Source organism: Schistocerca americana, chromosome 4 (assembly GCF_021461395.2).
Source record: "Schistocerca americana isolate TAMUIC-IGC-003095 chromosome 4, iqSchAmer2.1, whole genome shotgun sequence".
NCBI lineage: Eukaryota > Metazoa > Arthropoda > Insecta > Orthoptera > Acrididae > Schistocerca > Schistocerca americana.
In genome coordinates this window covers 392,554,684-392,626,772 of record NC_060122.1, presented here as the reverse complement: position 1 = coordinate 392,626,772, position 72,089 = coordinate 392,554,684, and positions in this window count along the sequence as shown.

Below are 72,089 nucleotides of genomic sequence, written 5' to 3'. Positions count from 1 at the left end.
GAAAAAAACTAACAAGAAACAGGGGCAGGATGATAGAACATTATGTTAAGACATGAGGGAATAACCTCCATGGTACTTGAGGGAGATGCAGAAGGTAAAAACTGTAGAGGAACACAGAAACTGGAATACGTCCAGCAAATAATTAAGGACGTAGCTTGGAAGTGTTACTCTGTGATGAAAAGGTTTTCACGGGAGAGGGATTGGTGAGGGGCCACATGAAAGCAGTAAGAAGACTGATTACTCACCACAAAATAAGAAAAAATGTAAGGTTTCTTCGCAGAGTTACTCGAAAATCTTTGTTGGCAGACCATCCTCACTGCTGGTCATGAACTGCTGAGCCTGAAGCCACCTGCTTAACAGCGCGCTGCTATGCACGGCTTAGCTAGTGCTCGATGGACTTCTGGATATATGCGATACCTAACACCTAAGCAGAGATCACGCAATTCCAGTGAACTACGGGCCACTGTTTTGCGGGCCTGAAGCCGGCGCCTGATAGTGCCCCAGACGTGTTCCATCACGGCAGAGCACGCGATTTGGTAGTGGAGACAGCAGCGTGAGTTCACTGTCACGCTCGTCAGCTACTGTAAAACTACTCTGGCCTTGTGACACGGAAAGTTATCCTGTTGGAAGATATCATCTCCATCAGGGAAGACATCAAGAATGAAGAGATACAGGTGATCCACAATAACGTTCACATATTCCACAGCTGTTATGCAGCCTTTTATTACTACGACACGTCCCACGGAGGCTCAGATAAATGCCCATGGCATAATTCTGCCTCCACCCGTCTGTGTCCGTGGCGCGGATCGTGTTTCGAACAGCCACTCGCCTTCATGATGGCGTGTGTGGATGCGATCACCGATCTTGTGTAACCAGGCGACACGTTTGACAAAGCTCGATGAGCTTATGCAACTACAGTCGTAACTGGCAGTATCGTTGGGTCAACATGGGAATACGTTTTGGTCGTCTCCTACGGGGCTTCATGTTCAACAACGTGCACTTTACGGTGGGCCCCAAACACTTAACCTGCACCACCATTGTATTCTGTTGTCAGATTCGTCGCAGATCCCCACTTGTGCTGTTTTAGAGAGCTGCTAGCTAGTGGCTACATGTTCTTCCGCGCAGCTTCTTTCTGTATATTACGCGTAAACCCACGAAACTGCAGCATTCACCTAGAAAAACCAGCATATGGTCATGCCTGTTCCCTTCCCGTGCACGTTAATACACTTGCGAACTCGTCCGAAGCGAAGCTTCCCGTACGGGCAGAGCAACTTGATGGATCACTGAGAATCGCATCACTGAGAATCGCTTACTAGTGACTGGGGAAATATGCTCCGGAAGACCACCACCACCTTACAGCGCTCAAATCCCGCGTTCTGAACTCCACACGCCCGCAGGTTAATTTGTCCCATCGCGAGCTGCAGAAACCACTCCACGGAATTATTTTAACAATACAGGTATTGTACTGAGAAAGCATTGCGAAAGATTGGCTGGACACTGGGAGAACAAAGAAGTAACTCGAAGCGTGGAGAAATTCGGCAATAATAATTTTCCCGCAATGGAAAGTTGCGGGGATAGCTTGGCTGCTATGTAACTGGGGAATGAGAATGAAAGCAGTTCCTTTATTTCTTTCATTCTTTCTTTCATCTTACTCTACTTCTCCACATAATAGTGAACGCTCGTGTCTACTGCCGTATCCTCTGCTTTCTTGATTTACTCAGACTTACTTACTGCAATAATTCGGAAACAGAAATTTATGTTTTACTTAATCAAAATCACTGCCGTTACTTTTTTCTTTACAACAACTTTGTTGAAATGCAATTTCTGCAATCCAGTTTTCTCCGAGATAATTTTTATATCAATCTCCACAATTCTAAGGGAGAAAAGAAGTTAAAGCTCAACTTGTTATCGATAGCTGAGTAATCAGAGACGGAATACAGTCTCAGATTAGACTAAGATGTGAAAAGAATGGGCTATGTCGTTGATCAACAAGAAGCCAGCGCTTGGCTGATGTGATTTAGGAGAAGTGATCAAAAATAACCAGTAGATGAGTTGGTCCATTCCTCCCTAATTATATTTATTCGTCATTATTTAAGAAAATACTATTTTTCGTTGCATCTTATCGTCACGGTCGAAAAGGAAACGATGCATGCAGTTAGGATTCGTTGATACGGTGATAGCTGGTTAAGCTCAAATTTCTCATTGACAGCAAACGAGGAAGGCATGCACTCAAGAAAAAATTTCTGACTATCCTGCTGTCAGATCGACAGCACTAAATTTTATTTTCTCCTGTCATCAGTAACAGAAAAATAACGTAACACTCCACACGTTCCTACCATGATTAACATCTATAGACAGTCATAATTACAGTTCGCGAGGGATAATGGAAGGACTAAGCAAACTTCTAAAAAATTACCCTATATCCTTTCAGTTTCGTATGAACGCAGAATTGTATCATTCCTGAATTACTCATCTGTATAAACGTTAGGTACTGCTCCGTCTTCTTTAGGCTCTCTTGATCCTATCTGAACGCTGCCATTTATTCTCACCTACAACATGATATTTATCACACACTTTCTCTCATTATTTCCATACATCTTTATCTTTAGGTTCATTCAGTCTGTTGTTGTTAATTTATAATTTGCTATCACCTGCAACGTAGTTATCTCATCTGTACTTAGTAACAATACTTTATAACGGCCGTATTACTATGCAGAACCCCACAAACCGTATGATATTAGTAAGCGAATTTCCATCGTCTGATAGAGTAGTGTAGAGAAATTCTACGTAATGCCACTAGATGCATGTTCTATGTTAATGCGTTTATCTGTTCTATGATAATGACGTAAGCACGAAAATGGTTTATTTCACACCACTTCTGTAATGCAATCACTCGCTTGTGTGAATGAGTAAAACCTTAATATCTTTCAGATGGTCAAAAGAAAATGTATTTCTTCGTCACTGCCATCATTCAGAAGCGTTTAAATACAATTGCGCGTGCATGTGTGTGTGTGTGTGTGTGTGTGTGTGTGTGTGTGTGTGTGTGTGTGTGTGTGTGTGTGTTTACTACGCTGTAAGACAGCGGAAGAGTAGATGAGAAGAATTAATAATACACAGATCCGTCGACGTATGTTCGGGACATATTTCAATAGTAGGATTTCTCTGAACCTGAAGCAGCTATACAATTAGTGGAATACGTGGGTTGTTCCTTACTGAATGCGTATGTTAGTATGCTGCTTGCTTGAAAGCATTTAAGTATAAGCGATTACGTATCCCTACTTTAAAATACGGTATATGCATTTTTTTACGGACTTGGCCAGTTCCGAGTCTCTCGGCTGATCTTTTCTGCTGTTTTTCCTTAACGTTCTGCTACCCGTCGAACTGCCACGTTTCTTGAGTTGCCTATACCCAAACGTTCGGACAGTTTGGATAATCGGCGTTAATTTTCTCGGTATAGCAGTAGTTTTGTCCATTTAGTCTCAGTTCTTAAATATATCCACGTACATGTTTTCTCTTTATACTAATATTTCCATATTTTCAGTCACAATTGTTAAATGTACCCATGTATGTGTTGCGTATCGGCAACGGAGAACACACCCTAAAACTGTCACAGAATATACTCGTGTTTATAATTTATTGTGACTGAGCGAATGTAGTTGTCATTAATAATCAATTTATTGACTTATGGGCCTATGTCTCATTATTTTAAAGCGGAAAATATGATTTTTTACTTTTACAAAGTACTTTTAGAGAATGTGCCCATCTCCGTTTTGCTGCCATGACTGGCCGTCATAAAAACACAGTTCTAAGTAAGATACCATTTCGGGGAGGGTTCAGATTCATTAAGGTTTTATAAGATACTTCGTATTTTTCGTTCTGAATAGCTGCACTGAATCTATCAAACAACAAATTCGTATTTTCTTTCTGTTGACAGGTTAATGAACGTGGAAGCCGTGAAAAAATTATTTCCAGAATAACGTAATGTACTCTAATCACTGTTTATACATGTTTAGTTATCAAAAATATTCCATGTCGACAAGACATTCTACTGTGTATTCTTCCATTGTTCTTTCTGATCCCGTGGGATCTTCCATCATACCGCCTAACCGTTCCCATTTTTAGTAATTACAAACCTGTGAGTATTTAAAAAAGTATTTGATGAAAAATTACAAAAGCTAAAATATTTCTATATTGTTCTGCAAGGGCTCAAGTGAAACTTTCTTTCCGTAACTTCCTGTAAGGGCTTGTCTGGAATTGAACAATATCCAGGAGCGGCATAGTCAATTACAGTTACATTCCTTTCATGAAAGCAGCTTTGAATGTCAGTGGTTGACCAGTCACGTTTATCTTCACTCATACGGTACTTGAGTTAGAGCCATCCAATAACTGTCGTTGTCTCACTGAGACTGCAGAACTGAAGGGATCCCTGCGTTCAGCATGCCCTCTCCCTGTTTACCGATCATATATTAAAATATATAGATGACGAAGTTTCATCTATTTTTTATGTTATCAGTCTAAAAAAGTCCACTATGAAATCACATTACTTTGGATACTATTACAGTTTATGACTGAAGGTACCAAGAATTTGTGCATCACTTAATAACAATTAATAGGAAGCAGCATATCATGTTAGAGAGGTGAGATAGTTTTAATGATTAATCTTCTTCTACGTAGCTGAAAATTACAGTTGGTGTTCCGATTCACTTGTCCACCGTTAAAGACGAAATTTACTTCTGCTTCACGGATCGTAATCAAGCCCAATGTTTGTGAAAAACAGAACGAATAATAACTTTCATATCAACCAATTCTCGGTAATTCGTCGATCTTCAGGCAGTTACGAGTGCTTAGGTGTTTTGTCACGCATTATTTTACAGTCTTATTAAGACGTCAGATTATTACAACAATAAAACGTAATCAACATTTATAAATGCAGGGGCTATAATTACCTGTACATCCTTTCGACAAAAAGATCATAAATAAGGACTGAATGTACACAGGAATAGTACGAAACCTACGTGTCACTTGCTCTTAGAAACTGATGATAGTTCTTGAACTCATACTCGGGAGGGCGGATATTCAAATCCGATTTGACTTCTCCCTGATATCCCCGAATCGCATGAGGCAAATGTCAACTTGGCTCTTACGAAAGGGCACGGCCCGTTTCCTTCCCCATCATTCCCCAATCTGAGCCTGTTCTCCGTCTCTAATGACCACGTCCTCGACGAGTCGGTACAGCCTAAGGTTCCTTTTTCTTTTCTAAGTGCGCGAGAAGATGGTAACATTCTTTTTGCTACCAACTTCGTGTATCCATTTCACTTCAACTGACAGTCAACATTCGTCCCTGAAACTTTCTATTTGTTACACATTCGATGGAAATATCTTTTACATTCAGTCTGACAATTTCATTTTCCTGTTAAAACTGAAAAATCATGCCTTTTTGTTTTGTTAATAGCGTACGGTCTTTTATTGATCGTTCAACAACTGGAAACATCCCTGAGGGTTTCATTTGCTTTCTGTACCAGAAGTAGCTGTGTTTTGTCTATAACTGCAATGCTGCTATCATCGGGAAAAGATAATAATTCCACGTGCTTAAGGTCGTCTGGGAAGTAGTTTATCTATTTCAAGAATAACAGTAACCCTAAAGCCCTGTATTAATCTGTTTTGAATCTGATAAATACATATATACATTTTGCTTCTTTCATTCCAGTACTATCCCACACCCATCAGTCCGTTTTCTACAGACTTTTGGAATAATCCATTTGCTACTCTTATTCCTAATGATCCAGCTTGTCCCATCGAATTCTACGGTCAGTAGCATTAGAGTGCTTAGACGCATCTAAAAATAAGCCTGTTATGCACTTGTAACTGTCTACTGCATAAAGTACTGTACCACTTCTGTAAATTTCATTGGGAGTGACTGTACACTACCAGTCAAAAGTTTTCGATCACCCATGATAAAAACTATATATATTATTTACATGTGTGAACGTTTCATAGAAACTAAATAGAACAAGAAAAATATTTTCTTGTCCCCATCATTGAGTACAATATAATATGGCCAGATTTTACCCTCTTCAGAGTATTCCTCCTTTTTCCTCAGAGCAATTGCAAGATTTTTTGTTCTATTGGTAACATTTTACAATATTTGTACAGATATTGCATTCCAGCATGCTGTAGACGACCTCAGTTTCCTGACGTCCCTGTCAAGTTCAACCCGTAACAGTTCAATGGGATTTAAGTCAAGCTACTAAGCTGGCCAAATCATTATTTTCGGTTACCCACATTTCCCTAGTCTACTAACATACTCTTTGCACAATTTAGAATCACTGATCTGCTGCAGAACAAACCTACGACTAGCAAGTTTCTTGCCAGGTGGAACTGCATGGTGTATCGGCATCCAGAGATATCCGGTTCCATTAATTCTCACTAGATCACCGACTTTGTCATCTGCAAGTCGTTCCCAAACGATGAACGACCATGCCGTATCCGCCGCCGGTGGCATCACCCACTGACGTTTCATACGTTCTTCACGAAGTGGATGAGCAAACATTCGACGATTGCTTTAAAATACTTCAAACCTAGATTCATCCTTGAATAACACTTTGGACTATTGCTGCACTCTCCAGTTTTTATGTTGCTTTGCCCACTGCAATATTTTCAGTTTGTTTTGTTTGTATAATAACGGTTTTTTGGCCTTCCACCTTCGCCTTGTTCACGATGGCAGCGTTGCACTGTTGAGATACAGACTGCAGAAGCTTGCATACCATTTACTTTCTCGCGAATTTCAGGAGCAGTACGAGTCCTCTGACGTTTGCTCTGTACACATACGAACTGATCTTCCCTGTGTGATATTAGTGGAGGGGGAGCGGGCGGGTCTTCCAGATCTCGAAACACTTGCGTGGGGACAAGTTTGCTTTAACCGCTGTAGTGTGTATTCCACATTGAGCCACGGCAAATTTTGTAGCTATTGGCCGCGTGAGAGGCCGCGTGGTTCGAGTCCTCCCCCGGGCATGGTTGTGTAAGTTGTTCTTAGCATACGTTTAAGTAGTGTGTAAGTCTAGGGACCGATGACCTCAGCAGTTTGGTCCCTTAAGAATTCACACACATTTGAACATTTTTTTTGTTTCTATTGTCCAATTAGGGAAGCTTTCCTGGTACGCAACTATAGTTGCAGTTCATTTTTCGGGTCAAATCTACTCTTTCCGTCTCATTGCGAGAGAATATGATCCTAATCAGGCATACTAACATCGTGCTAGATGACACAATGTACTGTAAACTAATGCGAACTGGTTGCTACACAGCTGAAGCAATGAGGCCTATTCGAATAGAACCCTCTTAGGTAAACGTTGTCAGTGTTGTCGTGGATACTCATCAATACTCATCACCCTCCCCCCCCCCCCCCCCCCCCCCCCGTGAGCGAACAATCAGTTCAGTCATAGATCAACAACGTTTGAACGTTAGTGCACTTCTATCACTTCAGAAATCAAATTTACTAAGGTGCGAAAGTTCTACATATTTGTTCGGGTTGTTCATCTGTCTGTTAATTTAGAGAAGAAATTGCCTCCTCAATGCTGCACTAGGCAGGATATATAACAATAGAGTACGGGGAAAAATAAGTGAAAATTGAATATTCATAATCCTTGATGAACATACTTCTAAGGTCTTAAATTGTAAATCACATATGACAGTTCAGGAACGTTGGGTCTTCACATCATTGCTGCTGAAAGATGCAATAGGTCGGCTTGATTTTTATACAACCATATGTTACGTCATTATGGATTAATTTTATGGCGCAGTTCAATACATGCAAAGAAATTAGTCATTGCCAGAAACTTGCTATGATAAGATCGTTTCTGTTGTCCAGACTCGGATCTCAGGTAGCCACCAGTATGGAAAAACAGTCATTCTAACAATAAGTACTATGTTTACTGTGTAGTTTGTTTGAAAATAATAGCATCGTTTACAATTATAACACAAGCAACAACAAAAAAGCGTCCATTATCCGTAACGAAAACGTACTATGCTACTCAGACATAAAATATTTGGCCTCGTCCCTTGTGACTTACGGGTGCTGCCAGACAATGAAAACAATTTTAAAACGAACTTTGAACTATTTCTGTTTGGCAACTCCTAATCCTTACGTAAAGTTCTGAATAGATAATGTAAGGATGTAGTTACATTACCTTTTTATTAAGTTTGTGTATAGAATAACAAAGTAAAAATAAAATTATGTAAACTGTATAGCCAAACCTAACCTGAAGGGTTTTGCTCTTTAACGACGTATGGTGTATGACACCAACATGTTCATGCTAGGTTCAGTGTATGGCGCGAGTGTAGACACCATATTTGAGCATTACAGACAGGTGTGTAGTAAACGGGGCGGCACGTCACAGTTTTTACCGGTAAGTGACTTTGAACGTGGGATGATAATCTGTGCAACACGCGTGGACTACAGCACATCAGAGATTACGAGAGAATTTGGATTTCTGTGTTCAGTTATGTCTGCGGTGTATTGTAGAGAAAGTGTTTCCACTCGTCTAAACAGCCGCACAAAAGGATGCGAACCGTCGGGCCTAATGAAGCAAACTCGGCACGGGTATCACTGTGGGTCGCTAGGAAACTATTTGTAGTGGGTCTGTACGGAGACTGCATAGGCTTCAATAGCCGACTATCGACATCACATCTGGTGCCTTAATACGAATTCCCCACTTCGTGTAAACCAGTAAATCGCCGATTCTCTAAAGAATATAATTCCCACGTGTAAAACAGCCTCAGACGTCTGGTTACTTTACAAATGGGTAATGTGTTAAATATTTGACGTTAAGCATGTAAGCGAGAAAAAGTAAAAAAAAATTGTAATTATGCTTAAAGTAGCATTGGATTAATATAGTCTGGTTAATTTGCGCTTAATTTTAAGCAAGAGCAAGTTTTTCAAGACTCGCAATGTTTATGACGCCATGTTCCCTGTACTAGGTGTCATAAAATGTAATTTTGCAGGAACATTCAGTGGTATATGCAGATGCCGTCTGCAAGTTGTGTTGTGAATAGAGTTGGAGGTGATTCTGAAATTCTACTGCATGAACAGAGAAAATATAGTAAGCGATAAACTTTTCCCCTTTCAACATTTTGTAGACGGTGTCAGCAAGAAAACGTTTCGTAACGGTTTGAAAGTACTGGAAGAACAAATTTCGGGTATTTGCGAGCTGCCTTAAGAAAAAACAGTTTCTAACAGTAACACTTGTTTTACTGTGTTACACTATTAAAATCAGATACCTCTTAATGAATTGATTACGATAACATCTGAAATTTTTAAATTTACTCAAGAATCGCCGAAATACTGAAACTAATATTTTGCCCCTGAAATCCGTTAGATAGGCAACCAAACCTAGTAATTGATTCCAGGGTAGTCAGTAATATAGATGCTCATCATATAGACATAACGTACTCAATAATGTGTAATTGTTATATAATTATTGTCACTAGGAGGATTGTGATGAGATAACGTGTTGTGTTGCAGGGTGGTGGTAAAAGAAGTGTTCCTACCGCCGCCCCCACCTGCGTGGCCACCGAAGATCATCGAGATTATAGAGGTGCCGGCGCCCGTGAAGGCTCTGCCCTGGTGGTGAACATCAGAACTGCACAGGTCGTGCACCCCTTGTTATGTATACAGACTGTTGTTAATAAAATGCCTTAAAAACTTATTTCACGCCTCAGTCTTACCTACAATAGATCATTCCTTCCATAAATTACGAATTGACACCTTGAGCCTACAGTGACTGAAATCCCTGAACACAGGGACAAGGAAAGCATGAAAGGGCGAACCCAGAATAGCAGTGTCATTTGTTGTTTGAATGTTTGCATTTATTTAACCACAACATAGTAGCATGAATAACAAATGGTTTTACCTCAACAAGCCACTAAACACAGTACTATAATAAGTATAAAACACTACCTTTTTAGTCACACAGGCCCTTAAAACACAAAAGGGCAAACAGACTGCTAAAATCAGTATAAAATCTACTACAAATTATTAAGTACGAAAATAGGAAAAGCCTATGGCTGAGTTATGAAATATTTTTCTTCGTTAAATGATGATTCTATTAACTAGAAGATACTTGTAGATAGATACTTTTAGTTTATCTGCCAGATGACGTATATGAATGAATACGTAAAATTTGTGTAAAAAGTGGTCTTTAACTTACAATAACACAACTTTAGGAGCTTCTTTAATTTCACCATGAACTTCTAGCGACAGAGTAAGTAACAAACAACAACCATTCTTTAGTTCTCCTGGAAATAGCATGGGAACTGACTCCATTTCCGACTACGAAGCAGGCAGTTTCTCTAAGTGCAGATGTCAAATTTATGAACATTAAGACGTTGAAGTGGATGGTTGATTTGAAGAGCACAGTAATATTTGACGGGTTTTGACATTTCTGTAAGCTTTAAACGAGGAATACGATGAAATCCGAGTGTTTTCGATATTTTTATAATATTATTGGTTTGAAGATTACCCTCGTTAAAAGAAAGCTGTCCTGATTATGGAGCCAGTTCATATAAATAGCTGAAGCATTGGGGATCTGTAAATCATAAAACCATGAACCACTTCGGTTTTGATATAGGTTTCACAGACAATAATATCTATGTAACTGCTACTCTGACAATTGATTTACAGCCCGTAAAATCTTTAGCTGAAAGATATTCATTATGAAATATAGTACCGGGTTCTAGTTTGTTAGAAATCCATTCACGGACAATAAATAAATATAAACCACGTTTGTGACCAGTAACTGGATTTATAATAAAATAAATTCCTGGATCGCCTGAATACCTTCAAGTGTTCTGATTCCATGTAAAATCTGACGAGCTCCCAGCTTGTCTGGTTGTTTCCATGAATATTATCTTTCGGTGGATAATGGGATAACATTAACTGTGGCTATGCAGAGAACACAACGTTAAGGAAAGATGCCACGTATAACCTTTTTCAAATATCAGGGTACCCCCCATGGGCAAATATGTATCTAAACTGAACAAAAATTTAAGTAATGGTTTCCAGTACCTAATATTCATTGTACCCGTGGAAAGACACGTTCCGTTGAGAAGTGCACTGAACACCATGAAACGAAATATACGAAAATCTTATGGTCACAAGAAAGGAAAAAAATAATGGAATGGCAAAGATTATTAACTGAACTAAACAGCTTGACAAAAAAGTGAAGCACCTAGAAGACGTAGTCGAATGCAAAGTAACTTGGCAGTCGTACACACCATCGGCGAGTGTGTAAATCATGAGAGTAGCAATGCTTTGTGACAGATGGAATAGCCTCAAGGTCCCCTAATGTTGCTCGTGTTCAGTGTCTTTCTAAGGCCTGGTAGGGCATACAACCGTGAGATGTTCAGTGATCACTAAAGGACACGGAGATAACGCCTACTCGTATGAGACAGCATTATCAGCACCTCACACGGTTTCAAAGGGGCCTCATTGCGGGTCTCCATCTAGCAACTGGTCGAATCGTACAGTATGGAGATTTCTGGTACATTCTGATGAGACAGTGGTCTGATACTGGACTGCATGGGAACTTGAGGACAGCCATACTCTTCGTCAAAGTTCCAGTCGCCATGTCTGACCATTACCAGACAGGATCGTCGTAGCGTGCACCAAGTACACATCGTAACTCCTTCACACCTGCGCCTGCTATCCGTGGACAAGTAAAAGACTCCCTGCGACATAAATGAAGGTTTGTAGCACCTATTACATATTTTGTAACGGTTGACAGAGGCACGCACGTTGATTCGAGCCAGTAAGCACATCTCTGCAGACACCGCCGTCGCCCTCAGGTAGCCTCATGTGGTCGGATGCAAGTCGAGGTGCGGTGGTCCCCATTTATCGGAGGCTAGCAGTAGCCGGACTAAATTATCGTCCTATGCGTAGGTTTCCGTTATCACCACGGCAGCATTTGGATTGGTGCCGTAACTAGGAAGCATGGACTGCTGATAAATGGCGTCGCATTCTGTTTTGCGATGAATCGCGGTTCTCCACTATCCTGGATGACTGTCGTCGGCGATTATGGTGGCGTTACTCCTAGCTTCATGGTGTGCGGAGCTATCGGATACGAATTCATGTCACGGCTGCAGGTGAATCGGGATACCCTGACGGCACAATGGAACATCACATACATCCTGCGTCCTCATGTGTTATCTCCAATGCGACTGTTTTCAACAGGATCATCTTTGTCTACACATGGTACGTGTTTCTATGAACTGGCTGCTTAATACTGACAAGGGAACCTCCCCATCGCACCCCACTCAGATTTAGTTATAAGTTGGCACAGTGGATAGGCCATGAAAAACTGAACACAGATCAATCGAGAAAACAGGAAGAAGTTGTGTGGAACTATGAAAAAAAATAAGCAAAATATACATAGTCCATGCAAAAGATAGCCAAGATCAAGAATGTTCTTGGCCCAGTAGCACCGTGGTCCCGTGGTTAGCGTGAGCAGATGCGGAACGAAAGGTTCTTGGTTCAGATCTTCCCTCGAGTGAAAAGTTTTATCTTTTATTTTGAGACAATTATCAAAGTTCAGGTACTCACACATAATCAACTTCGCTCTCCAAAATTCCAGGACATGTTCAGATTTGCTTGCAGGATTTGACAGTCTACACACGGAAAAATTTGAAAACGTTAAAAACATATGTTTTGACAGAGCACAAGGGAAAACTGTGCGACTGTGAAACTGTTGCATTTATTTGTTGCAGTTTATGTGACAAACTCTTATGTTTTCATCACGTTTTTGGGAGTGATTATGACATCCACAAGAAAACCTAAATCGGGCAAGGTAGAAGAATGTTTTCACCCATTCGCCAAGTGTACAAGTTAGGTGGGTCGACAACATATTCCTGTCATGTGACGCACATGCCGTCACCAGTGTCGTATAGAATATACCAGAGGTGTTTTCCTGTGGAGGAATCGGTTGACCTATGACCTTGAGATCAAATGTTTTCGGTTCCCATGGAGAGGCACGTCCTTTCGTCTACTAATCGCATGGTTTTGCGGTGCGGTCGCAAAACACGGACACTAAACTTATTACAGTGAACAGAGACGTCAATGAACAAATGGACAGATCGTAACTTTGCGAAAATAAAGAATGTAAAAATTCTCACTCGAGGGAAGACTTGAACCAAGGACCTTTCGCTCCGAAGCTGCTCACGCTAACCACGGGACCACGGCGCTACTGAGACCACAGTTTCCTTTCTGTTGCATATCTTGCGCATGGACTACTCAGTTTGTATATTTTGCTTATTTTTTTCATAGTTCCACACAACTTCTTCCTGTTTTCTCGATTGATCTGTGTTCAGTTTCTCAAGGCCTATCCACTGTGCCAACTTATGACTAAATCTGAGGGGGGTGCGATGGGGAGGTTCCCTTGTGAGACACTCCCATGGCTCAAGATCATCCCGTATGTCCCCGACTGAACATGTATGTAACCAGCACGGAGGTCAACTACATCCCAGTCCCAGTAACTAGGATATCAAAGACCCACAGTTGCGGGGAAGGAGGAGATACAACGCTTTCATGACACCAATCCCAGTCGAATAGTTGCAAGAATTCAGGTCAGAGGGAGCGCAACGTCGTGTTGATAAGTGTGCTCATACTGCCAGGTACATTACAAATTTGACTATTTTTTACCTACTGAAATAACATCACGTAACGTCTCAACCTGAGAAGTTCATTTAATTTCCTCCTCCCCTTGGGTGCTTAATATTTTTGTCAGGCGTTATATATCGTTTGGACTGCAAAAGGTACAAAGGCATCGACATTAAATGAACTCGCTCTGCGAAAAGTAAGAAATGCGCAGGAGTCACCTGACAGCAATTAATATTTGTCCTTTTTTTGTAGTACAAGGACACACATTTCTGTTACGACTGCGGTTATAGCGCCCGCTGCTTCCAGTCACTAAAGAATACTGAGACTTGTGGCAGGACTAACTAATTGAGGAACGGTGAAGTATGCTTGAAAGTAAATATTTAGCTTGAAAATGACGAGAACATTGAATTACTGTACCTCCTAAGGCACTGTTGTGATAGGTCAAAATTGTTTCAGACTCCTGACAGTAGCTTGTATCTGAAGGACGCCGGCGGAAGGAACAATTAAGGCTTCTGTTTTTATCTTGGCAACACAATGGCGCACCTTGGAGACACAGGCTTTGCGTGCCGTTGTGTCTACCACCGCACATCGACTTACATCCGACCGGATGAGGCTATCTAAAGACGGCGGTGCCTGCGGAGAGGTCCTTACTGGCTGGAAACAAGGGAGAAGTTGCCTCAAAATACATCACCTCGTCTGAGAGTCATTAACAAAAATACACGAGAAGATTTCAAGGTAAATACACTAGCCGTGAAAATAAACCTTTGACAAATTAACGACCAAAGGGTATATGGGAGAAATAGGGAGGATTCTACACAACGTCAAAGCTATTCTCCTCCTGATACAGCTGATACTTGTCATCCGTCACTAATACTGCGTCTCGGAGACACACTGCACTTCCTTTTGTCAGATTGTTTGCTTACCTTACGAGCATCTTACCGCATGTGGCCCATTCATCTTACTTCCTTCTCTTAACAAAATCCTCTGAAAACTTTGTCCTTTCGCGAAATCCGGTTTCAAGGAAAGTTTCACTATGCTTAACTATTAATTCCTTTACCCTCCCGAGTCCCTACATTAAAATCTCACTCTCTGTGCAGTCACGGACAGGTTCAAAAGTGGCTCTGAGTACTATGGGACTTGATATCTGACGTCATCAGTCCCCTAGAACTTAGAACTACTTAAACCTAACTAACCTAAGGAGATCAGACACATCCATGCCCGAGGCAGAATTCGAACCTGCGACCGTAGCGGTCGCGCGGTTCCAGACTGAAGCGCCCAGAACCGCTCGGTCACATTGGCCAGCGAAGTGAATCAGAAGGGGGCTATTTTTGGTCCCCTTAAAAAGGCTCTGAGGAGCAAACGATTCATCTCTGACGACGACGTCCAGCTGTACGTGCGTAACTGGTTAACATCGCAGCTGCGGGAATTTTATGAGACAGCCATTCACCGCCTTGTGTCACAATGGGACAAGTGCGTCAACAGCCAGGGTCAATGCTTCTAACATACAGGTACTCGTTTCTGCAATTATGCCTCCGACTCGTTTCTTCTTGAACGCCCCTTATATCTTAAGCGATTAATTGTATCAAGAATTTTTTTTTTATATAGAGAAGAAATTTTAATCGTAGCAACCGAATTATGAACCGGCATTTATATGTGGCCTGGGAAGAATCATCGAGAGGACCTCTGTGATATAGCGTACGTTGAACTTTGCCAAACAGTAACAACAGAACTTCGTCACAAACTGTTGTCCCACCTCCAGGGGAAGTGTTCCACTAGGGTTTGCCCTGCTGTACCAAACAAAACAGCTACGACCACTTCCCACTGCGAGACTGAATGCCTCTTGGTGGCTTTACGGGCATGTGACGTGATAAGAAGAGTAAATCAGCGCTGTAGACACGATTGGGGAATCATTCTAGTGACGACACTGACCGCAAATGGAGAAATCCACTGACTTACGCATGCTTGAACAAGGGCGAATTCTTACGGCTTGACGCATGACAACGAGCATCTCGGAAACGGGTATGCTGGTCAGCTGTTACGGACGATGAAACCACGAGTAGGCGGCAAGGTGTGGGATGGACGTCACAGAACTTGGAGACTGGAGTTGTCGGACGTCCAAGTTACAGAATTTGGAGACTGGAGGCTTGCCTGCTCTGTAGATCCAGACAGGCAGCGATCTATGGAAAACCTGATGACACCGTGCAAGACTGGTGCTGGCAAATGTGTTTCGGAGCACGCTGTTCAAAGCAAATTGTTGAGCGTTGGGCTCCGCACGAGACGACCCCAATGTGTCAATACGCTGACGCAATAAAATTGTCAGTTACTACTGCAGCGGAAAAGAGATCGTCGAGATTGGTCTATGGATCAACAGAAACGTGTTGACTGGTTGGATGAGTCGCTGCTTCTGCCACACTAACTCGTTGGTCATGTCAGTTTACGCTGTCATCCAAGTGACCTCAAAACATCCACCGCATCAAGGGCGCAGTCAAGTGTTATGCTATGGGAGATATTCACATGAGCTTCCATGGGACCTATGGTAATAAGTGAAGGCACAGTAACAGTAATGAACTACAGGAACAATATGGCGAACCACCTGTACCCTTCATCTTCTGTCACCGAGATAGTATCTTCCAGCAATATAACTGACCATGTCACAAAGCATCTCGCAGTGGTCTGATGAGTAAGGTATGAACTCACTTTGAGGTTCTGGCCACCAAATTCGCCCGATCTGTTCGTCGATGGTACACATCTGAGACGCTGTAACGTATGTCAAAGTAAAGTAAATGTCTCGTTTACCATTGGAAATGCGCCCTGTATGACTTATCCGGCTGTTGTATTTCACTTTAAACAGTGAGTCTCTCGGTCTGCTAGGTGGATAGACTAGTAGGGTCGTATTTGTGATGAGCTGAATTCAAATCCCGATCTGAAAATCCGTGATCAGATGAAGCGAATAGTGGGATGATTCGTTAAGAGTAGACTCTACCGATTTGTATCCCCATGCCTGTTCAGTATAGGACTGTACGCCATCTTCAATGACCCCGGCTTTTACAGAACATCAGATTTTAAATTTCTTCTGGCCATTGGTTCTCTGGTAGGAGGGAGACGTTAATAAGTTCAGTTAGGTACCATGATGTTCATGGAAATTTCCGCATCGATTGTTTTTTCTATCTTCGTATTGTCCAAAATGACCGACTTTCGCTTTCCCATTAGGTGTGATGTTTAATGAATTTTGAGAAGGTCTCATTACTTCTCAGTTTTAACTGACAGTTTTATTTATTACAAAGTGTGCTTCATATTTTCCTTCTTTATGCTTTTCAATGAGCTACCACGTTATAAACAGTTCAAATTCTTGGAGAGTGATCAATCTTCTGCCTCTCCACACGCAGACTTGAAATAGGGGAGAAGGTGAGAGAGGAAGTTATGGCTAATTAAAAGTCGCAAGGATTCTTGTGGCAAATACTCAGACGCCATCTAAGGGAATAGTCATTACACAAGACTATTCACTTGATGCTTTCTCTCGTCAAACTGAGAGACTTCCGCGTAATAGATTCCTGCACTATACGGGTGCCAGTGGCCTCGCCCTCGTAGGCGGCGATGCACGTAAATCCCTTCCCATCACTTTATGGCTGACTGTATCTGAAGTAATCACGACGTTGTAGCACTTTGTTCACACGCATTTGTTATACGCAGTTCGTGATTTATAACTGGGTGTTTCATCTACGGCCATGCTTTCAATCATCTTCTTATCCATCTGTCTAGAAGACAGTGAATGCAAACACATTGGTGTTGCACGTTGCCAAATATTCATGCAGAAAGTCTTCGTAGATGAGTCGCAAGTAGGATTTCATGCACAAAGTTGTACTATTGTATGGCTGGTGATTTCTGAAGAAAACTGTAAATGAAGAACTAGTGATGTTGCTTGATCTGAAATTATAACCGTCATTCCATTTTCATACTTATATTACTTCTGGTAAATATGGTGCTTGCGCGATATTACATTACTTTCAGCAGCTATAAAATCTGATATAAGTTTCCTTGATGACACTCGAAGAGCTAAATCAGAACAACAATAAGTTGACCGTTAACTGACTGATAGAGGAACCGAGAACATAAGCAACTTAAATGACGTTTAACGAAGAAAAGAAGAAAGATGAATGTTTTACATTCACTAATGTGATAAACTTGTTAATCATTTAATTTCACTCATGAAAATCAGTGATTTAAAACTTGCAGATGTTTGATTAATGATCTAAATAATGAAACACTGTAGCAGTTACGGTTCTTAATCCGTAGCACGACGAGTTTCAGGAATTTATAGCCATAATCAAATGGTACTATTTACATTGATATTTTATGTTATTTCTGCGCTTGCGTTGTTCTGCCTCTCTTACCCAGCCTTCTATAGTCTTAAGGTTTTGTGCCTCTTTCATTGTGTAGAAATTTACATACAAGCAAACCATCACTCACAATGTTTGTGTTGTGGTTGTTGGAGTGATGTTAGAAAAAAAAACGTAACTGGGGCAGTGTTTTTTAAATTGAATCATGTTAGTCGTTGCTTTGAAGCGGAGGAGCATTTCGTGAAAAAATAATCTGTTGTGAGTTATATACAAGAGAGTTTTACATTCAAAATAAAATTATCTTCACATTCTCCCTTTTCGTATACTATGCAACGAATGTTCAAGGCCGGCCAGTGTGGCCGAGCGGTTCTAGGCGCTTCAGTCCTGAATCGCGCTGCTGATACGGTCGCAGCTTCGAATCCTGCCTCGGGCATGGATGTGGGTGATGTCCTTAGGTTAGTTAGGTTTAAGTAGTTCTAAGTTCTAGGGGACTGATGACCCCAGATGTTAAGTACCATAGTGCTCAGAGCCATTTGAACCATTTTTTGAATGCTCAAGTGGAGACAGACACCGTCTTCAATAGCAAAACGAAATAATGCCATTCCTGAATGTAGAACGTTGTGATGTTCATATTACCCCAGAGAACTTCATACAAATGAGCCGGTTCCTGGACACGTATACAGGGTGTTACAAAAAGGTACGGCCAAACTTTCAGGAAACATTCCTCACACAGAAAGAAAGAAAATATGTTAGGTGGACATGTGTCCGGAAACGCTTACTTTCCACGTTGGAGCTCATTTTATTACTTCTCTTCAAATCACATTAATCATGGAATGGAAACACACAGCAACAGAACGTACCAGCGTGACTTCAAACACTTTGTTACGGGAAATGTTCAAAATGTCCTCCGTTAGCGAGGATACAGGCAGCCACCCTCCGTCGCATGGAATCCCTGATGCGCTGACGCAACCCTGGAGAACGGCGTATTGTATCACAGCCGTCCACAATACGAGCACGAACATTTGGTACCGGGGTTGCGTAGACAAGAGCTTTCAAATGCCCCCATAAATGAAAGTCAAGAGGATTGAGGTCAGGAGAGCGTGGAGGCCATGGAATTGGTCCGCCTCTACCAATCCATCGGTCACCGAATCTGAATCTGTTGTTGAGAAGCGTACGAACACTTCGACTGAAATGTGCAGGAGCTCCATCGTGCATGAACCACATGTTGTGTCGTACTTGTAAAGGCACATGTTCTAACAGCACAGGTAGAGTATCCCGTATGAAATCATGATAACGTGCTCCATTGAGCGTAGGTGGAAGAAACTAAAATGAGCTCTAACATGGAAATTAAGCGTTTCCGGACACAAGTCCACATAACATCTTTACTTTATTTGTGTGTGAGGAATGTTTCCTGAAAGTTTGGCCGTACCTTTTTGTAACACCCTGTATACACTGAGATGACAAAAGTCATGGGGTAGCAATACACAGGTGGTGCTGGTATAGCATTGCGTACGAAAGGTATAAAACTGCAGTGCATTGGTGGAGCCGTCATTTGTACTCAGGTGATTCATGTGAAAAAGTGTCCGATGTGATTGTGGGCGCACAACAGGACTCTGAACTCGGAATGGTAGTTGCGGCTAAACGTAAGGGGCGTGCCATTTCGGAAATCGTCAGGGAATTCAATGTTCCGAGATCCACAATGTCGAGAGTGTGCCGAGAATACAAAATTTCAGGCACTACCTCTCACCACGAACAACGCCGTGGCCGGCGGCTACCACATAACGACCGAGGGCCGCGGCGTTTGCATAGAGTTGTGAGTGCTAACAAACGCGCAACACTGCGTGAAATAATCGTAGAAATCAATGTGGGACCGTGCGACAAACGCTTCCGTTGGGACACTGCGTCGGAATTTGTCGTTAACGAGGATGGCGGTAGACGGATGCGAGTGTCTTTGCTAACAGTATGATACAGCCTGCAGCGCTTTTCTTGAGCTCGTGGCCATATCGCTTGGGCGCTAGACGACTGGAAAACTGTGGCCTGTCCTGGAAAGTCCCAATTTCATTTGGTAAAAGCTGATAGTAGGATTCGGGCGTGGCTCAGACCTACGAATCCATGAATCTAAGTTGTCAACAAGGCACTGAGCAAGCTGCTGGTGGCTCCATGATGGTGTGGGCTGCGTTTATAAGGAACTGAACTGGGTCCTGCGGTTGGAGACCATTTTCAGCCCTTCATGGACTTAATGTTCCCAAACATCGATGGACTTTTTTATGCATGCCAATGCGCCGTGTCACCAGGCCAGAATTGTTCACGATTGGTTTGAAGAACATTCTGGATAGTTCGAGCGGATAATTTGGCCATGCATCAGACATTTATGGGACACAATGGAGAGAGTAGTTCGTGCACGCAATTTTGTACCAGCAACACTTTCGCAGTTAAGAGCGGCTGTAGAGGCAGCGTGAAACAGCGTTTCTGCAGTGGACTTGTTGAGTCCATGTTACGTTGAGTTGCTGCAGTACGCAGGGCAAAATGAAGTCCGATACGATGTTAGGAGGTATCCTAGACCTTTTTGCACCTCATTGTATACCTCCGGCAAAAAATTGGAGAGATTGCCATTCAAGACGGAAATAATAAAGATAGGATTGATGAGAATGGTAAATCAACCCTCCGACAGGATTAGGTCTTCCGGTATAGGACATAAAATATCGAGGCAAATTGCATCAAAACACCAACAGTGACCTCGTATTATTAACCTTGATGTCTAATTGGATTATTGAGAACGTAACTTTCGCACCCACGAAGGAAATGATGATATTGACCAATGTAAAAATGATAACTGCTTACGAACTTAACTCAACACCGTGAGAAAAAATCAAAGCGAAATTGAGCAGAACACCTTACAAGGAGAGTGAATGACGTGCATTCCGATCGATGCAAGAGAATCTGCTAAGGTGACGTACTAATGACTAAGAACAGCAGCACTTATCGCCTGAATGTAGTGAAAGAGCGATATCGTACAAACCGTGACTTTGCTGTAAGCTGTAAGTTACCTACACCCAGTTGCAAAACAGCGCGTCGGGCACAAGTGTCTTATGAAGTACCAACAGTACCACCCCAACTGCATAGCGCCGACAACACCACAAAAAGAAGTCGTTCGTATATGATATGCAAGAGAACAAAAAGATAAGTCAATATTAAGGCACAAAAGGAACAAGATGTTGGTGGCAGGGGTCACCATGGACTATCCTTGATTGTAAGAGACGACAGACAGATCGCTGTGTGAATGCCGCCTGACAATTTAATACCGGACGACAACCGGAAATAGGACTCATAGCTGATGATGAAAGTACTAAAATCAATCCTAATGGACAATGTTCAGCTCTTGAAAGAGCAGTAATATTTTCCTGAAAATTAATAACGCTCTCTGCAGGTGGACGGTTACGGAACTTAGATAAAACATAAAATAAGCAATGCTGGATTGTAAGAGGACTGACCTCATCACGGAATATAATACCTGCACATTAATCAATAACAGAATATTAATTTTTTTTAGGTAGAACTCACATGTTACACAGTTTCTTGAACGTCTAAGCTCTTCTACTCTTACATTACAGATAATATCAGATTGTGGAGATGAAAACGTCAAAAAGCTGTCGTACTGCTCTTATTTCCATCCACTACGATCTTGTGCCAGAATATTCTCCGGCGCCTCGCCATTGAGGAAGAAAGTGTTTGTTTTACAAAAGCTGTAATAAGGATATCAGGAGGTGTTCACTCTAGAACTTCTGGTAGGGTAATTCTGAAACAGTTACGCAAAATGACAACTGTCGCACAGTAAATTAACTCCCTTACTATCGTTATACAGTACTAGTCAATTCTGTGGAAACCCTCAGTTAAAATGGACTCCAAATCATGGCGCTACCCGGTACCTTTTCCATATTAACAGACATTGAGAGAGACGAAAGAAGTAATATGCAACAGATAAAAAATCCGAGACTGACCAAGGATCGAGCCCAGGTATTTGGAGGTGTAGTCTGGCATTTAAACACTTTTTTTTATTGTTGTAGAACTGCTGACCGTTACGTTCTTCATCAGACGTTCGTTTCATTCTGTTGTGTTCATCATCCGATATGATTGCGTGCTCCTTTTCGTTTTCTGTGTCCTGTGCAATAGACGTGACGGCTTCTATGATATTTGTTTGTGTTTCTACATGCTCATTTACGATTTCCTCCTTTGGTTCACAAATTTCCATGTTTATTTCCTTATTACATGTTTGGTCATTGCGGACCATTTCTGGTAGTATTCTTCACAACTGTATCTTTAGTGACTACCACCTCATAGGTTAAGCGTAGTATTGGCCACGTCGTAGTGTGATGAATACTACGTTAAACCTATACACTGGTGTGAACATTAGCTGAACACAGGCAGTACTAGACGTATAGGATAGTATATTACCACTACATCTTCATAAGAGATCTTTGCAGATTCTTCTAGTTTTCGGTATCATCACTGTTCGTACAGAGTTTCGTTTCAAGAAAATTTTAATATATCGTTCCTACTCAGTTGCGACAGTATCACAGGATTGTCGTAAACAGTCAGAAAAACTCGTAAGGATGCTGCATGGTAAGTTGTGCTGACAAATAATTGAAAAGAAAAATATTCGATACGTTGCAGCGTCTTCCAAGTTAATTAGCCAATGAGGCCGTGTGTGCGCAAATTCAGACGCCCCGCCATGTACACACATCAAAAAAAAATTTGCATCACCTCGGTTCCTAGAGTTCCGGAACCTGTACGGAAAATTGGAATAGAGATCAACATAAACATCATTTCCGCCCTTTTTATTGCTCATGAATACCACACATTGCATGCTGTACCATCATACAGCGAGACCTTCAGAGGTGGTGGTCCAGATTGCTGTACACACCGGCACATCTAACACCCAGTAGCACGTCCTCTTGCATTGATGCATGCCTGTATTCGTCGTGGCGTACTATCTACAAATTCATCAAGGCTCTGTTGGTCCAGATTGTCCCACTCCTCAACGGAGATTCGGCATAGACCCTCAGAGTGGTTGATGGGTAACGTCGTCCATAAAGAGCTCTTTTCAATCTATCCCAGGCATGTTCGATAGGGTTGATGTCTGGAGAACATACTGGCCACTCTACTCGAGCAGTGTCGTTACCCTGAAGGAAGTCACTAACAAGATGTGCACGATGGGAGCGCGAACTGTCGTCCATGAAGACGAATGCCTTGCCAGTAAGCTGCCGAAATGGTTAGTCGGAGGATGGCATTCACGTATCGTGCAGCCGTTACGGTGCCTTCCATGACCACCAACGTCGCCAGTCGGAGTGACCGAGTGGTTCTAGGCGCTACAGTCTGGAACCGCGCGACCGCAACGGTCGTAGGTTCGAATCCTGCCTCGGGCATGGATGTGTGTGATGTCCTTAGGTTAGTTAGGTTAAAGTAGTTCTAAGTTCTAGGGGACTGATGACCTCAGAAGTTAAGTCCCATAGTGCTCAGAGCCATTTGAACCATTTGAACCACCAGCGGCGTACGTCGGCCCCACATAATGCCACTCCAAAATAGCAGGGAACCTCCGCTTTGCTGCATTTGCTGGACTGTGTGTCTAAGGCGTTCAGCCTACCCGGGTTGTCTCCAGACACGTCTCCGACGATTGTCTAGTTGAAGGCATATGCTACACTCATCGGTGAACAGAACGTGATGCCAATCCTGATCGGTCATTCGATATGTTGTTGGGCCCATCTGTACCGCGCTGCACGGTGTCGTGATTGGAAAGATGGACCTCGCCATGGAAGTCAGGAATGAAGTTGCGCATCATACAGACTGTTGCGCACCCCGGGTTCGATTCCCGGCGGGGTCAGGGATTTTCTCTGCCTCGTGATGACTGGGTGTTGTGTGGTGTTCATCATCATTTCATCATCATTGACTCGCAAGTCGCCGAAGTGGCGTCAACTAAAAAGGACTTGCAATACGGCGGCCGAACTTTCCCGCTTGGGGCCTCCCGGCCAACAATTCCTTACGATCATTTCATTACATTTCAGTTTAAGTCGTGACCCGACGTCCTGTGGCTGCACGAAAAGCATTACTCAACATGGTGGCTTCGCTATCAAGGTTCCTCCGAGCCATAAGTCGTAGGTAGCGATCATCTACTGAAGTACTAGCCCTTGGGCGGCCTGTGAGAGGCCGTTCCTGTCTCCTCCATGTCCGTACAACATCACTTTAGTTCACTCCGAGACGCCTGGACACTTCCCTTGCTGATAGCTCTTTCTGGCACAAAGTAAAAATGCGGGCGCGATCGAACCGCGGTATTGACCGTCTAGGCATGGTTGAACTACAGACAACACGAGCCGTGTACCTCCTTCCTGGTGGAATGACTGCAACTGCTCGAATGTTGAACCCCTCCGTCTAATCGCTGCTCATGCGTGCTTGATTACATCTTTGGACGGCTTTAGTGACATCTCTGTACAGCCAAACTGACTGTGTCTGTGATATAATATCCACAGTCAACGTTTATCTTCAGGAGTTCTGGGAACCAGGGTGAAGCAAATTTGTGTGTTTGTGTGTGTGTGTGTGTGTGTGTGTGTGTGTGTGTGTGTGTGTACAATTAGTGTCAGTTGTTCTCAAAGCGTAGAAGATAGTGCGCGGGACTGCTCAGCGTTTGGCTCGGGTTCGGTCCTCACTATTATTCCATGACCAATTTTTACATTTCCGTCTAGTTCGGTTTTAGGAAACCAAACGAAGAACATGTTTGGCGACACCGTCTCCGGTGGGCTGCTTGAATTTGCGTACGCATGACCTAATTCACATACTTCAACGCTAATTAACTCATAGACGTTGCAACATATTGAATAGTTCTCTTTACAGTTATTTATCAGCGCAACCTACCCTGCAACAGCCTTACAAACTTTTAAGACTGTTTGTGACGACCTCGTAAACTGCATCTCTGAACCTCAGTTCCTCCGAGTGCGACACAGCAGAGCTCCGTGCGTTGATGTCTTAAGTCGATGCCATAGAACCGCCGAACAATACATTCGAATTGACGATAATTCGCTGTATGGAGAAATGGTACGTTAAGATAGTCTGCATCTACATAAATAGTCCACAAGCCACCGCACGGTGCGTGGCGGAGTGTACACCGAACCACCATTTCCCTTCCTGTTCCACTCGTTAACAAAGCGAGCTAAATACGAATGTCTGTTTACCTTCGTATGAGCCCTAATTTCTCTTATATTACCTTTGATCCTTAGGAGAAATATATTTTGGCGGCAGCAGAACCGTTCTGCAGTTAGCTTCAAATGCCGTTCCTCGAAAGAAGTATCGCCTCCCCTCCATTTGAGTTACCGAAGCATCTCCGTAACACATGCGTGTTACTCGAACATACTTGAAATCCCTGGGCTAGCAGGACAGAGCGGATGAGGTTATATTTGTGAAAGGGGCCAAAATAAGTTACTGTCAGTTGCACTCAACATATAAACTTTATTGTTAAAACACGCAATCACACAAGCAAGAATCAAAAACTCTCAAGGTTTTAACGAAAGACCTCCTTTGATTTAATTTAGACCGGCTGAAGGCCACATCGAAAATCCAAGGCATAAGGCCTAAGCAAGGAATTGAGGTACAGGAGTTCTTCTGGAGGTTTCACGTCTTTAGATAAAATATTTTTTATCTTCAATACAATAGGCTGGAAGCCTTAGCTTAAATTTTTCCCACTGAACTCGGCTGAAGGCCACACATTAATCAAAAACAGTGTTATGGCTGAAGGCCGAGACAAAGATTTTCAAAGTTTGATCTAAAAAAGCTGAAACTCGGTTGAAGGCCGCATATCAACAAAACAATTTAACGGCTTAAGGCCTTGGAAGAAGAGTTTTCAATTTGAAAAGGCTGAAGGCCTTATCTTAAAATATTTCGTGTAAAACTCGGCTGAAGGCCTCATACTAAAGAATAACAATCTTATGACTTAAGGGCAAGACAAGGATTTTGAGTTTTTAATGTAAGAGAGATTAAAACTCACATACCATGCAGAAAACAATTTTACAGCTTAAGGCCTAAAGGGAAGAGCTTCTAAATTTCAACTAAAACAGGCTAAAGGCTTTATCCTAAAATGTTTCACATAAAACTTGGCTGAAGGCTACATACGAAACCCAAACAATGTCACGGCTTAAAGCCCAGGCAAAAAAATTTCAAATTTTTAATTTAAGCTAAGAAACTCGGCTGAAGGCCACATACATATTAAAAAATATTTCTCACGGCTTAAGGCCTAGACAAAATTTTTCAACTATTGATCTGAAAAGGTTGAAAACTCGGCTGAAGGGCACATACCAACTTGAAACGAATTTATAGCTTAAGGCCCAGGCACAAGGAATTTTCAATTTTAATTTTGAAAGGCTGAATCTTGGCTGAAGGCCACTTACCAAACAAGAACCATTTTTTTCTTTTTTACGGCTTAAGGACTAAGAAGAAAATCCTTGCAATTTTAATAGGCTAAAACCCGGCTGAAGGCCACACAATAAATCACTATGTAAAACACAAGGAGCGGCACTCAGAAGGTTCCAAGGGTCGGCCTGGGAAATAAAACTAACGCACGTTTAGTGAGACAGGCAGCCAGATTGACAACCTCTTAATCGGAAGGCCACCCAACCGAAAGCCAGCCGACGAACCAACCAACAAGATCATTTCTGCTCCACCTGACCAGGAAAACGACAACAAGATGTCAATAGTACAACGTTCTGGATACTGGTGCCCAATCCAGCCAAGTCAAGATAAACGCCCAAAACTACCAACAACATCTCAGCTGTCGAACTACACGCTGTGCTGGACAGCATCAACGCGACGAGAAAAATACACTGCCAAATACTATGTCAACGCCCAGGCAGGTAACCGGAACGTCAACGGCCACAAGGCAGAAGATACCCCTGCAATTCTAACCGACTTCAATGCACACACGTTGTTGCTTGCAGGAATCTCCCAGAAAGTGACAACCAGGATCAAACGAAGAGATGTGATAGCGGGTGAGGCTTGATAGTAGGTTAAGTGAACACTCAACTTTAGTGTCCAGAATCGGTGGACAATGAACTTCGTAAACCTCGCAAGGAGCGCCTCACAACTCCAACCGCGTGTGCATGCCACCAGCGGCTCCGGCCTGACCACGCGCCACGGAGACTTCCTCGCTACTCTGCCCCAACCGACCGACTGCCACACACAGCACACTCCGAAAATATATCCGCAACACCAAAGATAGTACAGTAGTACTTGTATCGATATACTCTGCTGCTGCCACTCACAGAGAGAAGACAGCAACGTTATGGCAGTAACCGAAGAAGAAATAAGACACCACTGGAGTGCAACTAATGATAAAAAACAAGGCATGACGCGAGCCAGCCACGGGCCAATACCGGTTACAAATCCAGCAGCAAGTCTGAATTGCTTCGATTTCTTCCTTTAGTCCGACATGGTACGGATCCGAAACATTCGAACAGTAATCAAAAATAGGTAGCACTAGCGTCGTGTGTGCTGTCTCCTTTATAGATGAACCACACTTTCCCACAATTCTCACAATAAACCAATGTCGTCCATGCCGGTCGAAGTGGCCGTGCGATTAAAGGCGCTGCAGTCTGGAACCGCAAGACCGCTACGGTCGCAGGTTCGAATCCTGCCTCGGGCATAGATGTTTGTGATGTCCTTATGTTAGTTCGGTTTAACTATTTCTAAGTTCTAGGGGACTAATGACCTCAGCAGATGAGTCCCATAGTGCTCAGAGCCATTTGAACCAATGTCGTCCATTCGCCTTTCCTACCACAGTCCCTAGACGCTCGATCCATTTTATATCGCTTTACAATGCTACCCCCAGTTATTTAAACAACGTGACTGTGTTATACAGGATGCTACTAATACCATATCCGAACACTACAGACTTTTTTTTCCTACTTATCAGTTTTAACTTGCATTTGTCTACATTCAGTATCACCTGCCACTAATCACACCAAATAGAACTATCGTCGAAATCATCTTGTATGCTCCTATACTCTCTCACCTTCGACACTGCACCGTACACCTCAGGTTCCGGCCCAAGCTGTCCGCCATATCATTTACTTATATAGAAAATAATAGCGGTCGTACACAATTCTCTGGGGCACTCCTGAAGATACCCTTGTCCCTGATGAACACTCGCCGTCGGGGACAACGTACCGGTTTCTATTATTTAAGAAGTCTTCGAGCTTCTCACATATCTAGAACCTATTCCATATGCTCTTACCTTTGTTAACAGTCTGCGGTGGGGCACTATGCCAAATGGTTTCGGGAAACCTAGACATAGGGTGTCTGCCTGTCGGCCTGCATCCATAGTTCACAGTATGTCATGTGAGAAAACTGCGTTTGGCACAATCTTTTTAAAACCGTGCTGATCCGTGAACGTAAATTTCTCGGTTCCAGAAAATTTAGTCTTTTCGAACTGAGATTATTTTCAAGGGTCAGCAGCAGCCCGATGTTGGTCTTTAATTTTGCGGGTTCGTTCTTTTACCCTTCTTGTATAGGGAGTCACCTGCACTTTTTTCCTGTCGCTTGGGACTTTGCACTGGCCGAGAGATTAGCGATAAATCAAAGTTAAGTAAGGGACCAGTGTTGTAGACGACTCATTGTGAAACTGAACTGGGATTCCATCTGGTCATGGCGATTTACTTGTTTTCAACTCTCTCAGTTGTTTCTCTACGCCAGGGATGCTTCTTACTATGTCGTCCATGCAGGAGACTGATCAATGGGCAAACCACGTTACATTTGTGCAATTCACCTGTGTGAACGATTTTTTACACGTCAAATTTAAAATTTCGGATTTCGTTTTGCTGTCTTCAGCTGTCACGCCGGACTAGTCAACGGATGATTGGATGGAGGCCTTTGACACAGGACCACAATTTTCTCTGGTTCTCGGCCAGACATTTTGCTGAGGTGTGACAGTGGTAGGTGTTTCAAGCTTCGCGTATAAATCTTGTCACCAGTCCACGAAACTCTACAAAACTTTGCCTTCCTTCATTTGTGCGTTCTATTTTGAGTCGAGAGTGCAACAGCCTTTACTTCCTCAGCATTTGCCGAATTTAGTTATTAAACCATTGTCCGCAATCCACATACTAGGCGCATAGTTCCTCAGACCACGATTTACAGTCAGTTTAAGCATTGTCAATAATTCCTATACGTCCAACTTCCTGTAACTATGTGATGTTAATTCACTGTCTACGTGAGATGCTAACAATTGCTTATCATTTTTTTCTATCAGAAAGATTCTCCTAGCCTTCTTCACTGATTTTTAACTTTCGTAACCATACTTTCTACAATGGCATCACACAACCGAACCGTGTCTCTATAGTGACGCTATCGATAGTGTCCGGCATGTTTGTAGCTACAAGGACCAAAGTTTTTCACCATGCGTGGGCTGCCGAACTCGCTGCGCCAGTTAGTTTTCGGAAAACTGTGTTCAAAAGTACTTCGCAAGACTGTGTGACTACCTCCCGCAAGGAATCGAGTGTTCCGTACGATGGCTATTGATCCAGTATCGAGCCACACTTATTTAAACGATGGTGTGGCACCTGTGGCCTATATTTTTCATCATACAAAGCCACAAACCAAACATGAAGTCACATAAGAGCCAACACGCCTATCAAAAAGTTTCATTTTCAAAGACATGCAGCTAGACGCGCCAAGGAAGTTGTTTGTTTGGTAAAAGATGACGACGCCATTCTGTTGGATGAAGATGACGCGGAAACATCGAAAGTTCCTAACAGTACCCAAATCAAGAACGAAGCGACGGCTGTGACAATAAGGAAGGGTTCAGAGTCCTTGGACACGAGATGATTAAATTTTGTACAGTTCTTTCGATTCCCATATTTTGTAAATTTTATAAATCGTTTGATTTATTCCTGACTTACATTAAAAAACATTTTCTGCAGAAACACATAAATAAATTTGGAAGCGATGTTTTAGTTGTATAATTTTTTAATTTACAACTGCAAATTTTTGTTACGTCACAGCATGGGAAGAGGGTCACACACGTGACCACCTGCGGGTGGCTCCAAAAATCGTGAAATTGGTATGACGCAATTTATGGATGGCCCTTGGGAGACCTCAGACGACCACCTTCACCAAGACAGTCCAGCACATCGTTGTTCCCCACTGGGTAAAAATGTTTTGAGGAGCTTTCCAAGAAAAAAAAAATGTCGTGTGACTAGGGCCTCCCGTCGGGTAGACCGCTCGCCGGGAGTAAGTCTTTCGATTTGACGCCACTTCGGCGACTTGCGTGTCGATGGTGATGAAATGATGATGATTAGGACAACACGACACTCAGTTCCTGAGCGGAGGAAATCTCCGACCCAGCCGGGAATCGAACCCGGCCCTTAGGATTGATATTCTGTCGCGCTGACCACTCAGCTACCGGGGGCGGACTTTTCAAGAGCATTACGGTACTAATGTGACATCCTAAATCATCTTACCTCAATTCTGCAGAGTATGTTGGTCAAGATGTGAGGAAAGTTCCTACTAATCTTTACGTGCTATGGGCAGGATATCAGCAGTTATGGATTAGCATAGTTCGCTAATGTTATCGGGTTGAAAGCCATAACACATTGCTGCCACGGGAGGATGCTGAACGGCACTAGATGAGTCTGCCGAGCCCCGCGGCGTGGTGATAACGCCTGGACTCCGATTCAGGAGGGTAGAGGTTGAAGTCGTCCTGAGAAAGGCTTGCAGGGAGAAGTCCCAGTAATAATTTTGGCCTATATTGTGAACGGATGTCATAGCCCTATCATCGATTTCCTTCTTCTTCTTCTACTTCTGCACTTCAAGGTCTATTTCCTTGTGTACTTGTCAGTGCTCATACACCAGCAGCGAAATCGCGCTACGTTGCATACAGCTGTAGCAATGCCGTAAGAGGGTACTTTCTGATTAACCTTTATAATATTACCCGAATCTTCCTGGAGGCAGCATCCTGAAATTTCAGTAATAAACCTCTGTGACACACTACGCCTCTCTTGTAGCGTCTATCAGTGGACGTTGTTATCTTCGTAACGCCATCCTACGAAGTAAAAGATTCGTACCGTAACACACCGCTCTTCATTGGATCTTTTCTACCGTTTCTGTTAATCTAGCCAGGTATGGAATTCACGCCGCTGAGCATCATTCAAGAATCGGACGAACAAGTGTTTAATAAGCCTCTTCTTCCGAGGATGAATTACTTTACGTTAATATTCTTCCACTGAATCTCAGCCTAACATCTCCTTCTCCGAGAGGTTTTTTTATATGGTCATTCCATTTGAGGTCGCTCTGAATTGCTGCTCCTAGGTATTTTATGGTACCAGTAGTCGTTCGACTTCAAAAATTTCCGGTGATTTAACGCCAACAGCGACTGCGGCGTAAATTTTCTAGTGTAGCTGCTGGGTCTGTGAGACTATTTGAAAGTAGTTAGGATGCTAAATGCCATTTATTAGTGATACAGGAATAATGACAGTTTCAGACATAGTGTGTAAAAGTGAGGCTGGTGAACCTTAATTGTGCTGATTAAATATTTCATTTTTGTGTTTTTTCTATTACTATTTCAGTTCCCCACATAGCGGCAGGCAGGCAGCCAATAATATCCGTCTTCAGCCAAAGGTTATACATATTTAAAGGATGTTTTAAAAATATTTGAAAACAGATGACAAAAATATTTTTAAATAACCTATTAGGGATTAAATTTATTATTTTAAAATATTCATGGGTGGGGAAGATCAATTGGGATTCCGTAGAAATGTTGGAACACGGGAGGTAATTCTGACCCTACGACTTATCTTAGAAGATAGATTAAGGAAAGGCAAACCTAGGTTTCTAGCGTTTGTAGACTTAGAGAAAGCTTTTGACAATGTTGACTGGAATATACTCTTTCAAATTCTGAAGGTGGCAGGGGTCAAATACAAGGAGCGAAAGGCTATTTACAATTTGTACAGAAACCAGATGGCAGTTATAAGGGTCGAGGGGTATGAAAGGGAAGCAGTGGTTGGGAAGGGAGTGAGACAGGGTTGTAGTCTATTCACAATGTTATTCAATCTGTATATTGAGCAAGCAGTAAAGGAAACAAAAGAAAAATTGAAGCAGGAATTAAAATCTATAGAGAAGAAATAAAAAACTTTGAGGTTTGCCGAAGACATTGTAATTGTGTCAGAGACAGCAAAGGACCTGGAAGAGCAGTTGAACGGAATGGACAGTGTCTTCAAAGGAGGATATAAGATGAACATTAACAAAAGCAAAACGAGGATAATGGAATGTAGTCGAATTAAGTCGAGTGATGCTGAGGGAATTGGATTATGAAATGAGACACTTAAAGTAGTATATGAGTTTTGCTATTTGGGGAGCAAAATAACTGATGATGGTCGAAGCAGAGAGGATATAAAATGTAGACTGCCAATGGCAAGGAGAGCGTTTCCGAAAAAGAGAAATTTGTTAACATCGAGTATAGATTTAAGTGTCAGGAAGTCTTTTCTGAAAGTATTTGTATGGAGTGCAGCCATGTAAGGAAGTGAAACATGGACGATAAATGGTTTAGACAAAAAGAAAATAGGGGCTTTCGAAATGTGATGCTACAGGAGAATGCTGAAGATTAGATAGGCAGATCACATAACTAATGAGGAGATACTGAATAGAATTGGGGAGAAGAGAAATTTGTGGCATAACTTGACTAAGAATTTGACTAGCAGAAGGGATCGGTTGGTAGGACATGTTCTAAGACATCAAGAAATCATCAATTTAGTATTGGGGGGCAGCGTGGAGGGTAAAAATCATACAGGAAGACCAAGAGATGAATGCACCAAGCAGATACAGAAGGATGTAGGATGCAGTAGCTACTGGGAAATGAAGAAGCTTGCACAGGATAGAGCAGCATGGAAAGGTGCAACAAACCAGTCTGTGGAGTAAGACCACAATAACACATTCTGTAGAACGCGGCCCTTCAAATCTGGTGTACGGGCAGTCCGCCGCCTCCCTGCCTGTTCTTCTCCCTTAAGGGATGCATAATCACACATACGCCAGAAAAGGACTTGAAGTGTGTGATGTGGTTGGTGCCTGTTAGGGTACTTGTTTGGTATAGCCGTGCTGCCTTTCTAAAGCTTCCATCTGCTTGGCCGGACACAAACATCACTTCAGATTGATCCCGATGTGAATACGGGATAATTCTGCTGCTTACAGTACTTTGGTTCAACCACACAGCCTCCAGCACACAAGGAACACATGGAACATGGTCAGAGGACTTTCATCCGTCGTCGCCATTTACCGTGGCAACAAAGCATTTCCAGGCACATGTTCATAGGACCTTTTTTCCTCCATTTCCAGACGGAATCCGTCGCTGCAGTTTGTCGCTGTTATTTATGTTCACCCTGTACATACGACGGTCTCCTATGTGCACTGTCAGCGAAAATGAATCTGTAATGTGGATCATACGTCACAAAAAGTTTTGCATCACCCCGGTTCCCAGAACGCCTGATAATAGACGTTGACTATGGATATTGCATCACAGACACAGTCCCTTTGACTGTTCAGAGATGTCACTGATTCCGCCCAAAGATGCAAACATACATGCATGAGCAGCGGCTATTAGATGGGGGGGGGGGGGGTCCGAAAGGAAGTAGATACACGGCTCGTGTTGTCTGTAGTTCTACCACGCCTAGATGGTCAATACCGCGATTCGATCGCGTCCGCGTTGGTACTTTCTGCCAGGAAGGGCTCTCAACAAGGGAGCTGTCCAGGCGTCTCGGAGTGAACCAGAGCGATGTTGTGCGGACATGGAAGAGATGCAGAGGGACAGGCCGCCCAAGGGCTATTACTGCAGTGGATGACCATTACCTAAGGATTATGGCTTTGAGGAACACTGACAGCAACGTCATCATGATGAATAATGCTCTTCGTGCAGCCAAAGGACGTCGTGTTACGACTTAAACTGTGCTCAGTAGGTTGCATGATGCGCAACTTCATTCTTGACTTCCATGGCGAGGTCCATCTTTTCAACCACGACACCATGCAGAGCGTTACAGATGGGCCCAACAACACGCCGAATGGTCCGCTCAGGATTGGCATCACGTTCTCTTCACCGATGAGTGTCGCATATGCCCTCAACCAGACAATCGTCGGAGACGTCTTTGGAGGCAACCCGGTCAGGCTGAACGCCTTAGACACACTGTCCAGTGAGTGCAGCAAGGTGGGGTTCCCTGCTGTTTTGGGGTGGCGTTATGTGGGGCCGACGTCCGCCACTGGTGGTCATGGAAGGTGCCGTAACGTCTGTACGATAAGTGGTTGCCATCCTCCGACCGATAATGCAACCATATCGGCAGCATTTTGGCAATGCATTCGTCTTCATGGACGACAGTTCCATGGGAGCCCATCGTGCACATCTTGTGAATGGCTTCCTTCAGGATAACGACATCGCTCGACTAGAATGGCCAGCATGTTCTCCAGACATGAACCTTATCGAACATGCCTGGGATGGATCAAAAAGGCTGTTTATGGACGTCGTGACCCACCAACCACTTTGAGGGATCTGCGCCGAATCGCCGTTGAGGAGCGGGACAGCATGGACCAACAGTACCTTGATGAACTTGTGGATAGTATGCCACTACCAATACAGGAATGCAGCAATGCAAGAGGACGTGCTACTGAGTATTACAGGTACCGGTGTGTAGACCAATCTGTACCACCACCTCTGAAGGTCTCGCTGTATGGCGGTGTAGCATGCAATGGGTGGTTTTCATGAGCAATAAAAATGGCGGAAATGATGTTTATGTTGATCTTTATTCCAATTTTCTGTACAGGTTCCGGAACTGTCGGAACCGAGGTGATGGAAAACTTTTTTGATGTGTATACCTGGCTAGGAATAGTATGGGGAGAAAATAGTGTTGCATTTGTAATAAAACTGTCAGCTGCTTTGTTCATACAAGTGTGTTTACTATCTATAGCCGCCATACAAGGTGTACTGTCCTCCCAAAAGATACGTTTTATTGACTTACTGTTAGCGGTGGGAGGTTTCAAGTGCTACTACGTCACCATAAAAGTTTTCAAGGAAATAAATGTACCTAATTGGCGTCAGTTAAACTTTGCTAACAAGGGAAGGTCGCCAATCGGGACACACCGATTTCGCCCAAATTGAGTGTGTCGAAGGAGGTGGGTCTCCACATCACATACCTTAAATATTTCGTCTGAGTGGGCCTTAAGAAATGACAAAATGTTTTCCAAAGTTTTTCCAATAGCAGTATATACCGTATTCAGCGTTCCGTTCGCCGGTAACGGCGTAGCGTAATGGTAAAGCGCATAGCTTATGAGAGTGGCGACCTGCGATTAGTCCCAGGTACTTCCTAGTTCTTTTTCCATGTTAATATTACTTCGTTCCTTCCGATTGTTCAACTATTTACCGTAGAAATTAAACACATTCAAGCAGTATATTTATATAATTAGGTGAAAGCGTTAATGAAAATAAAGTTTCCAAAGATTCTTGTGATAATGTGCGCTACTTTTTATTCATTATCACAGTATAAGGTTTGCAATTTTTATGGTGACAGCTACAATAGAAACATGTGAAACATATGTATGTTTTACACCGGGCACATTTTATGAAGGCGTTGTTTGAGCAGTTACATTTTGCCGAAACATGCGCCATCGGAAAGGACACTTCATTCAAGTTTTGAAGCGACGTTTTGTCCGCTACCAGTTTGGATGCAAACCAAGCGTACTGGATCATAGGGGTGAACACAGGAGCACTGAATTGATGCTGCACGATCGAATGTATTTTAACTGCTTCTTCTCTTGGTGATGTCTCCCGCTGTTGTCGGAGCAATATAGTGCCACTTTGTAGTCTTTTAATTAGAATTTGGCTTGGCGATAGAAATATACATCACACGGTTGAACCAGCGGTGTCCATTTTAGTGGAATGACCTTCATGATACACAGTGCCTCGCCTAGCTCATTCGTAAATATCTCATCATACAATGATGAATCTGTTTGGCCGCTCCAAGAATCCACCAACAGAAGAAATTTATTGTCTGCGACGTATGGCTTCAATGTTGTTTCCAAGATTGGTGCATAAAGCTCTTTTGTTAGTTTCCCTGACATGGAACAGGTAACAACAACATTTTCGTACTCGTTGTTTGTTGTTGTTGTTGTCTTCAGTCCTGAGACTCGTTTGATGCAGCTCTCCATGCTACTCTATCCTGTGCAAGCTTCTTCATCTCCCAGTACTTACTGCAACCTACATCCTTCTGAATCTGCTTAGTGTATTCATCTCTTGGTCTCCCTCTATGATTTTTACCCTCCACGCTTCCCTCAAATGCTAAATTTGTGATCCCTTGATGCCTCAGAACAGAACCAACCGGTCCCTTCTTCTTGTCAAGTTGTGCCACAAACTCCTCTCCAATTCTATTCAATACCTCCTCATTAGTTATGTGATCTACCCATCTAATCTTCAGCATTCTTCTGTAGCATCACATTTCGAAAGCTTCTATTCTCTTCTTATCCAAACTATTTATCGTCTATGTTTCACTTCCATACATGGCTACACTCCATACAAATACTTTCAGAAACGAGTTCCTGACACTTAAATCTATACTCAATGTTAACAAATTTCTCTTTTTCAGAAACGCTTTCCTTGCCATTGCCAGTCTACATTTTATATCCTCTCTACTTCGACCATCATCAGTAATTTTGCTCCCCAAATAGCGAAACTCATCTACTACTTTAAGTGTCTCATTTCCTAATCTAATTCCCTCAGCATCACCCGACTTAATTCAACTACATTCCATTATCCTCGTTTTGCTTTTGTTGATGTTCATCTTATACCCTGCTTTCAAGACACTGTCCATTCCGTTCAGCTGCACTTCCAAGTCCTTTGCTGTCTCTGACAGAATTACAATGTCATCGGCGAACCTCAAAGTTTTTTATTTCTTCTCCATAGATTTTAATTCCTACTTCAATTTTTCTTTCGTTTCCTTTACTGCTGCTCAATATACAGATTGAATGACATCGGGGACAGGCTACAACCCTGTCTCACTCCCTTCCCAACCACTGCTTCCCTTTCATACCCCTTGACCCTTGTAACTGCCATCTGGTTTCTGTACAAATTGTAAATAGCCTTTCGCTCCTTGTATTTGACCCCTGCCACCTTCAGAATTTGAAAGAGTATATTCCAGTCAACATTGTCAAAAGCTTTCTCTAAGTCTACAAATGCTAGAAATGTAGGTTTGCCTTTCCTTAATGTATTTTCTAAGATAAGTCGTAGGGTTAGTATTGCCTCACGTGTTCCAACATTTCTACAGAATCCAAACTGATCTTCGCCGAGGTCCGCTTCTACCAGTTTTTCCATTTGTCTGTAAAGAATTCGCGTTAATATTTGGCAGCTATGACTTATTAAACTGGTAGTTCTGTAATTTTCACATCTGTCAACACCTGCTTTCTTTGGGATTGGAATTATTATATTCTTCTTGAAGTCTGAGGGTATTTCGCCTGTCTCATACATCTTGCTCACCAGATGGTAGAGTTTTGTCAGGACTGGCTCTCCCAAGGCCGTCAGTAGTTCCAATGGAATGTTGTCTACTCCCGGGGCCTTGTTTCGACTCAGGTCTTTCAGTGCTCTGTCAAACTCTTTACGCAGTATCGTATCTCCCATTTCATCTTCATCTACATCCTCTTCCATTTCCATAATATTGTCCTCAAGTACATCGCCCTTGTATAGACCCTATATATACTCCTTCCACCTTTCGGCTTTCCCTTCTTTGCTTAGAACTGGGTTTCCATCTGAGCTCTTGATATTCATACAAGTGGCTCTCTTTTCTCCAAAGGTGTCTTTAATTTTCCTGTAGGCAGTATCTATCTTACCCCTAGAGAGATAAGCCTCTACATCCTTACATTTGTCCTCTAGCTATCCCTTATTAGCCATTTTGCACATCCTGTCGATCTCATTTTTGAGACGTTTGTATTCCCTTTTGCCTGCTTCATTTACTGCTTTTTTATATTTTCTCTTCATTAATTAAATTCAATATTTCTTCTGTTACCCAAAGATTTCTACTAGCCCTCGTCTTTTTTACCTACTTGATCCTCTGCTGCCTTCACTACTTCATCCCTCAGAGCTACCCATTCTTCTTCTACTGTATTTCTTTCCCCCATTCCTGTCAATTGTTCCCTTATGCTCTCCCTGAAACTCTGTACAACCTCTGGTTTAGTCAGTTTATCCAGGTCCCATCACCTTCAATTCCCACCTTTTTCCAGTATCTTCAGTTTTAATCTACAGTTCATAACCAATAGATTGTGGTCAGAGTCCACATCTGCCCCTGGAAATGTCTTACAATTTAAAACCTGGTTCCTAAATCTTTGTCGTACCATTATATAATCTATCTGATATCTTCTAGTATCTCCAGGGTTCTTCCATGTATACAACCTTCTTTTATGATTCTTTAACCAAATGTTAGCTAAGATTAAGTTATGCTCTGTGCAAAATTCTACCAGACGGCTTCCTCTTTCATTTCCCGCGCCCAATTCATATTCACCCACTGTATTTCCTTCTCTCCCTTTTCCTACTCTCGAATTCCAGTCACCCATGACTATTATATTTTCGTCTCCCTTCACTACCTGAATAGTTTCATTTATCTCATCATACATTTCATCAATTTCTTCATCATCTGCAGAGCTAGTTGGCATATAAAATTTTCTAACCTACCTGCCCGATTAAGGGATCTGACATTCCACGCTCCGATCCGTAGAACGCCAGTTTTCTTTCTCCTGATAACGACGTCCTCTTGAGTATTCCCCGCCCGGAGATCCGAATGGGTGACTATTTTACCTCCGGAATATTTTACCCAAGAGGACGCCATCATCATTTAACCATACAGTAAAGCTGCACGCTCCCAGGAAAAATTACAGCTGTAGTTTCCCCTTGCTTTAAGCCGTTCGCAGTACCAGCACAGCAAGGCCGTGTTGGTTAGTGTTGCAAGGCCAGATCAGTCAATTATCCAGACTGTTGCCCCTGCAACTACTGAAAAGGCTTCTGCCCCTCTTCGGGAACCACACGTTTGTCTGGCCTCTCAACAGATACCCCTCCGTTGTGGTTGCACCTACGGTACGGTCATCTGTATCGCTGAGGCACGCAAGCCTCCCCACCAACCTCGGTCCATGGTTCATGGGGGTAGGTTCGTACTCGTCTTCTAATTTTTTGACGGTGGTGGCAACCCGAGGACCAAATTTATTCGCAGGCTCTTGCAAACATAAAAACAAAGGGATAAAGGTTTCCTTGAAGCGGTTAAACTGTGACTCATACTGGCATCGGGTCTGGTCGATATTAATTATACAGTCGATGATGAAATGTGGCATTAAATGTCTCATCTGCATACGAAACTTCTCTGGTGCTGCCACAGTTTCGACCAAAGTTGCGGCATGATTTTTGCTAACGAATTTCGTGATTTTTCGATGCCTTATCGAATATTTTTTCTTCAAGGATTTTGCCCAAGTATTAGAAGCACGGAAGTGAAAACTCTCCGACAAATGCGGGAATGCAGCTGTCATTGCCCATTGCTGTAGGGTTCTAGTCGTCACCTGTTCATAGTAGCGTCGTGAATCTTGAAATTCTTCCCATGCTTCCGACTCAATTAAGGACAACTTTTCAAGTCTGGTGCCACCTTGGTGTACTTCTTTCCTCCAAATTTTAAGATAATCCCTTTTCTTCAGGATTGGGAATCTGGACTGCAAAGTTGCAAATTTCCATTTCGGATGAGCATCAGCAAATTCCAGGACCTTCTTCTTGTCAGCCAATGTTGCTGATGTACGTGAGGAACTCGTGGAGAAATCTTCAAGAGTATAATCCTCATCTGTACTTGAAGAAGTCACCTGTGCCAGATAAAAAGAGACTGCGTATGATAAACGTGTGTGTGTGTGTGTGTGTGTGTGTGTGTGTGTGTGTGTGTGTGTCTGTGTGTGTCTGAGAGAGAGAGAGAGAGAGAGAGAGAGAGAGAGAGAGAGAGAGAGAAAATGAGATGTTCCACTTACCTCTTCATAAATATTTTCTTCATTAGGCTGTGTGCATAGTATCAGATCATCTTCGTGCTCTACGAAATGCGTATTCATAGCATCGATAACTGCCTCTGCAATTGCTTCACCTATGGATATTACTGTAGGACTGAAGGACATAGGAGGATTGTCAGTGATCATCCCTTTTTCTTTATAAATTGAAAAAGCGTAGGAAAGAGCACTGGTGAAGTTTGTTTTGAAATCTTCATCAAACGTTTCGAGATCATCATTCACTTTTTGTTGGGTTGGCATGTTTGATTTTGGCGCGACGATACTCACAGCTCCAAGAATTGCGAACTGACAACAGAAGCACAGTCTAATACATACAGCCGCGACACTCATTGGTGAGAAGTCCGTTACCGTCTGATAGCTGACGCGACGCTTGCGATTCCAGCGGTCAGCTAGGGTAACGTCTGTTACCATCATATACATATTACGAATAATATTTTATTTTCTAACCTTTTTGTACGTCATTTGCGATATGATTGTTTTATATTTGATTAGAAAGCATGAATGTATTTAAATTCTATGGTAAATAGTTGAACAATCTGAAGAAACGAAGTAAAATAACAGTGATAAAAAAAAGAAAGGAAGATAGGAAGCACCTCGGATTAACCTCAGGTCGCCTGTTTCGTAAAAAATGCTCTTGACCATTACGCTACGCCATTTACGCCGAACAGAGCGCTGAATAAGGTATGTAGTGCCATCGGAAAAATTTTCGAGAGCATTTTCTCCTTTCCTAAGGCCCACTCAGGCGAAATATTGAAGGCACGTGATATGGAGACCCACCTCCTTCTACACACGCAGTTTGGGCGAAATTGGCGTGTCCCTATTGGCTACCTCTCCTTGTAAGTCCGTTACTTTTGTGTAACACTACCGTTCAGCTAGTTAACGGTCCCATCGTCTTTCGTAACATTTTTTTCATACGACCACCCGTACCCCCACTATATCGCAAAATTCGACGAAAAAACTTGACAGTTATGCAGAGGTGCAATCCCACGCACGGTACTGCACATGCGAAATCTTTCACCTTTCCGGTAGTGTTCTAATCACTTCATTCGTGAATGAGGGTCATGGCTTTTGACTTCGCAGCTATTCAGACATCTCACCTTGATTAAGCTGACGTGTTCATTACATTCATTATACGCACGTACATGAGCTATACGAGTATAATTATCTCCGTATCCAGTGATAGTATATGCCAAAAACACATTTAGATCCCTAAAATCTACCGATGTCCGAGGGTGTAACAATAACCGCAAGATCCGCGACATCATTCTGTGCTCGAAACGAGAGGAGTCATAGAACTTATGAAGCTGGTAAGCTTTATGATTTGTGTAATATTCAGGTATAGGTGATTCCAGAGTAGTATTAAAGATACTGGCAAAGGCTCTGGAGAGGCGACTGAATTACAGGAACTCTAAGAGATTTGGTTTTACTATGCTGCGTGAGAAAGATCAGTGTCTAAGAGTAATAAAGACAGGCAAAATTGCTAGAGTGGATCTTTCGCGCAACAGCAAAGTGTTTAGTGTTTTGATACTTCCTGGAAGATTAAAATATTTCACATCGGGACTCGATTTCGGAATATTTCCTTTTGTGAACGATGCAGTCCGCAGCTCGTGGTCGTGCGGTAGCGTTCTCGCTTCCCATGCCCGGGTTCGATTCCCGGCGGGGTCAGGGATTTTCTCTGCCTCGTGATGACTGGGTGTTGTGTGATGTCCTTAGGTTAGTTAGGTTTAAGTAGTTCTAAGTTCTAGGGGACTGATGACCATAGATGTTAAGTCCCATAGTGCTCAGAGCCATTTGCACCATTTGAACGATGCTCTTGCCGACTGAGCTTCCGTGCACGGTTCACGACCATCACCCACAGCTTCAGAGAGAGATTGTTTCGAAAATTTCATTTATCTGCGACGCCCTGTCTTGCAGGATTGCTAGTGCAGAAAGCTATGCAGGAGAACTACGCTCAAATTTTAAAGTAAAGGGAGGGGGGTTGTCTGTATTTATGAAAGCAGGTCTTGTGTCACGCCTGAGTTGTCGTCAAGAGCCTTGCGCGAAAATATACTGTTGTCTTTTTCTTTCAGCACTCCCCCTCATACGTACGGAATTCGTTTCGGTAGCGCAGAGAAATTTATTAGTTCTTGTTTATGCATATATAGCCCTCGAAGGCGACAGCAATTTGCTGCAGCAGCATCAGAGAAAGCTAAAGAAGCGTAAGTGCGTGCGTTCCTGCACACAGGTTGCGTACCCGCTGCAGGTAACAAAGGTCAAGTGCCGCAGACATCTTCCTCTTGACCAAACTGAGCGGTAGTTTCTTGTTTAGACTGCACGCGGAAAGTGGCATCCTGGCTGCGCGGCGAAAGCTGATGCTCGCCGGCGCTAGTACACACACACACACACAAACACACACACACACACACACATGCGCACCTGTAAACGCGACCTGCGTGCCTGATATCACAGACGGCTGAGCCGTCATGGTGACGCAGTGATTTTACGATGTTGTACACATCAACAGAGAGAGTTACAAGCCCTTCTGTCTTACGAAAATGTGCTAAATGTTATCAATACACTCACTTGCCTACCGGAAAGCGACTGCTTTATGTTACTAAATGTCCTGAGAGTAACTAGAATTGAATCTTTACGTAGGTTCTACCGTTTTATGCCTCAAAATGACTATCGCCTTACGCAGATCATCTTGATTTCACACACTATTGAAGAGTTACGTCGTGGTGATAAAGAAGAAAACGGAATGTTAGCACCTACAGTATGCTGGTACAAAAGGGTGGGATAGATTTGTACTTGATTTATTTACTCGTATTTACACGTCAAGTTCCGTAGGTCCAAATTGAGGAGCAAATGTTTCAGATGGCCCTGAGCACTATGGGACTTAACATCTGAGGTCACCAGATGCTGTTTTTAATGGGCTACTGTAACGTGATTGTGACTGATTCTAACATTTTCATATAATTCCCACTTTGTTCTACATGCTATCCTTATCCTACTAGTCAGCCACCCGGACTGCCTTTTACTGCTAGTACCCCGCTCAGAACGCTCTAATGGAAATAAACTCTCAAAGAGCATGGGAAATATGGTAAGGAAAGCATTATATTTATCATCTATGTTATCGGCGCTATAAACATCCTGCCACTATTGTTCCTTGACGAGATTAAAAAAAAGTCTCTATTGCTGTTGGATTAACTTTCCTACATAGTTTGTAATTATATGTGACACATGTTTGAGTAGAAAAGCCTTTTAGTGTTAAAATTTGTGCATCATGATCTGAAAGGCCATTCACTCTTTTACTAACAGAATGCCCATCTAGTAATCAAGAATGAATAAAAATATTGTCTATGGCTGTGCTACTGTTTCCCTGCACCCTAGTTGGAACAAGCATGGTCTGCATCAGATCATATGAATTTAGGAGATCTGTTGATTATTTCGTATTTTTAATTATGTGTACCCGGCCACGCTATACTGAGGCTCAGTCTGGTTAAATGGGAAAGGAAGAAAAGAGAAAGTACATGTGTATAATACCTATGGGAATTAGATATAAGTCCTAACCTCCTTCTCCTCCTCGCCCCCCCCCCCCCCCCGGGTTTTTGCCCATATCCTTGTCCCCCTCTGATTCTACATCTCCTCCTTCTTCCCCAACCATAATCTGTCCAAAATCTGCTCCTTTCTTTCTCTGTCCCTCTCTTCGCCCCCCCCCCCCCTTTCTATGCGTCTGTTTCCTCCGACCCAAATATCCATCTTATGTTCGGCTGCTCCCTTTCTCACCTTCAGCCTTTATCACTGCAAATTCGTATTCTGTAGTAGTATTCTACTCACACGCCAACAATCCCAAAATACAACTTTCGTGTTTTCTGTGACAACCTTCTGTGAGGAGGAAAACAAAGCAACACCTTGTTGAGTACACAGTTTATGTTTATATATAATGTGGAAACTAGAGGACTTATCCGCATGGCAGAATATTCACAAAGTAATTAAAGACATTTGGACATAAGGAATCATATCCAGTGACTGGAAACAAGCATTGATCCATCCTCTCCATAAAAAAAGGAGATGAAACAGAAACCAACAGCTACAGGGGTATATCCTTGTTCCCATAAAACACAACATACAGTTTAAAGCACTTTTAAATAGAATAGAGCAAAAAGGAGGACCTAATATAGGAGATTATCAAGCAGAATTTAGAAAAGGTAGATCATGTTGAGAACAGATTCTTAGTTCAAAAAGAATTTTGAGAGTGAGAGCTATACAAAATGAAAATACAGTAGTTACTTTCGTAGACTTCAAGAAGGCCTACGACTCGGTTGACAGACAAACACTAGTCCAGATACATTATGAATAAGAGATAGGCGAAAACACCGGAAGACTTGTTGAACAAACTCTCACAGATACAACATCAAGGATTACGTTTCAAGGCGAAATATCCAAACCATTAAAAATCAAAACAGGAGTTCGACAAGGAGATGGACTGTCCCCAATTCTCTTTAACTTGGTTTTAGATAAAATAGTAAAAACATGGGAAAGCGGATGAAAAAACAGAGGCACAAGGGGTATAAGCATGGGCCAAGGAAAGCACAATTTTCATGTGAAATGTTTAGCCTTTGCAGATGATATGGCAATGATAACTGAAAACCGAACAGACGCAATAGTTCTGCTTGACTTGTTACACGAGATTGCTGAAATGACTGGGCTAAAAATATCCTATGAAAAAACAGAGTATATAGAACGCAAACATAATACAGAAAAGTCTATGAAAACGAAGTATGGAAAAATTCAAAGAGTTGACGAATTCAGACAGCTGGGGGAGTGGATCCAAGCCAATGGACTGGATAACACAACAAATAAAGAAAGAATAAAAAGGTTAGAATCTGCATATAAATTAACACAAAACTACTACAATAAGAAATCAGTATCCATACAAGCGAAGATTAGACATTATAATTCAGTTATTTGGACACAAGCAACATATGGGTCGGACTGCCTAACATTGAATACGAAAGGCGAATTAAGAGAACTAGAACAAAGAGAGAGAAAAATACTATGAAAAATTCTAGGTCCTGAGAGAAGCAATGAAAATAGGTGGATTAAAAGGAGAAATGAAGATTTATACAAAAATACAGGAAAAATCACAGATGCAATGAGGAAGAGACGGCTAAAATCTTATGGACATTTAAAACACGGATTTCAAAGAAAATTCTTAATTGCGTTAGTAAGCTGAAAAAAACTGTAGGATGGATAGAAGCTGTAAAGGAAGATGCCAACAAAACAGGTGTAACAGAAGAAATAATACGTCGCAGGAATCACTTCAGGGTACTGATGAAAAACGTAAACTGTGAAGAAGACGTGCCAAAACCCCGACCCACAAGAGTGTGGACAGATGAGCAGAGACGAGCAGCTGGAGAGAAAATGAAGTAGTACTGGGAAGAAAGGAAGGAAAAGAAACACCATAAGGCTTAAGTTGTATGCGGTTCATAGCAGGCCAAATTCATAAATATAAAAAATAATGAGGAAGAATATATGAGGAAGAAACAATTTGCCTAATGGTATAAATATCCCTCTGTAATAGTTAAATAAAATTTGAGGTGAAAAGGTAAAGTACGTTTCGGTAACTTTACCCCTTTACATATTCAGTAGAGTATCTTGTAAAATCTTAAGTCAAACTGTTAAGATCACATCGTGATTTTTGGTAACAATGTTTCTCCTTTGCACACACACACACACACACATATATATATATATATATATATATATATATATATATATATATATATATATATATATATATGTGTGTGTGTGTGTGGTGAGTCACCTAACATTACCGCTGGATATATTTCGTAAACCACATCAAATACTGACGAATCGATTCCACAGACCGAACGTGAGGAGAGGGGCTAGTGTAATTGGTTAATACAAATCATAAAAAAATGCACGGAAGTATGTTTTTTAACACAAACCTATGTTTTTTTAAATGGAACCCCGTTAGTTTTGTTAGCACATCTGAACATATAAACAAATACATAATCAGTGCCGTTTGTTGCATTGTAAAATGTTAATTACATCCGGAGATATTGTAACCTAAAGCTGACGCTTGAGTACCACTCCTCCGCTGCTCGATCGTGTGTATCGGTGAGCACCGAATTACTTAGGGATCCAAAGGGAACGGTGATGGACCTTAGGTACAGAAGAGAGTGGAACAGCACATTACGTCCACATGCTAACACCTTTTTATTGGTCTTTTTCACTGACGCACATGTACATTACCATGAGGGGTGAAGTACACGTACACACGTGGTTTCCGTTTTCAGTTACGGAGTGGAATAGAGTGTGTCCCGACATGTCAGGCCGATAGATGTTCAGTGTGGTGGCCATCATTTGCTTCACACACAATTGCAATCTCTGGCGTAATGAATGTCGTACACGCCGCAATACATCTGGTGTAACGTCGCCGCAGGCTGCCACAATACGTTGTTTCATATCCTCTGGGGTTGTAGGCACATCACGGTACACATTCTGCTTTAACGTACCCCACAGAAAGAAGTCCAGAGGTGTAAGATCAGGAGAACGGGCTGGCCAATTTATGCGTCCTCCACGTCCTATGAAACGCCCGTCGAACATCCTGTCAAGGGTCAGCCTAGTGTTAATTGCGGAATGTGCAGGTGCACCATCATGCTGATACCACATACGTCGACGCGTTTCCAGTGGGACATTTTCGAGCAACGTTGGCAGATGATTCTGAAGAAACGCGATGTATGTTGCAGCTGTTTGGGCCCCTGCAATGAAGTGAGGACCAATGAGGTGGTCGCCAATGATTCCGCACCATACATTTACAGTCCACGGTCGCTGTCGCTCTACCTGTCTGAGCCAGCGAGGATTGTCCACGGTCCAGTAATGCATGTTCCGTAGATTCACTGCCCCGTGGTTTGTGAAACCCGCTTCATCGGTAAACAGGTAGAACTGCAACGCATTCTCTGTTAATGCCCATTGACAGAATTGCAATCGATGATTAAAGTCATCACCATGTAATTGCTGATGTAGCGACACATGAAACGGGTGAAAGCGGTGACGATGCAGTATGCGCATGACACTACTTTGACTCAGTCCGCCGGCTCTCGCAATGTCCCGTGTACTCATGTATGGGTTCATGGCAACAGCAGCTAACACACCAACTGCACCCGCTTCTCCTGTGACGGGCCTGTTACGGACCCATTTGCTTGCTACAACCATACCTGTTGCATACAGTTGGCGGTAGATGTTTTGCAATGTGCGGCACGTTGGATGCTCTCTGTCCGGGTACCGTTCAGCATACACCCTGCAGGCATCAGCTGCATTTCGTCGACACTCGCCGTAGATGAGTATCATCTTCGCCTTTTCAGAGTTCGAATACACCATGGTCACAGTTCCTACAACACTACACTATCACAGACGTCTGGTAACACGGTGTACTACAGTTGGTCTGCGTGCGGAGACGAATGCAGAATAACAATAGCAGCAAGCGTTACATGCGGACACTGCGACAGCTAGACCAAACCACAACAGTGCACTACAGCCACACTCGTAAACACGGTCGTCATCGTAAACATGTCCCTGCAGATGCTGCTCGCCGACCGTGGCCCGTGTTTGTTACAACACGCAACTGAATTCGGAGGTTTCAAGCGTCAAATTTAGGTTACAATATCTCCCGGTGTAATTAACGTTTTACAATGCAACAAACGGTACTGATTACGTATTTGTTTATATGTTCAGATGTGCTAACAAAACTAACGTGGTTCCATTTAAAGAAACGTAGGTTTGTGTTAAAAACATACTTTCGTGCATTTTTGTATGGTTTCTATTAAACAATTACACTAGCCCCTCTCCTCACGTTCGGTCTATGGAATCGGTTCGTCAGTATTTGATGTGGTTTACGAAATGTATCCAGCGGTAACGTTTGGTGACTCACCCTATTTATAGACAAAAGTTGTGGAATACACCGTAATATCGTGTCAGACCTCCTTATTCCCGGTGTAGTGCAGAAACATTACGTTCCATGGAATCAACAAGTCCCCTGCAGAAATAATGAGTCAAGCTGCCTCTACAGCCGTCATACAGCCGAAAGTGTTTACGGGGCAGGATTTTGTCCCATAAATGTTCGATGGGCTTCATGTCAGGCGGGCTGGGTGGCCAAATCATTCGATCGAATTGTCCAGAATGTTCTTCAAACCAAACGCAAACAATTGCGGACTGGTGACATGGCGCACTGTCACCCATAAAAATTCCATCGTCTTTTGGGAACATGAATTTCATGAACGATAGCAAATGGTCTCCAAGCAGCCGAACATAATCATTTCCAGTCAATGATCGGTTCAGTTGGGCCAAAGGGCCCAGTGCATTCCAAGTAAACACAGCCCACACCATTATGGAGCCATCACCAGCTTGCACAGGGCATTGTTGACAACTTGGGTCCATGGCCTCGTGCGGGCTGCGCCTCACTCGGACCGTATCATCAGTTCTTACCAAGTGAAATCGGGACTCATATGACCAGGTCACGGTTTTCCAGTTGTCCAGGTTCCAACAGATATGGTCACAAGCGCAGGAGAGGCGCTGCAGACGACGTCAACATCCACATCTACGTATATACTCCGCCAGCCACCAAGCGGTGTGTGGCGGAGGGCACAATTCGTGCCAAAGTCATGTTCCCCCCCCCCCCCCCCCCCCCCCTCTCTGTTCCACTCGTGGATCGCGCGAGGGAACGACACGAACGCCTCAGTACGAGCTCTTATTTCCCTTATCTTTGAATCGTGATCATTGCGCGATATGAAAGTTGGTGGTAATAATATATGCTCTACATCCTCGGTGAAGATCGGATTTCGGAATTTAGTGAGCAGCCCCTTCTGTTTAGCGCGCCGTTTATCTGCAAGTGTGTCCCACTTCAAACTTTCTATGAGAATTGTAACGCTCTCGCGATGGCTAAATGTACCAGTCTCTAATCTTGCCGCTCTTCTTTGGACCTTCTCAATCTCTTGAATCAGACCCAACTGATAAGGGTCCCATACAGACGAACAATACTCCAAGACTGGACGAACTAACGTATTGTAAGCTATTTCCTTTGTTGAAGGACTTCACCGCTTCGGGATTCTACCAATAAACCGCAATCTAGAGTTCGCCTTACCCGTTACTTTTGTAATCTGATCATTCCATTTGAGATCATTTCGAATAGTGCTGTTAGCAAAGGCATTCGCGTCAGTTGTCTGCTACCATGATCCTTTAAAGCAAAAGTTCGCCGCTCTGTCCTAACGGATAAGTTCGTCGTACGCCCGACATTGATTTCTGTGCATTGTTGCTTATCTGTCAGCACTGACAACACTACGCAAACACCGCTGCTCTCGGTCGTTAAGTGAAGGCCGTCTGCCACTGCGTTGTCCGTAGTGAGAGGTAATGCCTGGAATTTGGTACTCTCGACACACACTTGATACTGTGGATATCGGGATATTGAACCCCCTAACGATTTCCGATATGGAATGTCCCATGCCTTGTCAAAGTCTGTCAGTCCCCGTCGTGTGGCCATAATTACGTCGGAGAACTGTTCACAAGAGTCATCTGAGTGCAAAAGACAGCTCCGCCAATACATTTCCCTTAACATTTCACGTGACCCAGATAATAGACGTGTTTTTTAGGTATTAGGCTTCGAGATTCAGAATTAGCATACAAACGGAGATGTATCATTGCACCTCGTAGGAAGAGGACATGAAAATAGTATCTAAGCTGATAGCGGTGACAATGTTGGTAAATCAAGGATTCCGTCTGTGGCTTATCTTATCCAAGAGGACGCTCAAAAGGAAGAAACGAAAGTCAAGGTTTAACGTTTTGTCGACGTGAAGGTCATTAGGACAGAGTTGAAGCCGTAATGACGAAGGATAAGGAAGTAATCGCCTCAAGCGATTTAGGAAAATCATGCGAAACCTAAATCTTGGTGGATGGACGGGCAATTGGACTCGGCTCTTCCGAATACGAATCTGCTGCCTTAAAACCGCGTCGATATTGTTATAGGTGATCTGTTACACCGGCACCAGTTGCTCTGATGCAAAAACAAGTGCTACATCTATTTCATTTTTAGAATTAATCACATTAAATTCAGGGCATATATGACAGGGAGCACACAGGTACCTTGAAGTGGTAAGGTGACAGACCATGAATAAGCACAATTCTTAACCATGACATTCGCAGAAACAATTTTACTAACGTAACTTACCTTGCTTTTATCCAAAATAACGAAATTTCTCAGCACAGACTATGTTAAAACAATATTTTCCTTGAAAACAGATCTCAGCATTTACTAAATGAACACAACAACATTTGTTCAGTTCATTTGTAAAATAAGTAAGCAATGAAAGGCTCAGGATGACTGGCTGAATTAATTAAATAACTGACACCACGCGGGATTAGCTGAGCGGTCTAGGGGGCTACCGTCACGGACTTTGCGGTTGGTCCCGGCGGAGGTTCATGTCCTGCCTCGGGCATGGGTGTATGTGTTTGTCCTTAGGATAATTTAGGTTAAGTAGTGTGTAAGGTTAGGGACTGATGACCTTAGCAGTTAAGTCCCATAATATTTCACACACATTTGAACATTTTTTCAAATAACTGCCACTGCAGACGATTCATAATTAAAGAAATATAATACCGTTAATACTTTAATAAAACTTTCTTATCCGGCCGTTGTAGCCGAGCGGTTCTAGGCGCTTCAGTCCGGAACCGCGTTGCTGCTACGTTCGCAGGTTCGAATCCTGCCTCGGGCATGGATGTGTGCGATGTCCTTAGGTTAGTTAGGTTTAAGTAGTTCTCAGTCTCGGAGACAGATAACCTCAGATGTTAAGTCCCATAGTGCTTAGAACCATTTGAAGCATCTTTGAAAACAGTCTTTGCCACAAGCGTTAAACGAGGCACCATGATAATAAGGTGCTTGTTCACAATTCAACTGGAGCCTTGGAATAGCAGTCTTTACATTAATCAGGGTACCAAGTGATCCAGACCTATAATAGAGCGAAACACAATTAAAAAGGATATTTAAGTCGTTAAGACGCCAACTAGTAACATCTGGCTGAAAAAAGCATTTTTTGGGGGGGAGGGGAGGGGGGGGCGGTGTGCGAATACTCAACCACTTGAATCCGACTCAGAAGTGGATAAGTCGTAATGTCGGTACAATGTCATCACTCACATAAAATTTAAATAATGTTGATAAAAACGTAAGTAAGATATTAACCAAGGCAAGGAGAAAGGTAAACTTTCAGTGCCAATAAGTGGTTGAGGTCCGACTCGACGACAGCAATAAGTTTAACGTTAAACTCTGACCGGATAATTTTCCTCTGTGATCGTCCTGGAGTAGCGGATTCACAGCCTTGGAAATAAGGCGCCAGGCTTAAACTACGCAAGCTAACTTCCATCTCAATGCGCTTCACGAATTTAACAGCCAGGCCTGGACTGCAAGAAACTCACGAGAAGTGGAAACGATATGCTGATTACACACACACATCTGTAATGCAGACAAAGTCAGGACCATGTTCTCAGTGCAATCATTTCCAACTTAGTCCGTCAGAGGATTGTTACTTCACGACAAGAAGGCTTGTCAGCATAGGAATTTGTCTCCCTTATTGGCACTCACCTTCGAGACCTATCATGACACACGACTAATTTTTAGGAGTGCCAGAAAGAGAAGAGAGAACAGAAGAGAACTGATGATTATACAGTGAATATATGAAGTCTCTGTACTCCATGTTCCTGGTAGGGGGGGGGGGGGGGGGGAGGGCAGAGGAGCCACTTGCTCCTCCTCCTCTCCCTCCCCCCCTCCCCCCACCCCTTCAACCTGGCGTACAGAAAGTTCATACATTCACTGCATAATCATCAGTTCTGTTCTCCTCTCTTTCTGACACCCATAAAAATTAGGTCGTGGGCATGACATGTCTCGGAGCTGACCAACACATTTACGAGGGTTATTCGGAAAGTAGGGAACGATCGGCCCCGAAATGGAAACTACAGAGAAAATCTGATGAAGCTTTGCACACATGCGTTTGGCCCTGTGTCTAGTACGACCGTCGTTCGCATCATGTCGCTTTTTTCAGTTCTGAGCTCACAGTGAGAACGCAAAGATGTCTAGAAATTAGCGTCTCCCGCCAAGTATGAGGGCCTGGCGAAAGATTTCACCTGAAGCTGTGCAATCCACATAACATAACTGCCATGCGGTTCGTTGTACATCACAATTCTCGGCCGCACTCTGCAGGGGCAATGAGGATGCTCCTGCAGCGTTGTCAATGGGACGTGTTTGATCACCCACAATACAGCCCGTAATTGGCAAGCCCTGAGTTTCATGCTCAAATGGACCGCTGGCTACGAAGACAATATTTTGACACAGACAACGAACTACAGTCCAGAGTAGAAAATTGTCGAAAATCACTGGGGGCCGTCTTCTATAACAAGGGAACTGAAAATTTGGTACAACGCTACGATAGATGTCTAAGTCTGAGCGGCGACTGTGTAGAGAAGTAGCTGGAAAGTTTTGATTTTCACTGTAGTTTCCATTTCGCGACCTATCGTTCCTTACTTTCCGAATAGCCCTCGTACATCAAATACATAGATTTCGTAATACGCTCCTTCATCTTTACGAGATGGCATTGTTCGTCTGATAAGCTAGTATATCAGACGAGGACACTGTTAATTGCCTCCTGTGACGTCATTTTCAAGGCTTCAAACTTTCACATTTTTTAATATTTTTTCTCAATAGAAACTAGCCACTTGTGCCTTCATTTAACAGTTCTTTTCCTTACTGCCTTGTACTATGTAAGACGTAGGAGATTCTCCAAATTAGAGATTATATAGTATTTTTTACTCTTTTATTTTCTCTTTTTTCACTCTGTTGACGTTATACTATTTTATTTTGGTGCGAACTTAGATTACTATTTTGTATATTTCAGAGGAATGTTGCAGTAGGAAAAGTTAAATCTTATATAACTGAGAGTACATCGCGGTATCAGTCACTGATATGGTGGCACGCTCCATGCTAGTCCACCCAAGCGCTGCAGCCAGTTGCTACATGCTTAATTCGACTTTTGCCTGCTCAGCACCCACACTTGTTTTATCTGTTTTAATGCATCTCAATCATACTGTCTGTATGTAACTTGAGCGCCTTAGCTAATGACGGTCGTAACAGGTTTTATGTGATTTAGTCGAAGTAAGCAACAGATTTTACTTTCCAGTTTTATACGTAACCGCTATATATTCACAACTAGACCAAGATATCACTTGCTACTGCTGAATAACATGTTTTAGGTATCTACCTGTTCGTTTGAAGAAGATAACCTTAGCGGTATCGCAACAAGGTTCTAATCGAAAAGTAAAGTTATTTGTTTGTCGTCATTAATTGGAAAATAACGCACAGTTGCCACGTTCAGGATTGTGAAAAATGACAGTCAGAGAGTCTTGCACCAATTGGAAAAATTTCTAACATTGCCAGTGCCTGCAGTTAACAGCCGCTGATGGCTGCTACCTCCTATCATGGTTCATATTTCTCAGTAAGGTGGAATGGAAACCGAGTGCAGCGGGAACTAACTTGATAACATCACTGGGTACAGTCAAGTTCCAATTAAAAGTAGAGCTTGCTCTTCCCTTTCAGTGCGAGCTTGGAAAATTACCACGAAAAGCGGTGGCTGAAAATACCTTCGCGCGAAAACGCGACGACTTGCAGCTAACGCCATTAAGTTTACTGACAATGAGAACGAGAAAGGTGTGATAATGCCGACAAAGAAGGCGACAGAAGATGTTAACAAATGTTGACAAGCAGAAGTTACGTAAGTCGTGCAAATTACGGATGGAGGGACACGAGCCGGCCGGTGTGGCCGAGCGGTTCTAGGCGCTACAGTCTGGAACCGTGCGACTGCTACGACCGCAGGTTCGAATCCTGCCTCGAACATGGATGTGTGTGATTGTCCTTAGGTTAGTTAGGTTTAAGTAATTCTAAGTTCTAGGGGACTGATGACCTCAGAAGTTAAGTCCCATAATTCTCAGAGCCATTTGAACCATTTTTTTGAGGGACACAATGTCAACTGGACCAGGACTGAAGTTCCTGCCTCAAAGAAGGATAGCTATAACGTACATGAAAGACGGTTCATTGATGATGTTGACCAGTGTGGCAGGAGAAAGCAGCTCCTGCGGTGTTACGAACAATACGTAGAAAACCGTCTTTTCACAACCTCCACAGCTTTTTTTCAGACAGAGCTGGATTTCCATACAAACAAATAAACTGAGAGAAAGTTTTCTCTCTATGGGGTCGATTTTAAAAGGTGCCAGAATAAACGAGTCATTACATGCGGACGAGAGAACATAGATTTATAGTAAATTAGATTATTTTATGAGAGAATGAGACACCAGAAATAAGCGGCTAGAATTAACGATGTTTTCATACACATTCCACTGTCGCGGCGCGGGATTAGCCGAGCGGTCTCAGGCGCTGCAGTCATGGACTGTGCGTCTGGTCCTGGCGGAGGTTCGAGTCCTCCCTCGGGCATGGGTGTGTGTGTGTTTGTCCTTAGGATAATTTAGGTTAAGTAGTGTGTAAGGTTAGGGACTGATGACCTTAGCAGTTAAGTCCCATAATATTTCACACACATTTTTGAACATTACACTCTAAATAAATGTTGCAACGTTTCATTGTGAGTGCAGAGTTTCATTTCGTTGTCGCTTTCCCTCTGTGGCTATAACTGGAAACCTTCAGACTGAAAGAAAAACATACTTATAGACTAGAAAAATCGACATTTGGCATTAATCAAGGAGCACCAACCTGTTCTTCTGTATGTCACTGACAAAAACTTGCTAGAAAAGGTTCCCTACCTAGTGCCGGTATTCCATCTAGACCTAATCCCGTATTACTGATCTATAAGTTTGGAAAGAATAATATCTGTATTTGTGATTCGAAAAAATAGCGGTTTATGCTTCTGCTGCAACTAAAATACGTCACCCAGCTAGGTGCAAGCCTTTTGACGTATAGATACTTGGGCGACATGTGCGTCGTTTTCGCACATTCAGGTATCGTGGTCTAGGGCTAGCGCTCTGATTAGCAATCAAAACGTCCTCGTTCCCGGGTTCGAACCCCGCTGCCGCTTAAATTTTGAATAAAAATCATCAGCAATGGCGGTCGAATACTTCCGGCATAAGAAGTCACCCTCATTATGCCAACGTCCTTGTCACATACGACGGACGGAGGGTCAGGGCACTCTCTTGCCCTTGTGGTGGGAAACTGGCTCTAAAGGAAGAATCAGCTACCATCAACGGCTTGAGAATGCAGAAAGCAATGGAAAACATCGCATTATAGACATATAATGTATATTCACAGGACATGTGCTCTGTAATGGAAAAAAATGTCATGATGCTCTCTCCATTGGCAGAAGTTCCGGAGTAGTCCCTCATTAGGATCTCCGGGAGGTGACTGCAAAAGGGGAGGTGACCATGAGAAAAATACCGAATAACCAACGAAAGGATAACGTTCTACGAGTCAGGGCGTGGAATTTCAGAAGGGTTACGGGGGAGTATGGGCTTGGTACTGGGAATAACAGAGGAGAAAAGCAAATTGAGTTTTGCAATAAATTTCAGCTAGTAACAGCGAATACTATGTTCAAGTATCACAAGAGGAGGAGGTATACTTTGAACAGACAGGGAGATAGCTGAAGATTTCAGTTGGAACACATCATGGTCAGATAGAGATTCCGAAATCGAATACTGGATTGTAAGGCGTACCCAGAAGCAGATACGGACTCAGATTACAATTTAGTAATGGTGAAGAGTAGTTTAAGAGACTAGTCATGAAAAATCAATAAGCAACGAAGTGGGATATGGAAGTACTAAGTAATGAAGAGATACGCTTCGAATTCTCTAAGGCCATAGGTACTGAATAAAGAAACAGCTCGGTAGGCAGTTCACTTAAAGAGGAATGGGCATCTCTGAAGAGGGCAATTACAGAAACTGGAAAGAAAAAATAGGTGCAAAGAAGGTAACAGCGAAGGAGCCATGGGTAACAGTTGATCTATGGAAGAAGGGATTCAGGAATACAGAAACATAAGTTACTTAGGAATGAAATAAACAGGAAGTCTAGGGAACTTAAGGCGCATTGGTTGTATAAAAATTGTGAAGAAATCGAAAAAGAAACGACTGTCGGAAGGACTCACTTGGAATCTGGAAAAATCAAAAAAATCTAAGGTTAAATTAATAGCAATGGTGGTGATATTAAGAGTACAATGGGAATTCCAGTTGTAAGTAGCCTGTTTGTATGTTGGCAGCGCTATAGACTGTTGTAATATCGCTGACAGTGCTCTGCGACCTCGGCAAGAGATTCAGTGGTTGGACGGACTGTCAGATAGCGAGTGGATAGATAAGTGTATGGACATGTTTTTTCTTACTGGAGACTCTGTGTTGGTAGGACATGCATTGTAAAGTGAGATGTAAGGAAATGTATGATGACGTATGTTTTGATTGACAACTATATAACTTTTTTAACTGGATGTCACATGAATAAGGTAAAATTTTCTAAATCCACTGTTTGCTCTTCAACAAAAACTTTCTTTTCTTAATCAGATGCCTCCTAGTAGTTAGAGGCTACAGTAGTTAGAATCTTTTTATTTAGCTGGCTTTAGTTCCTGCTTGCTGTAATTGCTGTAGTTCGAGTTATGAATATTTTCTGTGAGGTAAGTGACTTATAAAATAATAAATGCTGTTTCTAATATCGGGATTCGGTGGTTGAAGTGAGTTTAGGCAATTACCAGAGTTGGAGGTAGTTTTATTTTTTTTTAATTCATATTTTTTGAATTTTTATTATTGTCAGGACTTTTTGCAATTCAGTGCCATTCTTTTGCGTAAATTATTGGAAGTCATGTTGTCACTGTACAGTCAGATTGCCTTGGATGTGTATATTGTGGGTAATAATTAAAGATATAGTTTCACTAGGCGACCCTTAGCCGAGGATACTTCACTGGAACCTTCTGATTTCCTTGTTGTTTGAATAATTAGCGCATGATTAGAAATCAGCTATTGTTTACTACTAGCGCGTAATTATATGTATGGAATTTCCCTTGTAGTTGTAGTTTCTTTTTTGTACTGTATTGTTATGAGCAAAGTAGTTGTGCCAAGCATGTGGATTTGCACTAAGTATCTCGCAGTCGCTTTTGCAACTAACTAGATATTTATTATTTTCAGTGCTTTTTAAGTGTTTCCTGTTATTATTGCTTTTCAAATTGTTTTTTGTGTGTTATTCTGTTAAATAGAGATGGGCAAACTGAAACACGTAACTGTTTCGAAACAAATTAAGCAGTACAATATAATGTTTCGATACGATGTTTCGAAACAGTGAAACTGTTTGTGTTTTGTAATCTAATAAACCTACATATTTTATAATTTTTATTGTATTCTTTGCGATATGTTACAATACAGCATCACCGGTCTATTGTGGTCTATCTGTGTTGGTGAGGCAGTAAATTTATCCAAAGGCAGTGTCTACTGTATAAGTATGTCCACATAAACACAAATGATGTGCGAGAGCGCTAATCATATCGCAGAAAGTATGAAACTATCACTTAGGCGTCTTGGCAGTTTCCTATTTCCTGCAGAAAATACACTGCTTTCGTGTCGTATGACTTTCATACTTTTCAATTGGCTGACGACAGCCATAGCTGAAGACAGAAGAACCACCACGAACGGATCTGGAGATGGAAGCAAACTGCAGAAACAACGGATATGCTACTGGGTTTCCCACATTCCGTTAGTATGGGTAATATACCCTTCCTGCTAATTTCCACGCACACAAAAGGAATCATTATGGATAATAGGCACAGTGACTATAGACTGACAAATAACGCCAAATAATTCGAATAAATAACAAAATATAACAGAAAAAAATTTTGTCTTTCAAGATGTTTCGAACTGTTACGATAAATTCACCATGCTTCCCAGCCCTTCCCGTTCACTATTACACTATCAGTGATATGTCAAACAGATTGCTTGCAATTATACCTACATAAAATTTATGTATATGTCTAATAACTGTCACTCTGCGTAGGCTTACTTGCGTTTCTTAATACGATTACCGTACATGAACAGAGAAACGTATGTTATAAACAAAGTGTAATTTGACCGAATGATTTTCACATATTTATTACTTTGAATGTGAATAGTATGCGTTGTTTTATTGTTTGGTTAGTGCTTATAAAGCTATTTCGGAATAGGACAGTCAGCTAGAAACTAAGCTTTATTTTCGGATATCTTAAGCTACATGCTATTGCTTGCTAAAAAGATTTCGACATTCTTGAAAGTGTTTCATGAAGTGGCATGTCGTATTTCAGTACCTGTTCCGAGCCCGAATCTCGTCCGACACAGAGCGGAATGAAACATCACTGTTTCGATACAATTAGTCCGTTCCAAACACAGGTGGACTGAAACAGCCTTATTTTGAAACAACGATACAGTTTCTGTGTCTGGCTCGAGATCGAATCTGGTCCGGTTATCCGAGACAGGGGCGGAATGAAACACCACTGTTTCGAAACAGTGAACCACAGCCGTTCCGAAACACTGAAACAGTTCCACGTGTCGATACACTGTATCGAAACATAGAAACAGTGGCCAAGTCTACTGTAAAACAGTGTGACAATCATGGCGAGTGAAAAGCATAACATTAGGCTGCCAAGCAATTTGAGAAATGACAGTGACGACGAACGTAGTTTGTTAGTACCACCTGGTAACGAACTGACAAATGTTTCCGTTTCGAAGTGATGAACCCCAGTTCATCACGTGTGACGATTTTCAACAAAAATTGTCAAGATCAGCCTCGTAGCGTGCGAGCAGTTCCCGTTGCTCTTATCGTCTTGTGTTAGGTGGCGAATAACCAAGGTGACGCATACTAATGAGTACCGCAGCTGGTGGATGAGAGTATCAGCACTAGTGACAGAGACGTCCAGTTGAGCAGCAGAACAGGGAATCAGCGATCATAAAACGGTTACTGCATCGATGATTTCAACCGTAAATAGAAATATTAAAAAAGGTAGGAAGATTTTTCTGTTTAGCAAAATTGACAAAAAGCAGATTTCAGAGTACCTGACGGCTCAACACAAAAGTTTTGTCTCAAGTACAGATAGTTTTGAGGATCAGTGGACAAAGTTCAAAACCATCGTACAATAAGCGTTAGATGAGTATGTGCCAAGCAAGATCGTAAGAGATGGAAAAGAGCCACCGTGGTACAACAACCGAGTTAGAAAACTGCTGCGGAAGCAAAGGGAACTTCACAGCAAACATAAATATAGCCAAAGCCTAGCAGACAAACAAAAATTACGCGAAGCGAAATGTAGTGTGAGGAGGGCTATGCGAGAGGCGTTCAATGAATTCGAAAGTAAAGTTCTACGTACTGACTCGGCAGAAAATCCTAAGAAATTTTGGTCTTATGTCAAAGCGGTAGGTGGAGCAAAACAAGATGTCCAGACACTCTGTGACCAAAATGGTACTGAAACAGAGGATGACAGACTAAAGGCCGAACTACTAAATGTCTTTTTCCAAAGCTGTTTCACAGAGGAAGACTGCACTGTAGTTCCTTCTCTATATTGTCGCACAGATGACAAAATGGTAAATATCGAAATAGATGACAGAGGGATAGAGAAACAATTAAAATCGCTCAAAAGAGGAAAGGCCGCTGGACGTGATGGGATACCAGCTCGATTTTACACAGAGTACGCGAAGGAACTTGCCACCCCCCCCCCCCTTTCTTGCAGCGGTGTACCGTAGGTCTCTAGAAGAGCGTAGCGTTCCAAAGGATTGGAAAAGGGCACAGGTTCAAAAATGGTTCAAATGGCTCTGAGCACTATGGGACTTAACTTCTGAGGTCATCAGTCCCCTAGAACTTAGAACTACTTAAACCTAACTAACCTAAGGACATCACACACATCCATGCCCGAGGCAGAAATTTGACCCTGCGACCGTAGCAGTCGCGCGGTTCCGGACTGAAGGGCACAGGTCATCCCCGTTTTCAAGAAGGGACGTCGAACAGATGTGTAGAACTATAGACCTATATCTCTAACGTCGGTCAGTTGTAGAATTTTGGAACACGTATTATGATCGAGTATAATGACTTTTCTGGAGACTAGAAATCTGCTCTGTACGAATCAGCATGGGTTTCGAAAAAGACGATCGTTTGAATCCCAGCTCACGCTATTCGTCCACGAGACTCAGAGGGCCGTAGATACGGGTTCCCAGGTAGATGCCGTGTTTCTTGACTTCCGCAAGGCGTTCGATACAGTTCCCCACAGTCGTTTAATGAACAAAGTAAGAGCATAAGGACTATCAGACCAATTGTGTGATTGGATTGAAGAGTTCCTAGGTAATAGAACGTAGCATGTCATTCTCAATGGAGAGAAGTCTTCCGAAGTAAGAGTGCTTTCAGGTGTGCCGCAGGGGAGTGTCGTAGGACCGTTGCTATTCACAATATACATAAATGACCTTGTGGATAACACCGGAAGTTCACTGAGGCTTTTGCTGATGATGCTGTGGTATATCGAGAGGTTGTAACAATGGAAAATTTTACTGAAATGCAGGAGGATCTTCAGTGAATTGACACATGGTGCTAGGAATGGCAATTGAATCTCAATGTAGACAAGTGCAATGTGCTGCGAATACATAGAAAGAAAGATCCCTTATCATTTAGCTACAATATAGCAGGTCAGCAACTGGAAGCAGTTAATTCCATAAATTATCTGGGAGTAGGCATTAGGAGTGATTTAAAATGGAATGATCATATAAAGTTGATCGTCGGTAAAGCACATGCCAGACTGAGATTCATTGGAAGAATCCTAAGGAAATGCAATCCGAAAACAAAGGAAGTAGGTTACAGTACACTTGTTCGCCCACTGCTTGAATACTGCTCACCAGTGTGGGATCCGTACCAGATAGGGTTGATAGAAGGGAGAGAGAAGATCCAACGGAGAGCAGCGCGCTTCGTTACAGGATCATTTAGTAATCGCGAATGCGTTACGGAGATGATAGATAAACTCCAGAGGAAGACTCTGCAGGAGAGACGCTCAGTAGCTCGGTACGGGCTTTTGTTGAAGTTTCGAGAACATACCTTTACCGAGGAGTCAAGCGGTACTTTGCTCCCTCCTATGTATATCTCGCGAAGAGACCATGAGGATAAAATCAAAGAGATTAGAGCCCACACAGAGGCATACCGATAATCCTTCTTTCCACGAACAATACGAGACTGGAATCGAAGGGAGAACCGAAAGAGGTACTCAAGGTACCCTCCTCCACACACCGTCAGGTGGCTTGCGGATTATGGATGTAGATGTAGATGTAGAAGTGTTTGATTAGATCTGTCGATCACGCGTCTCGTGTAACGTCGGCCTCTAGAGTTTGTTGAGCATCTCTGTAATTCTTCCGCACTGGCTAAACGAACTCGTGACGAAACACGCCGCTCTTCGTTGGATCTTCTATATCTTTTTATCAGTCCTACTTGATAACGGTCCCAGATTGATGAACAATACTCAAGAATTGGTGGATCAAGCGCCTTATAAGCCACATTCTTCGTGAATGAATTCCATTTCCTAAGATTCTACTTGTGAATCTCAGGTTGACATCTGCTCTTCCTACTATTTGTTATATTGCTCATTTCATTTGAGGTCGCTCTGTATAGTTGGTCTTTGATATTTTACGCAATTTTTCCATTAGCACGTAATTGTACGATAGTGGATTTCTTTCCTATACACCGAAGGAAGTGGAGCAGTGGTTATCACACTGGACTCGCATTCGGGAGGACAACAGTTCAGTCCGGCGGCCGGCCATCCTGATTTATGTTTTCAGTGACTTCCCTAAATCGGTTTAGGCAAATGCCGGGATGGGTCCTTTGAAAGGGCACGGCCGTTTTCCTTCGCCATCCTTCCCACATCCGATGGGACCGATGACCTCGCTGTTTTGCCCCAAATCAACCGCCCAGTCAACCTTTCCTATATATTCGCACGTACCAACATTGCAGGAGTCACAGATGTGTACGCCCGGCCGGCACGCCGGCGATCGGACAGGTTTCCGAGACCTTGTCGCGACGAAGACAGACGCGTCGCCCAAAGATTCATCGTATTTTAGTTCAGTGTCTGGTCTCCGCAGACAATCTGCTAAGTACCTAAGTGTATGTGCAATGCTTTGTTTTTCCACCAAAGCAAAGTCATGACAGCTCTATGGAACGCACCTCCGTTACAGACGCCATTTTAAACGCTGCGTAGTGTGTCGCCACCTATCGGAACTTTTGAAAGTATAGTCTCTGAAGCAGGACTATTCGACGATGTCCCACAGCAAATTCCGCATTTCCTCAACCGAAAGTGGCCGAGAAAAGATATGTTGCAGTACTTATTGAACGCCGCTCGTTATAATTGATCATAAAGCGATTTAACAAATAAATACTTGTAAGTACATGAGATATCATATTACATACAGCTATCAAGAATTGAAACTGCAAGAATTTCAGTAGTTGGTAAAAACTGTAAATTGAGTTCTCCCCCCCCCCCCCCCCCCCCGAGTACTTTTTCATTCCCCTCCTTCTCGCGTCTGCCCAGCCCTCCCCACTCTAAAGTGTCCTCGTCCTCCCCCCTCTCCCCCCCCCCCCCACTTTGTTTTTCCTCTCCTTCAAATGGTTCAAATGGCTCTGAGCACTATGGGACTTAACATCTGTGGTCATCAGTCCCCTAGAACTTAGAACTACTTAAACCTAACTAACCTAAGGACATCACACACATCCATGCCCGAGGCAGGATTCGAACCTGCGACCGTAGGAGTCGCGCAGTTCCGGACTGAGCGCCTAGAACCGCTAGACCACCGCGGCCGGCTTTCCTCTCCTTCCCCCCTTTTCTTTCTCATGATCTGTCGAGGTTCCCCCGTATGCCCTCGGCTTTGGTGTGTCATATTTGTGCCAACTTTTTAATGCAGTGTTCAAGTGAGTGTTCAGTGTTGTGCGTCTTTCCAAAGTGTTGCGAACAGAAATCATGCTTTTTTAAACAAATTATGTAGGCTGAAGAGCGGCGTACTAAGCTGCTGGGAGCCCGCCCCCTTCGTGAGGAATCGAAACTCAATAAAGGAAGAAAAAATGTAAATCGAGATCTCCTCCAAACAGTTAGGAAATAAACAGAACTAAAATTTTATGATGTGATGGAACTACCATTTACAGCGGATGGGTCAGTGACTTTTCCTCTAACCGCCAATCAGTGGAAGAGGACAGAAGCAGCAGAGGTGGATTCCTAAGACCATTAGCAAGTTACAAATTCATAGACCGAAAAACAATAGTGAAATTAAAAATGAACTGGGCGTCCAAAGGACACTTCAGACAATGGAGTACAGAAAGTGATACCACGAACTCATTCAAAGGATGTCAGACGGACAAGCACCCAATTTAATACAGAAATATACATCTCAAGGGAAAATAAATATTTGAGGTCCTAAGAAAAGATAGAATGATCAGTTGCATTCATTAGAAACTGACACATCCAAGGGTGCCTAAACCAAAACTCAAATTTGCTTTGTGACGAGACATCGCAGACCGTGGGTGTCTAATACCAAAATACCCAAAAAAATTTCCATGTACAGTCTCCGAAATTTTGTCGCTGGAATTTGTCTTCACCCTACATTTTCCCTTTCCTTTATTACAGTAAATCGTCATCGACTTTTTAGAATAAGATGTATTGAAAGTTTCATCAATAGCGATGTAACAACAAAAGGAAAGCTGGATGTCAAACAAAGCTTTCAGTTTTGCTACAACTTTGCTTTAACTCGTGCAACTACTATTTGAAAACTTTTTGCAAAAAACTTAAGGTGCGACATGAAGTCGCACAGGAGGCTTGGGTCCATGACGTAACTTGAGGAGACTTTCACCACTGCTGAATACATCAGTCACTTGCTGTTCAAAAATTATTATTTACTGACCAGTTTAGAGCGCAGTCCATCGTCAGAACATCTTGCAAGGAAAAATGGAAAGCCATAAACACAAGCGTAAATGACGAAAGTCAGTTAGAGTAAATTTAGTAAAGTTGTTACGAAGAATTCTTGAAGTGGAAACATAGCAAAAGGAAAAGTTTGCATACAGAGTATGGAGACACATGCATCATCCGTCAGAATCAGACTGATGTAAGGACGACGCTACAAAAAGTAACTAACAGAACTTGCCACCAGGTGGTGTGAATGCACTACGAACAGTGGCGCTATATTGACGCCACAAAAATCACTAGATACTGAAATCAAAAAGTGCAAAGCACGAATAAAGACCTGAGTAAAGACCTAAATATGAACCTAAAAACATAAAAATAAGATTATGTACAACAGTGTACAAAGCGTACGAGATTCGATTAATTAGAGGCTTTAGAAAACTTAGCTAACAAGAACTGCCACCAAGCTGCGAGACTGAATTGGTGCAGTGACTCTGTATGCGACCACATCAGTAAATGAACGAATTGATAATGAAATTAAAATAAAAGAGAAGTAGGGAAGGACACCTAACGCTGTACGTAAATACACATAATGAAAACTATAGTTTAACAACAGTAGATAAATCATACAAGATACAATAGGAACCGGTAAGGAAAGGAAAGAAAGAATGCAGGGAAGACAAAGAAGGGAAGGAAGAAAAGCCATAAAATTACAGAGCACTCACAGTACAACATTCATACAAAAAACCAAACATAAAGCAAAATGATTAGTCTAAGTGACAATTTACAGCCACAAGTAATAGGGCAGTAGATAGGGAAAACTGGGACGAAGAGAGACATCTTTATTGTGCACACCGATTGAATATTAAAAACATAGGTCAATTTTGTAGTAATCAGTGGCTTAAAAGCCAGTGTATGCATTTACAATTCATGCAGAACATCGTTGCTATTCAAAGTGCAAGTACAATAAAGTACATGAGAGCAATGACGAAGAAGTTAAAAGAGGCCAAATGACTCTAAAACATTCCTATGCAAGGCGTCGCGCTGAGGACTGTAGGATCCGCAAGGAACAGTTAACACTGTGACAGTAAGGTGCTGGCACAGTAACGTGAGTAAAGCTAACAAAGTTGTAAGATCAATAAAGAAACTTTCAAAAACTAAAAGTATTTCTTTAGAAATAAGGAACAGTTAACAATGTGACAGTAAGGTGCTGGCACAGTAACGTGAGTAAAGCTAACAAAGTTGTAAGATCAATAAAGAAACTTTCAAAAACTAAAAGTATTTCTTTAGAAATAAGGAACAGTTAACAATGTGACAGTAAGGTGCTGGCACAGTAACGTGAGTAAAGCTAACAAAGTTGTAAGATCAATAAAGAAACTTTCAAAAACTAAAAGTATTTCTTTAGAAATAAGGAACAGTTAACAATGTGACAGTAAGGTGCTGGCACAGTAACGTGAGTAAAGCTAACAAAGTTGTAAGATCAATAAAGAAACTTTCAAAAACTAAAAGTATTTCTTTAGAAATAAGTAACTTTTTAAAAAACCTAAATATTATTCGCTTAAAAAATGACGTTGTAATAAAAAGCACAACACCTGATATTTATCGGAATGGCAAAACAAAAATCCCTTCTGTGTAAAACAAGCACATCTGTATTTTAGAGTCTGAGCTAAACCAAGCAAGTGTTTGATGTATGGTCTACACTTAAGACGCTAACCTTGCCTTTCTTATTCAGCTCCCTTCTATCAGCGCTGTGAGTCTTAGTTCAGCATTTTTTTTTTTTTTTTTTTTTTTTTTTGCTTTGGGGCGATTTAAAATTTTTATTCATTTAATCAATTTAAGCAATTACCGTAGTTAATTTTTGTTTACTACCTACAAGTGTTTTAATTTCAATAGCGGCTATTTTAGACGTGCATTAAAAGTTTCTTGCGATCGACTTTCAAAACCGTAAGAAATGCTTGAGATTTATGCTTCTGATGCATTGTCTTTTAAATGTACATTTTCTTAAATGTTTCTGAATTTTCCATCCTTTGATTTTTAAAGTGTTACACATGACAAAACTTCTTCCTAATGATTGTAGTCTTGAACACATCGGGCGCAAGTTAAAAATAAAGATAATAATAAACGCATGGAATGTTAGTCTTACGGGTCCAACATCTTATCACTCCAAGATCCCCTGCCATTTCAAAATCAGGGCTAATGGAAGGTAATGTTGCAATGAACTTAGGCTGTGGGGAGCATATATATATATATATATATATATATATATATATATATATGTGTGTGTGTGTGTGTGTGTGTGTGTGTGTGTTTTATGTGTTTTGATTTTCAAATATTTCCTTTAGAGCAAAGAACGGGTTCCATTATATAGTACTATTTATTCATTCATCACGTGTTTTCCTTCAGCCGGCCGCTGTGGACGAGCGGCTCTAGCCGTTTCAGTCCGGAACCGCGCTGCTGCTACGGTCGCAGGTTCGAATCCTGCCTCGGGCATGGATGTGTGTGATGTCCTTAAGTTAGGTTTAAGTAGTTCTAAGTCTAGGGGACTGATGACCTCCGATGTTAAGACTCATAGTGCTTAGAGCCATTTGAACCATTTGGTTTCCTTCCACTATTGCTTTTTGTCTGCTCCTTATTACATATTGGCAAGAAAACGTTTCCAAGGAAAGAACTTCGACCAAAAAGTGACTAACTACGTTTCTTAGTAGGCCAGTTCTTGAACACAGCAGGGCACTTACAAACGTCTTCAGAGAGCAGTTGATGTCGACAGTTTGATCAAAGACGCCTAGTTGACGTACGCGCTCCGATCCTCCTGGATGCTGGTGCATAAACAGGGTGCCCGGAGCGCACCAGCCCCTGCTCCTGCATCTGGTTCCTTCCGTCCACTTGCTGCTGGCTGCGGCGTGTGCAGGGATTCCCCGCAGGAGGCTGCCCCGCTCTCTCCACGAAGGTCGCGACCTCTGCGCTGCGCCGCAGCTACGTAGCGATGCGATCATACCCACTGGACTTCCGTTGCAGAGAAAGTGGAAGTGAACCGCAACCCCGGCTCGGCTTTCTTCCGGTCCACGCTGTGCCGCACCTCAAGAGACCAGCTGTGTTTGAAACTTCAGGGAGGAGGGTACGGAGGAAGTTGATCTACGGGCTGAGGGAAAGCTTACCAGCTAGTTTCGGCCTCGGTTGATCTGCCATACGTGTCCATAATTAATAAAATATTCCGGGCTATTATGACATGGTCGAAGGGAGCACATTTTCAAAGGGGATCGTAGCTTTGTTGAATGTCCGATTCACACCCTGGCTCGCTAATGACTACAGCGAAATTCCGCTTCCGCTCAGTGTCGTGACGTCACATGTTTTGAATTCTCGAGCGCAACTGACCGTTGTCCACTGCCGTCGTCCGCTGTTACTGTCATAAATTCCAGCTTTTTCCAGCGGTTGGCGAGCATTCTTGGCAGATTTTAGGTGAGCTTATATCTTCCGTGTGGCTATGTAAATTACTGCGATGTTCCGCTTCCTGAAGATTTTTCCTGTGCGGTCAGTCACGTCCTTAATGGACGGCTGGAAAACTATCGATTTCACCGGTGCTTGAATTGTTGTTGTTGTGGTCTTCAGTCCTGAGACTGGTTTGATGCAGCTCTCCATGCTTCTCTATCCTGTGCAAGCTTCTTCATCTCCCAGTACTTACTGCAACCTTCGTCCTTCTGAATCTGCTTAGTGTATTCATCACTTGGTCTCCCACTATGATTTTCACCTTCCACACTGCCCTCCAAGGCTAAATTTGTGATCCCTTGATGCCTCAGAACATGTCCTACCAACCGGTCCCTTCTTCTAGTCAAGTTGTGCCACAAACTCCTTTTCTCCCCAATTCTATTCAATATCTCCTCATTAGTTTTGTGATCTACCCATCTAATCTTCAGCATCCTTCTGTAGCACCACATTTCGAAAGCTTCTATTCCCTTTTGGTCCAAACTATTTATCGTCCGTGTTTCACTTCCATACATGGCTACACTCCATACAAATACTTTCAGAAAAGACTTCCTGACACTTAAATCTATACTCGATGTTAACATATTTCTCTTCTTCAGAAACGCTTTTCTTGCCATTGCCAGTCTACATTTTATATCCTCTCTACTTCGACCATCATCAGTTATTTTGCTCCCAAAATAGCAAAACTCCTTTACTACTTTAAGTGTCTCATTTCCTACTCTAATTCCCTCAGCATCACCCGACTTAATTCGACTAGATTCCATTATCCTCGTTTTGCTTTTGTTGATGTTCATCTTATATCCTCCTTTCAAGACACTGTCCATTCCATTCAACTGCTCTTCCAAGTCCTTTGCTGTCTCTGACAGAATTACAAAGTCATCGGCAAACCTCAAAGTTTTTATTTCTTCTCCATGGATTTTATTACCTACTCCAAATTTTTCTTTTGTTTCCTTTACTGCTTGCTCAATATACAGATTGAATAACATCGGGAAGAGGCTACAACCCTGTCTCACTCCCTTCCCAACCACTGCTTCCCTTTCATGACCTTCGACTCTTATAGCTGCCTTCTGGTTTCTGTACAAATTGTAAATAGCCTTTCGCTCCCTGTATTTTACCCCTGCCACATTTAGAATTTGAAAGAGAGTATTCCAGTCAACATTGTCAAAACCTTTCTCTAAGTCTTCCAATGCTAGAAACGTAGGTTTGCCTTTCCTTAATCTATCTTCTAAGATAAGTCGTAGGGTCAGAATTACCTCCCGTGTTCCAACATTTCTACGGAATCCCAACTGATCTTCCCCACCCATCAATAATTTAAGATAATAAATTCGCACATTGTGTCTGTTCGCTTCAGCATTAAGAAAAAATGTTTCTTCATTACTGAAAACAAGTTTCGCACTGAACGCATCCTCTTCCATGAGCTGTTGCAACCGCGCCGAAAATTCAAAGCGTTTGACTTTGTCATCGTGTATCAGGGCTTGTAGCAATTGTAAACGGTAAGGCTTCTGCTTTAGCCTTTTCCGTAAGATTTTCCAAACCGTCGGCTGTGGTACGTTTAGCTCCCTGCTTGCTTTATTCGTCGACTTCCGCGGGCTATGCGTGAAACTTGCCCGCACGCGTTCAACCGTTTCTTCGCTCACTGCAGGCCGACCCGTTGATTTCCCCTTACAGAGGCATCCAGAAGCTTTAAACTGCCCGTACCACCGCCGAATGGAGTTAGCAGTTGGTGGATCTTTGTTGAATTTCGTCCTGAAGTGTTGTTGCACTGTTATAACTGACTGATGTGAGTGCATTTCAAGCACGACATACTTTTTCTCGGCTCCTGTCGCCATTTTGTCTCACTGCGCTCTCGAGCGCTCTGGCGGCAGAAACCTGAAGTGCGGCTTCAGCCAAACAAAACTTTATGAGTTTTTCTACGTATCTGTAGTGCGTCGTGACCATATGTCAATGAATGGAGCTACAGTGATTTTATGCAATCGCTTCAATCATTTGTAAAAGCCCTGTATATACTCCTTCCACCTTTTTGCTTTCCCCTCTTTGCTTAGAACTGGGTTTCCATCAGAGCTCTTGATATTCGTACAAGTGGCTTTCTTTTCTCCAAAGGTCTCTTTAATTTTCCTGTAGGCTGTATCTATCTTACCCCTAGTGAAATAAGCCTCTACATCCTTACATTTGTCCTCTAGCCATGCCTGCTTAGCCATTTTGCACTTCCTGTCGATATCATTTTTGAGACGTTTGTATTCCTTTTTGCCTGCTTCATTTACTGCATTTTTATATTTTCTCCTTTCATCAATTAAATTCAATATTTCTTCTGTTACCCAAGGATTTCAGCTAGCCCTCGTCTTTTTACCTACTTGATCTTCTGCTGCCTTCACTACTTCATCCCTCAGAGCTACCCATTCGTCTTCTACTGTATTTCTTTCCCCCATTCCTGTCAATTGTTCCCTTATGCTCTCCCTGAAACTCTGTACAACCTCTGGTTTAAAAATTTTATCCAGGTCCCATCTCCTTAAATTCCCACCTTTTTGCAATTTCTTCACTTTTTATCTACAGTTCATAACCAATAGATTGTGGTCAGAGTCCACATCTGCCCCTGGAAATGTCCTACAATTTAAAACCTGGTTCCTAAATCTCTGTCTTACCATTAAATTATCTATCTGATACCTTTTAGTATCTCCAGGATTCTTCCATGTATACAACCTTCTTTTATGATTCTTGAACCAAGTGTTAGCTATGATTAAGTTATGCTCTGTGCAAAATTCTACCAGACGGCTTCCTCTTTCATTTCTTAGCCCCAATCCATATTCACCTACTATGTTTCCTTCACTCCCTTTTCCTACTGTCGAATTCCAGTCACCCATGACTATTAAATTTTCGTCTCCCTTCACTACCTGAATAATTTCTTTTATCTCATCATACATTTCTACAATTCCTTCGTCATCTGCAGAGCTAGTTGGCATATAAACTTGTACTACTGTAGTAGGCATGGGCTTCGTGTCTATCTTGGCCACTATAATACGTTCACTATGCTGTTTTTTTATTCATTATTAGACCTACTCCTGCATTACCCCTATTTGATTTTGTATTTATAACCCTGTATTCACCTGACCAGAAGTCTTGTTCCTTCTGCCACCGAACTTCGCTAATTCCCACTATATCTAACTTTAACCTATCCATTTCCCTTTTTAAATTTTCTAACTTACCTGCCCGATTAAGGGATCTGACATTCCACGCTCCGATCCGTAGAATACCAGTTTTCTTTCTCCTGATAACGACGTTCTCCGGAGTATTCCCCGCCCGGAGATCCGAATGAGGGACTATTTTACCTCCGGAATATTTTACCCAAGAGAACGCCATCATCATTTAACCATACAGTAAAGCTTCATGCCGTCGGGAAAAATTACGGCTGTAGTTTCCCGTTGCTTTCAGCCGTTCGCACTACCACGACAGCAAGGCCGTTTTGGTTAGTGTTACAAGGCCAGATCAGTCAATCATCCAGACTGTTGCCCCTGCAACTACTGAAAAGGCTGCTGCCCCTCTTGAGGAACCACACGTTTGTCTGGCCTCTCAACAGATATCCCTCCGTTATGGTTGCACCTACGGTACGGCTATCTGTATCGTTGAGGCACGCAAGCCTCCCCTCCAACGGCAAGGTCCATGGTTCATGGGGGGAGGGGTAAGATAGAAAAGGAAATAATTCAAGGAAGTGTCACCGGGAGTATAAATGGGATACCAACCACAATTCTGCTCGATACAGATGCATATGTATCCGTAATGAATATGCAATTTTTCAAGAAGGTTTCGCAACTAGGAAAATTACCGATCTTACCCGTCGCAAATTGCAAGGGTATTGGAGCATTGGGAAATAAGACACAAACCATAAAATTCCAGACACAGGCGGAAGTTACCTTAGGAAATGATCGCTTGACATGCACGTTCCTATTAATAGATAACTTATCCGTATCAGTGCTACTTGGACTTGAGTTCCTACGGCAAACGGAAGGTATAATTAATCTCGCCCGGGGGACGTGTGATCTTAATCACCAACAGCGACCAATAACTTTGATGTTGAATCGGGAGTTCGGTGCAAACCTTTCATTAATGCAAAAGATACACCTTCCTGTCAGTAAACAGAAGATGTCAATGTTGAACCAAGAGCACCTGCAGATATGTTGTCAAAACCGAAATAACGGTGTACCCAGCAATGCGAATGACATCGTGGCAACAATACAATAAAAAATAAAGGAGACAACTTTCATTAATACTTCTGGGGCTAAGCAGTTGGCCGAATTATTGTCTGAATATCATGAAGTATTCGTTAAACAACCTGGTATCATCAAAGATTATCAACATAAAATGAATGTATTACCGCACGAGACCTATTGTAGAGCAGCTTACTCGGTTCCCTGGACTAAGAAGAATGATGTTATATGTTTGTTAGTTTGTAGACTTACACATCCAGTGTCACAATATAATATGCTTCAATTATTTATGCAAGGAGTAAAGAATCTCCATGATAAACTCATTTTCAAAAAAGGAATCAGTATCTTCAAAAAAGTTCACTTAATTATTATTGTATTAGATGTAATAAATTTAATTATTTTTTAT